At 42.6% G+C, this 72089-nt stretch overlaps 1 long non-coding RNA gene across 1 annotated transcript; it reads right to left on the bottom strand.

Moving 5' to 3' along the window:
* Nucleotides 1-15458: 15458 nt before the first annotated feature.
* On the bottom strand, nt 15459-69636 carry LOC309679103. Its single transcript, XR_014269806.1, has 3 exons — nt 69552-69636; nt 59105-59209; nt 15459-15571 (listed from the first exon to the last, which is right to left on the bottom strand). It is a non-coding gene; the product is annotated as an uncharacterized lncRNA (long non-coding RNA).
* Between the last annotated feature and the right edge of the window lie 2453 nt (nt 69637-72089).

Genomic DNA, 72089 nt, shown 5'->3' with positions numbered 1-72089 from the left:
GTCAGAAGTGTTATTCCTGAAGCTGGCAGGCTGGAAAACTGGCCTGGCTCCAACACCTACGAGGCACCGGCCGAGCTGCCGGCAACACAACCCTTGCACAACCCTCCCGAGGCACCGCTTCCCGCGTTGCCACCGACGCCGGCAGAAAGGCACTGCCGTCCCGGGCCGTTGCCTCTTGCCCAACCGTCCTGTGTTCCCCTGGGAAAGCTGATGGCTGAGTTTTTAAATAGGAAAGTATGTTTAAAAACAAAGACCACGTGTCAGTGGTAAAAGGGACAGCTAAACATGTTCATGGACAAAAAATAAAAAAAAAGATGATTAATTGTCAAGAAATCTACAATTTGACCATGGTGGAGTGGTAAAAACAGACCATGCACTGCACTTCATTCCCTCTTAATTTTCATGGAGTTCATTTCAGTTGTCAGTCTCAGGGTCAGCGTGTGACTTCGGCTCCAGGGGAGTCACCTGCAGTATCCCCAAGTGAACGACACTTTGAGCCAAGCTCTCTGCCCCGGCAGCTCTCAGAAGCAGCCTTGAGGGCAAATTTGTCCCTCGCTACCCTATTTGCTTGCTGGGCACAAGCTCTGCTTAAATTCAGCAGTGAGGGGGAATGTAGCTCACCCTGTACTCTAGAAAACAGTCAGGGAAGAAATGGTCTACCCAGTGAATGGGCCCCGGTGCACTGCATCAGTTCTCTGTCTCCCGGAGTAACCAGCATGAAGCAAACAAGAAGTCCCATTTTCTAGCGGGATGCTTTAATTCCATCTAAGAAACATGTGGGTACTATCCACATTAACGACTGCCTTTAACTTCCAATAAACAAAGTTGGAATATTAAAAATATTTGTTAACATAACATGTTATAAATATTGAATTTAAGACCTTCCACTAAATAATTGACTATAGGTTTATGATATAAGTCAGTATTAAACATGATTTGTTTAAAGCACAGTTACATTTTAAAAAGCAAATGCTGTCAAACCATTCATGGGGGGGAAAAAAGCACCTTTGCCATTGTATTAGCTATATGTTTTTACTTTCCCAGTTACTGCAGTCTTGCTGTTTGCATGTAAGTCTGTCAAAAAGAACTGTTTAATAAGTGGCATTGAACGAAAAGAATGGAAATCACCACCCTAGGAAAGCCAGAAAAGCTTTCAGCAAGAATCTGAAGCCAGACAAGGCTAGCCAATACTGGGCAGAAACAACTGTTTATATTCTAATTAAAGGAATCTTAAGATAGTAAACTTTCCATGTTGCTGAATGATGTCTCCTAAGCAAAATGGCAGAGTGGTTTTGGAAAACAGTGATGTATTGGTGTGTTACCTTGTCAGTCATGCAGGTGTCTCTTGAAAGATGTGTTCTGTTTTTAAGTTCACCGAACAGCGGCCTGACTCAGCCCTAGCACCACGCGGGAGAAGGAAGAGGGGTGGCTACAGGAAAATGCCACATCCATCCTACCATTGCAGGGGAGACGCACATCTCCTCTTCCTTCTTTTCACTTCTTCATGAAAAGAAAGGATGGAAGTTGCGATATTGGCAAAAATTCCATGGGTAAGTCCAAAGAATTTGTTATATTGGTTTATCTGCAGCATGGGGCCCTATCTTAATTATTAGCAAAACCAGATTACAGAATGTATCGTTTGATATCAGTTCCTGGCTAGTAAACTGCACCACATCAACTTGCGAGCTATGTTTCCGAATCCAGCGCTCGCTCCTGATAAAGTATCACGCAGCAGCAGGCTCTCGGACAACCTACAACAGTAAGCAGTTCATCTCCAGCCCTGTTTTACATAACCCTTGTTTGGCTTCATCCTCCTTGCACAACCCTGACATTGCAGCCTCTTATTGAGTAAGACGAGAGACTTGGAGGAGTTAAGTGGCCTTGTACAAATCCCACCCAGAGCCTCACGCAGTTCTGCAGGGAGGCAGCTTCACGTACAGACCAACACGGGGAACTTCGCCTGCAGACCTGCTCTACTGGAAACAGCGTGGTGGCAGTTGGAAGTTTTTCCGTGGCAGCTTTCGGTATCTGCAGCATTCACGTGTTACCTTCAGGCAACAGCCAACCTTCAGTTTGGACAGTTTTTACCCTGTAATTATCTCCTCTTAGCTTCATGCGTTGTTATTTCCTGGTCTCATCTGGGGCGGGAAGTGAAGGCGCTGGGTGTGCATGGGAAGATCTCCACACCCTTCGTGAGTCTGCTGAACTTTGCAGGGTATTAGAGCAGCACCAGTAATTGGCACCCTCCACGCAGACCTGGAGAACTGCTTAACCAGTTTGAGGGCCCTATGCACAAGGAGGGAGTAAACCACATGACTTAAATCACTCCTCTCTCTCAGCTCCTTGTGCTTAGAACAGGAATAACTATGACACCTCCCGTCCAGTTCAGCTCCTTCTACAGCTTCTTGTACTGTTTTGGTGTCGGTGACACAGTGTGCGTGTCTGAACACCAACTACAGTTGCTGGTGCGCAATATTCATGTGTTTTGTCACCATCCAAAAAGAGGAAGAAAAGTGTGAATTGGGTGCTGTGAGGGTTAAAACACCTGATTATATTGGCTTCTGTGAGGTTAAAGTGACCACTAAGGACAGGAGTCATCCAAGCAGCACATACTTGAAGCTCCTACATACTTGGAGACATCGTACAAAATGATAAAGGTTTTAGGTGTGCAAAGAAAATAAGAAAATGTTACCAGAACTCCTCCAGCCCTTGTGAAGCTGGTTCTAACCAATGGTTTCAGGGTTTCTTCTTAAAGCCCGGAGAGCTGAGGAAAAAGTAGGGTTGGGGATGTAGGAAGGGAGAGAGATCCACTTCTGAAGATGTGAAAGATCTCTTTAAAACTTTCCCTGGTGCCAGCGGGGTTCCAGGCAGTTTGGGTTTCCTGCTGCGGCTGCGGATTGGCCAGTGGTGTGGGTGGCTGGAAACCAACAGCAGCTTGGATGGTATACCTAGTCTGAAAAGTGAGGACGATGCGTACTGGGAGGGACTGGCAAACACCTTCAGCTGGGTCGCTAGCAAACATGCACGAGGGCTGCGTTTCAGGACCTGACTCTCATTAGCAGTAGTTCCCCGGTTCCAGGTCCTTTACAGGATGGAGGGTTTTAAGAACACATTTTACCATCCATTTAACGTAACAATATTAAGCTAGATTTGGCAAGGCCACTTCAGACATAAAACTTTAAAATGAGCTTTTTCAGAGCATAAAATCACAATTGGTCCTGCTAGTAAAAGGATAACATAAATGTCTATTCACCCTAATTGCTGTCAAACTTGTGATTTTTTGTTTTGTTTTCTTTTATATGTAGTAAAGCCAACTTGGTTTTATTGTATAGGGTGCAAACGCTTACCGTATAATATTATAAATCCTGCAGAGAATTAAGCATCTGCACATTTTTCCTGGCTGTTTCTTACTTTAACTCAAAACGTCTGTTAGCACTGGCACAAAAGAAAATTATGTGGGCGAGCCTGATCCCACCTCTTTTCCAATTCAACTCTTTCCGAAGCCTTTGCTCGTGTATTGGCAGCGGGGACCTAATTCTCTGAGTGCAACTGATGACATACTTAGGAGCATGTGAGAGTGTCAAGAAAGGATTCTGATACAGAACATTCATGGGTTTTATCCACCTCGTTATCCCAAAAGGAGAAAAAGAAAAGCTGGAAGAAGTCAGCCTCCTACAAGCACCAAGATGGAAAATAATAATTATTAGATCAACTACTCCTACCTCAGAGCCAATACAAAACTTGTTGGATCCACAATCCACAAACTCAGATCTCTGACCTTTGCTAAACTCCGCTTTGGTTAACCAGCGCTCAGATCTCCCTGCGGTTACAGAACAGCTCTGCCCCACTGCCGCTTCCTCAGCAGCTCCTGCTCCAGCTTCGCTCTGTCCCTGGAAGCGCCTACAAGGAGGTAGGAGGGCTTTTGTAGTTCGTTTGCCCAAATTAAGTGCACTTGCTAATGGCCCATTAAGGCACATGGGCAGGAATTGTTCCCATTTCCCCTGGTTTGTAGTTGTAAATAGAGATATCTATTAAAGGAAACAACTTCCCTGGCAGGCTTCAGATACCCCCAGATATAAACCCACCGACTGAGGAGGTGGTAGATAACCCGGCACATGCACCAGCAAACGCTTATGTCAAAGCAGCGGAGCGCAAAAAGAACAAAAGCTTCTCGGCTGTTATTGTATTTCTTTTCTTTGAAGGCTTCTCTGCCCTTAACAGAGCTGGTCAAGCGGTCAACTTCCAAGGGAGTTATCCGAGAATGATCATCCCAGAGATGGTCACAGTAAAATGCAACATGTGAAGTTTGCAGATTTTTTTTTTTTTTTTTTTTGAAAAACCAGCAAACAATTTTGCACTGTGCCCTTGTTTGGTCCAGGGCGGAGTGGGCTGGAGACGCAAGGTCGGGCAGCGTGCGGCTGCTACCGTTCCTTTGCCTTCCACCACCATTTCTCTTGCCTTTTAACAGATACAAACACTCCTCCTTACTCTGCTTTTATGGCAAACGGCAAGAAATGTATTTGCTCATTTGGAAATGGAACAAATTTGCTGCTAAAGAACAGCATGAACTTCAGGTTTCTCTGGGACTTGTGGCCATTGTGAGCACTTGGGCACAGCAACACAAGACACAACTTAAAAAAATTATACTTTCCCATCGTTATTGGTGATTCCAAGGAGACCTAGTCATGCCAGGCATCCCCTATTAGTAATACTGCACAAACGTGAGCCAAAAAGTAGGCTCTTGTTTCCAAAACAATTTCATCGTTGCCCTTATTTACTTTATTATCACTTCAATCTGCAAATGAGGTGTCACTGAAATGGCGGCTGAAAAAATAAAATTTTTCCACCTTTTAAATTTTTAAATTAGTTTCTTCCAATTTTGTAAAAGGAATTATTTTCCCCCAAATGATAGATTTCTCAAAACTTTGACTTTGTTTCTTCAGTCTTTACCAGTTTAAAAGCAGCAGCAAAAAAAAATATTTTGGAGAATTACATTTAAAATTAAATTAAGGCGATTTAGACTGCACTTCTTTCTATTCTCCTCATGGGAGTATTTTGAAAGTGGGGATTTTTCCATTACAAACTGTACTTACTTACAGGAGAAGTTGCAGTCTCCGAGCCGGCCCCAGCACAGATAAGGGCTATGCAGGGGATGCAGTTTATTATTCTCCCACTAGATGTCCCCAAGTAAAATAGTATTTACATTGATTAGGGTTGAAGGACCTCCCTGGAATGCAGTTTTTTCCCCCTGGTCAGAAGAACGCTGTGGATAAGATAACGTGTGACACCACCAATGCCCGGCTTGCTTCCAGTATCCCACCGAGAAGCCAGTGGCTCCCCGCTGCCACGCTGACCTCCCCGACCAGGCGGCGGCCAGACCTGCCAGCTTTTGTTCGAGCAGCTCTTTCAGGTTCTCCAAAGGCACAGTGGTCCACCAACACGCTAAACAGATAAAGCATATAGCACACAGACAGCTTGAAAATGGTGGGCAGCGTAACGTGCATTTCCCCATCCCTTCCCTCCCGGGAGGGAAATAAAAGGGGAGCTGTGGGACTGTCCCTTATTTGTCACTAAGCACGGAGTAAAAAAGACAGAAACATGAGGGTCTTCTGAGACTAAAGAAGTTTCCCAGGCACAGTTCAGCTGAAGCAGGTCTGATTTCACACGTACCACAACACAACGTAAGGAGAGCTGGAGAGGGACTTTTTCCAAGGGCATGGAGTGATAGGATGAGGGGGAATGGCTTCAAACTGGAAGAGGGGAGATTTAGATGAGATATTAGGAAGAAATTCTTGGCTGCGCGGGTGGTGAGCCCCTGGCGCAGGGTGCCCCGAGAAGCTGTGGCTGCCCCATCCCTGGAGGTGTTCAAGGCCGGGTTGGACGGGGCTTGGGGCAACCTGGGCTGGGGGGAGGTGGCCCTGCCCGGGGCAGGGGGTGGACTGGAGGATCTTTCAGGTCCCTTCCAACCCAAACCATTCTGTGATTCTATGATGATTCTGTGTGTGTACTCTTTGGCCACCTTTATGGGCTCATCCAGATTGAACTCTTGGTGGTAGTGTTTTTTTAAGCCACAGGCTTTGAAAAAGAGAAGGGGAATAGATCTAGTTTATAAAACACACATAAGACGCGCCATTATAGAAGTAGAGGCAGTATGAGGATGCTGTGTATATTTCCTATTGATCAACAAAACAAAAAACTGAGATAACTGCAGGTATTTATCACAATTAATAATAGCTCATCCTTTTATGGGAAATCCTACCATAATGGAACATTCCAGCAGGAGCAACAGCAGCTCACGGTAGGACTGGCTGGTTCTTCCAGATGAGAAGCACAAGAAACATAATGATAGGGTTGAAAATTATTCTGGGGAAGGATTTTGCTTTTATGTCAAGAGGAAAATAAGAGACACAGAGAATTGTGTTATTACTATCCACTACTGCTCATTGTCTAAACAAGGAGGGTTCTGACATAGTCACCATCCTGAATTGTCTCCTGAATTACAGCCCTCTGATTACCTCCTGCACATTTGGACAGTGTCCAAATGACAGGGAGCGTGAATTTCACCTGCTGAGACAGCCTTCTCTCGGAGGAGAGAGCCCAGGCTGCCGCAGCTGCATGGCAATGCTGGTGGGGGGGTTCTGTGCCCGGTTTGGAGGAGGTGAAGTGAGCTTCACTTCCAAGGGTCCAGCAAAGGGCTACGGAGATGATGAGGGGACTGGAGCGTCTTTCTGCTGAGGACAGGCTGAGGGACGTGGGGCTTCTGAGTCTGGAGAAGAGAAGACTGAGGGGGATCTTCTCAACGCTTATCAATCCCCAAAGGGCGGGTGCCGGGGGATGGGAACAGTCTGTTTCCAGTGGTGCCCAGTGCCAGGACAAGAGGGAACGGGCACAAACGTGACCATGGGCAGTTCCATCTCACCCCGAGGAGGGACTTCTCTCCTGTGCGGGCGGCAGAGCACTGGCACAGCTGCCCAGAGAGGGGGGGAGTCTCCCCCTCTGGAGCCATTCCAAACCCGCCTGGAGGTGCCCTGTGCCACTGCTGGAGGTGCCCCTGCTCTGGCGGGGGGTGGCACTGGGGGGGCTCCAGAGGGCCCTCCCAGCCCTGACCAGTCTGGGATCCTGGGATTCCCAATGACTGCGCTCAATTTAACCCATTGCTTCGTTTTTCAAAAGAGCCTGGGAGAGTTAAAAAAGGTACACATACTGTGCAAACATGGATGTGCCGCGTCCTACCCCCAGCTGTGTACTGTGTAATTATAGCTGCTGGTTCTGGTTTGCTTTCTTTTGTTCTAGTGCGGTGGTCTGTTCTCAGCCTGCCACGACCAGAAAAAGCTCCTCACTTGTTCCTTCTTGCAAAGCTTTTTGCTGTCCTTCAGGAGGGGGAAGGCTTTAATCAGACACTGTAAATGCCTGGAGGCAAACTGCAATGCAGACAAAGCAACCCCCCCATCAACCTAAACCCCAAAATACCCCCAAACCGCTCCAGGTGCAGAACATAACACATGATGAGAAACATGTTAAACTGTGTTCCTTTTTGAGCTGAAATTAAAGGAATTGGATTAATGATTATATAAGTAGACACACATGAAAACAGATTGACTACAGATAGGGAAACAGGTGAGTACAAACAGGACCGGCGATAAGGGGACAGGTGGGTTAATTAAATTGCTTTTAAAAATACTGAAGATTTGTGTGAGGTAAGAAGGAATGGCAATGCAGTGACTTTTATTGGTGGTTTTTAGTTTAACTCCACATGATCCCAAAACACCACGCGCACTGTCGCTGTCAGTCGTATGACCTTTGACAAGAAGACGCTCAAAGAGAAGGACAGAGAGTACCTGGAACTGACTTGTGCAGACCAGAAACCAGAGCCGGAATTCATCTCTCTGAGCATTAGCGCTCTGAAGTGTCATCAACCAATTTGAATTTTGTATCCAATGCCCTCTCAAGTCAATGTGGAGAAAGAAGCATTTCCAAAGACATTTGCCTAAAACCGATAACTGGGGAAGCTGAGAGGAATCAGCCCCTCTCGGCAGCTGTCTGCCTCTCCTCCTGTGGCTGCAGGAGGAGCCCAGGAGAGTAGCTCAGGTCAGACACCTCTGTGGTTAAAGTCAGCAGCACGTCCCGTCCTTCATTCCTCTAGAAAAAATGCAAATGTATCAGAAACAATTCTGAAGATTACTTCAGTCGCTCTCTTTATGCATTTCCCTTCCTTAGAGAAAATCTCTCTGTGGAACACTCAAATTCAGTATCTTGTTTTTCTGGTTGGTAGCAGGATACTGTTTGAGCAAGACTTTAAGAGGATTGGGATTTCTTTTTTTTTTTTTTTTCCTGGGAGAAAGTAAATCAACAGATTAATGTGGAAGCTCTGACTGGAAAAGCATATCCAGACTGGTCTGTAGAGAAAAAAATATGGTGATAACAAGGTAAATCCTGCAATTCCAGGTTTATATTACATTCATGGGACAATGGGGAAAAAATACTGCTCAGCTTTTAAAACTGTCCTCTCCATCTGCAGCCAGCAATCTCAGACTCTCCATTATTTGTGCAGTAAAAGTCAGTAAAAGATGGAAACAGACAAAATATGGGATGAGAATGCAACGGCTGGAAGATGATTGCTGTGGTGTTGCTTTTGTATAACATGATATAGTAACCTGCAGAAATGCTGGTGCATTTAGACAGTCTAACGTAGCTTGCCAGGATCTTCCTAAGTGGAAGAAAAAATGGACAATGTGTTTTACGTATTTCCCTGGGCTCAATTTTCCTTAGCTTTGAATGCAAGAAATCCTGGGTATCCTCTTCCATCTATCAACACCGACCTTTAGCCAAATAATATTCAGGCATAAACATTTAGAAGCCCATCAAGAATGAATTAGGTTTCGGTCCAGCCAAACCCTCTGTCTCTGTGTATCTGCCTTTGCCTGTTTCAGAATCTGATTGATCAACAGTGTCAGGGAACAGTCAATCAGCACTGGGGATTCCCAGTCTCCATAAATCACTGCGCGCGGGCAGCGACAGTTACAGACCGTCCACAGACCCGCGGAAGAGAATTGCCTGAGACATGTAAGGAACAAAATGCCAGGGAGACAGAGGTGGGGGGAGAGAACAGGAAAGCTAATGTTTCTTTACTAAAGCAAAGTTTTATAAAACTATCATAATTCTATTACAGAGTACTTGGTAAGAGCATATGGTTTTATCTGCGGTGGTAGAACAACTTCAATACTTGGAAATCTTGTTTCCTTTCCTAGATTCATCACAGGCTTATTCTGGTAGTCTTTCAAAAATGAGGATTATGATATACCTTTCCCATGGGAAACTGTAAGGCTCACTTACTCCGAGTTTGCAAAGCTGTGCTTGGAGATTATCATATGGAAGATAGCTTAAATGGCAGTACATTTCTATGGGGAAACAGGTATCTAATATATTTGCAAAGAATCAGTCTAAGCGCAAGATTCCAAAAGACAACCAGAAAAAAAAAAACCCCTCCAAACTAACCTGACGTTGCAAACCATATTAAAGATTAGAATTTTGTTTCCAACTATACAAGAAACCTTTGGTTGACTTAACCTACAAAAGATAATAACGTGCAATTAACATGTAACAAATGACAGGTCTTATTATTGCTGGAACCAAAAGCACCTCTAGGACAATTTTCCATTCTTGGCTCAGTCTGACCTAAGTGAATAGTTTGGGGTTTTTTTTGTTATTTTTTGATTCCCAGAATCAGGTTTTAAGAGCCCAGGGTGCAAGAAGGCACTATGGGATACACCAAGGAATTATTTTAACTAGACCTCTTCCTGAAAGGCAGTTATTATGAAACTTAAAGAGATGTGTCTCTGATAAACAACACCCACCTTCCCCAGCCTGCAGCCTGTTTGAAGTGGCATGTGGCCAGAAATGAGCTTTGTCAACAGGTTTAATTTGGGTTCTTTTAATTCAGGGCTTGGTTTGCTTCAGAGGCAGGCTGCAGTTCCCCCACTAGGAATCCAACAGACTTTCTCAATTTTTCAGTGCGGATAAGATGCCCACAAGGTTCAGAGCACCACAGGACAGTGTGTAGATGTGAAGAGAAAACCAAAGCTGGGCTGACATCCAACTGGATCCTTAAATGTCACATCAAAGTATGTTGTTATGCCTTATTTACAAATCACATCTTTACAAAACCTATCCATCCTCTGAAAGCTTAAGTCCAGATGTTGGTGCTTTCAGGGGAGATCAAGCAATCCCTGCCAAACACACAACACTTCCTAGCTCTTCATGTGAAAAAGTGTTAATGGATGTCATCAAGGTGCGTCTTTGATCCAAGGACCAGTTCAACAGCCACGCTGAGCGCTCCATCAGGCTCAATGCCTGAGCGATTCAGCTCTATCCTGTAGTAAGAATAGCCACAATGAGTGGTGGGGCCACTCAGAGAACACATAGGGTGGCATACCGTCAATGAGAAACTCTTCAGCTCTCCCTGAATAGACCAAGTAATACGTAATGGCTTCACATCACAACGTCGGTAGTTCCTTTCCAAGCCTTTAAAATCAACGTACAAACAGCAAACGAGCCTGACATCCCTGCAAGGGTTGTGCTGTCAGGTATCTGTTTCACAGATGAGCCAATTAAAACACAAAAATGGCAAAGAGAAGTATTTCACAGCACCCATCAGTTTTAAGTGCTGAAGTTTTCCTAACTTTTCCTCCCAATTTCCATTGGAATATGAGAACCAGTGGGTTCCAGTGGTGGCACCCAAAGTATAAAGCATTCCCAATTAGTGGAAAGAGTTGAAAAGCTTAACCTCTGTGGCTTGACCCAACCTTAAGAGAGAACCCAATTATAAAACTGATTCATGAGCTAAACTTTCTGGCGCTCGTTTTTTTTTTCACGCCCTAGCTCCAGCCCTCAAAACCCTTGCAGTCTGGACAGAAGAGCTCAGTGTCCATCCCACTTGTCTGTTCCCTTGATTGTATTTTCTTTCTTTTTCCTTTTTGTTTAAATATGGTTCAGGACATTAAAATATTTTCAATAACTAAAGCAAGCTGCTGTTAGGCTGCATGTGCTGCAAAGTGCTAAATTTCATCCACAACTACTGTAATAATTCTTACAGCAACCATTATGATACTTCCAGATGTCGGTACATGCATTATGCTTTCCAAGTACAACTCAAATCCCACATGTATCCTGAAACCACATGGAAGGGAAAAGTTAGATCTGGGGGTGGACAGTGTCTGCGTAATTTCCTCGGCTCTCTGCAGTTGCATTCTCTCTCGATTCCCTTCTCTCTCCTGCCACAGATTAGCTTAATGACTGCAAATAGGTATGAAGGATTTGCTGCAATAAAGGCAGCATGTCACAACAAGCCAGTCTTTGAGACAGCCACCAGGTTTTGCATGCTAGCACCTGGATTTGTTCCACAGATTTGTGATACTTCGTACTGCCATCCTACAAATCAAAAATTGACCCAACGTTGTAACTATTGCGATGCACTTAAAATAATTCCCGAGGCTTCCAACATGACTGTCATCGTTTTCCTTTTTCCCTCTGCTTTTTCAGCAGAAGCAAAACCCAAAGTGAGGATTCTAAACAAACAAACCAGCAACAGACTTTGCACTGATTTCTTTTTGCTCCTCTTTGGCTTTATTTGGATAGTGGATTTTCCCTTGCTGCTCCTTTGAATTTTGACCGCAAAGAATATATAGTACAGAAAAATGGAAGTCTGCAAAATGAAAGCGATGTTGCTGAATCCTTTCAAGGATAAACAAACCCAGCTGCTCTGGGATTTCCATATTAAAAATAGACTGTGCTGTCAGTTCTGGATCCAGACTAGGTAGAGGGCTAGGGAAGCATTATTTATTTATCCCTTATTGTTCACTTGCTTCTAGTGCCCTCGCAAAATTGGATAACTCTCCTGTTGACTACCTTCAGAGTTCATAGGCCAGAAGACAGCATCTCATGCAGTCCTCGGGAAGGAGTACGACCATTGCCAGAGAAAGAGGACTTCTTAATCGTGATTGACTTCACATATTACACTGTCATGCGTTACGAGATTCCTCCCAGTCTAATTTTAGTACTTTTGTTGGCTCGGGGATGACATTTCCATGCTGTCCTTCGAACTGCCAGGCATCTTGGTCAGCTTGAGGCAAACCTGATTTTTAGTGATATGTCCTAATAACAATTCTGTTTTTTCATCGTGTCACCTGGCACTGTAACTCCAATGTATTCTGTCTGATGCGATTCCAGTCACTCGAAAGGGACCTGGGCAACCGCCAAATGCTCCAGCCAGTTGAAATTGCTAAGGGGAAAGCACAGGGACTCTTCTGGAGACTGGCCCTCATCTGGGGTTGCATTTAAAGGTGAAAACATTATATGAGATAAAACACTGTATGTTACAGGAAGGCCCTCTGGGGTGACACTGGCTTTGGTGCGTGCCATCTGGCAGTGTCCCGACCTTTTAGAACAAGTCCTCTAGTCCTTGCACGAGTTGTCTTTATTATGCCATGTGCATCATGGAAAAATGACACGTCAGGGCTCCCAAAGAAGGAACAGCATTTGGCTCTCCTTCTTATCAAGAGCTCGGCTTTGGTCCTCTGCCTGACAGCAAACTCCACTTTTACTTGGCCACCTACTGAGCGGCAACATGTTTGAAGGTGAATCCCGTTCTGAGCCGTTCGCAGCATCAACATCAATTGTTGGGGTTAAGCACTCTCTTCCCTGAAAAATATTTTGTCTTGACATTCATTATATGCCACAGAGCAAAAAGCAGCAGGTCTGAACAGGACGGGGAGTGAAAAAGAGCCCCATTTGCTACCTTGCGGCATTATATACTGATCAGACAGGTAGATAAGGCCACTCCTCCAAGTTATACAATCAGATTGGAAGTGGAAGTGAAGACCACATGTTCAGTGTTTTGCTTTGTGGATGACTTATCACTAGAGATGCTCATTTTTCCTCTTTTTAGCTGGAGTGTAAATACAGAATAAATAGAAACAAATGGAGTAGGAGGTGGTGAGAAAAGAGAATGTCCTGAATTGAGAAGAACAGTAAAAAAAAGTCTCCAAACATTGGCACAGTAAGTGCTGCTGCCTAGAAGTGTGCTCACAATCACATGCAAATTCTGAAAAGGAAAGACATAGAAAAAAGGGAAAATTGTAGTAGCCATTTTATAGCAGAGTGGTTAATTGGGTGAAATTAGGGTCTGAAAATTCTGCAGCCTTGTTGCAGTTGTGACACGGGTTTCTCCCGACGGCCTTGGGCCAAAGGGCATCGGATGCTGAGCGAGAGCCGGCACATTTTATGAGGCCCACGTAAGATGCTGGAAAGATGGGCGAAAGCCCTGGGACAGAGGCCGTAGGCGTACACCACCCACACAGTGCCATTGGCACGCTCTGCTCCCACCCTTCCTCTACTTCCCAACCTCCAACCCAAGCTGATTTCTTGGTCTAAGCCCCTCTCATTGGCCTGGGGAATGAATACCCCCCAGTGCGGACCCCAGCCAGCTCCCTCCCCACCCCGAAATTCACTTATAATCATTGGAGTGTTGATCTCGTGTAACATTATCTCCCTGTGTACAAGAAGCTCTCCCGGCCAGAAAATGTTTTAACTAAACGGCACTGATGCAGCTGCAGCATCACTCGTACAGGACTCCTGGTCAGCTGTGGGAGGGCTGGGAAAATCGTGACCCACACCAGTGATATTTTTAAGTGCAGATCAGGACTTGACAGTGGTGCGGTGAGGCCCTGTGCTTATAAAATGCTTAGGTTATGAAAAGTGCTAATTGGCATTTTCTGCCCTCAGCAAGAACGTTCTTTGGCTCCTAAGTGAAAGAGCAGGGGGATGATTTTTCATCGTTGACTTTAGCTGATGGTAATTGGCTGGGAACAGAGGCAGAAACAGCTTTCTCTTCCCAAGTAGGAGGAAAAGTTTAAAACTCCCATTCACCTCAGCATTGCATTGAGACGAAGGCTTTCCAGCACCATAGTAGAAGTTGTACTGGAAACTTTGGGCAATGGCACCAGACTGTACTGCTGCAATATTGATTTAAAGCTCGTTATTTTTAAATCTCCTTACATGGCAATCCAACTAGCAGTCATTCCTTTGCAGATATGGCGTCACAGGCAGCTTTCAAAGCACTTTACCGAGGTGATCAGTAAAGATATTCACGCTTTGGAGATAAAGGCATCCTCTGAAGCAGGGGAAGAGAAGCATTTCGCTCAAGGCTACCCCAGAAAGCCTCTAGCCAGGGTGGAAATACAGCAAACGATATCCAGTCATAAAATGTACCATAACTCAAATGAAAAATTTTTTTACATGGAGTGAGAGATGAGTATCAGTAAGGTCTCAGAAATGACAAGTATATGTTCTAGGACTGAGATACTTTAGAATAAATTAGGTAAGAAAGTGTTAGGAAAAAAGATCTGATAATGACTGTAAGGGCTGTGAGCACGGGGCAGCTCAGCTGCCACAGCGACGTTCCTGCCAGAAGAGGATGACTGAGTGGTTTAATGTTTATCAGATGTATAGTGCTAGAAGATTATTAAGCATTTAAGAAACTAAAATATTATCTGTTCCATATTTGATTTGAAATATTACCGAGAGCAGGTGAAGAACAAGAACTGGCTACTACAATATTTCCCTCACAGAGTCTGTTCCCATCAGGTGACGATAACTTGATGGAACCACAACAGGCTCTGAACTGAATTATTTTCCCTCATGACTATTTTTCGACTGTACTCCCATACCACGTATGTTAATTACAGGTTGTGTTTATACAGTTTTCTTGGCTTGTTTGACCTTGCTGCTGAAGGGCAAATGTGGAGATTCTTCAGGAAACACATCTGTTCAAAAGAGGAAATATTTTACAGTTGGCACATGACACATGTTAACATATCAATAAGATGCTCAATAAACTGGAATCTGTAACGTCAGTTCCATATCTGAAGCCTAGAAAAACCCACCATCATTATTTGATATATTGTTGCTCATAATTTTGACATTTTGGAAAAAAATCAGAATTAGAACAACTGTAGTCCATTCCTGAGAAGAATTGTGTTTGCTCTTCATGAATGAACCTCACTCAACAAACCTTTGTTTCAAAGCCGGTTTTTATTCTCTGTCAGCTGACTTTTCACATCCTGATTCAACAAAGCACTAAAGCTTGAACAATTATTTATGGCGTAACTTGTGCTTTAAGCTGTTCTTTGCTGAACTTTGTTCCCAGAATTTATGCAGGGAAAATGTAGCCTTATGGCACCGGGAAGATTCTCATTAACGTGGTCAAATGCCATACAAGCTTGGGATTCACTTCTGTATCTCACGACGATCAGTATTTTTCCTTGCATTGCAGAGAAACTTGGGGCAGACAAAAGGGCAGGCAAACACACAAGCCATGCCAAGCCACAGAGTGGCAGAGCCTGGAATATGTTACGCATTTTTTACGGGACTGGGGCGGTGTACACAACAGGCAGCAGCAGCAAGGGTTGGACTCCAAAGGGGACATTTCTGTTTTAGAAGAACTACTTTCCTTTGACATGAACGATAATGAATGATGACGGTGATTTCTTCCTTCAGGCTTTGGATGAAGAAGAACCTAAAACAGAGTAGCACTTCAATTTTGTGTAACAAATGCCATCACTGTTTTTTATGGAATCAAATTGCAGCCTAAGGTTGGGGTTTTCCCACTTTCCCCCCCCCCACCAAATGGCCACTAGGAACCTTTTGTTGTTAGGAAATGATAGCAAGTATTAACAGGAAATCAGGGGATAAAAATGTCAGGGGTTTTGTCTGTGATGACCAGAACTAGCATCTATCCTTTTTTCACTATCCTCTCATCCCTAAGGCTCTGTTTTTCCTACCAATTTCTTCTTGCTCCTCACACGATTCACGAAGCTCACTTGCCGCAGAGCAGACACTCGCCGTGTCCGCGGCATGTGCAGCCCCAAGCGCGCTGGCGCTGCAGTCTCCCTTGGATCTGTTAGATTCCTCTGACAAAGCAAGGGAAGTGGCAGAACAAAAGGATCTGATATTCTTCTCAAAGACGTCTCCCTAACGTCTCATGCATGAGGAAAAATATTCTACAAGAGACACACTCAAATCCATCTCCTGTTGCGATTGTCAATTTTCTGGATGACTGGAAGTCTGTAACCTGTACCTGAACCTTTCTGGTTGCTCAGTCTGTGGGAATTATTCTGGCGGAAGGCAAGACAAAACAAGTCCCTGCTGACTGCAGCAGAAAAGCTGACAGCCAAACGTAATTCAGGAAAACCTACAAGCTTACTCAGGCACCGTAGCCTGCGGATATTGGGGTCGGATCCTGTGAAGTGCTGAGGACTTCCTACTGGTTCTCTCCACCCAGGTAGCAAAGCTGTGGAAGAGAACAGAACCCCCCCCTGCATCCCAGCTCAGTACTCTACTGACTGCCTCCTTCTTTCTGGCTAATCCTGTAACAGATTTGCATGTTCTAATTTTTAATTAAGAAAGGTCTCAGCATTTCAAGGTCACACAAGAAAGATATTGAGAGGAGCACACACAGTTATAACAAGAAGGAAGGTAAACGCCAGATTTCCTCTTCAGTCATTCTTGATTTGCATATTAAAAATTCTAAAATCCTTCTATGAAGGTCCAAGTTATGGATGGGACACGGTATTTTTCCTCTTTGTTTTGTTATAACTTGTGCTTGATAATTAATTGCAGAAAACCATAAGACTATTCCTCCTGGAAACGATGCATTTACACTTGTCAAAAATGTCATCTGTTAATTACTCGTGGTGAGGATCTGCATAATTTTGCTTTGATGCTGTGTTTCCTTCTGGCCTTGGATAAGCTGCCTACTCGTGCCCCAGGGTCACAGGCAAGTGCACAGGGAGAGGAAGGCGCACATATGCAGACAGTAGCGATGCCCCTGACAGAAAACTCAAAGAAACATTTGGAAACAGCAAAAGTGAGAAATCATTGTATAAAGATGCTTCTTCACTCATGGTGTCCAGAACCAAAATAAATCATGAAAGAAAACCTTGTTGAATATTCTGTCATTCCTCATTAGCTCATTTCATTTCGAGCCCACTATTTCTGCTCGCCCACTATTTCTGCTCGCCCACTTCTCTCTTACAGGTAGGAGACAGCTCTCTTGCCAGCTCTGCGTGGTTCTTATTGGGAGACTGATAATGCAGTTTATAAATTTTGAATCCTTTACGTGCTTAGTGAGTGTAGATGTGCATTCATACACACTGCGAGAGCTCCTGTGCGCTCTTGCCTGCCGTGGGGACAGAGAGCTCCTGCAGTTATCCTGTCTGGGGAACACCACATCTGACTTCTGTCCTAAGCCCCAGGTTTGCATTAGGATTCCTTCTCCATTCGGAACCTTTCTTAGGCATCAGGCACCTCTTTGCTTTCCATTTCCAACTTACCCAAATTTGCAGCATCACAGGAGTGTCCCTGCTGTTCCTACCCCCGTTGTTCTCGGGTTCCCCAGAAAAGGTGGTGCATCATCTCCTCCAGCTACTCTCTCTCCACTCCTCAGTACAGACCCCTCTGCAGCATTTCAAGAGGCCTCTCAGTCCTTCCCCCCCCCCGCCTTACCCTTCTGGAAACCATATTTTCATTAAGAAAAAAAAGCAATAACTAAAATAATTTCTGTTTGGCTGGAGCTGTGCCACACACAATACATTATATCACAAAATAGAAATATTAAGGGTCTCCTATCAGCTGTACATGGCATTCACGGAACAATCGATTGCCATTTCACACCACTGTCACCCTCTGAAAAATATTTAAAATCTCTAAATCTTCTGGAAGCCAAAATTAGAGCTGTTTAGCCATTGAGCAGAAGAGAATAAGCCTCTCTTCAGAGAAAAACAGTAAATCCTTTAAGAAGTTAGAATACATTTATTAGAGAGAAAAAAATAAAGTTATGGATGTTTCAGAGGTCAGGCGAAAATGCCTGAGAGACCCATTTGATTTGATCCATGGAGGTCAATGTTTATATTTTTTGCTATTTATGTGTGAAATGTTATGTGAATGAAGGGTATTATCTGATAATTTACTGCTGCATTTTGCCTGATTTTCTCTAAAAGGTGGGAAAATGTATATTCCAAAGGTCTGGGTCTACAGTCAAGAAAATGGCATTGAAATCAATTGAAAGTGCTTTTGCTTGGTGACCAGGCTTCCTCCTGGGAGCTGCTGATTGTTTTCATGGGTGAAAACAAAGGAAAAAAAGAAGTGAGCCAGCAAGAGAGGAAGCATGGCAGAGACATGTTTTTCTGACCGAGGACGTATCCGGGGATGATGCTTCCCGTGTTTGAGAACACCTTCTGTGATGACCAAGCCTTGCCACTAGTTGGACTAAGTGACGTATTAGATACCAGCTCCGTGTTTTATAAACTGTAACGTATCAACCACCCTCCTTGTCTACCCTCGTGAACAGGATGTTTGCGAGGCAGGAATGGCAACGATCCCAACAATGCTTTGAAAGATCATGGCGTTTGTGGAAGGAAGAACAGCAAAAGAAGTTAAATAGAAATGAAGTTTGGGTTTTATTTTTCAAAAGGCAAACCCGCCTCTGTATTAATGTTCATTGCGGAACAAGGTAAAATAACCTTAGAAAAGTAGCGCCCCGTCTCCAAATGCCAGTCAACGACCACTCTTCTACACTAACTTTGTCAGCTTTCAACTACAGTTTAATCATCTTGGCTGGATGGGAGGACCAAGACCGGGTGCTTTGGGAAGGCTCCCCTCGGGATGTGGCCTTCTGTGCCATAGAGCGCCCAAGGAAACAGTGTCTCTCTGAAGTACTTAAGAACATGTTTTCTGCCCCTCACATATCCTCAAGGAGAGTGGGGGGAGGTGGAGGGAGATGTAGGAAAACACTGACCCGATGGAACAGAAAGAAAACTATTAATTTTCTTTATATACCATGCCAGTTTTCTTCTGCGGATAGTTCTGCCCAAGCACGAAGGAGTTGCAGGGACGGTAGTTAGGGTGCAGTATACAACGGGGACGTGGAAAATCTCTGGTGAGAGATTTTTTTCCCTCTAGCAGAGCCGTTCTGGGAAAATGATGTAGATTTGTAGATGTGGCCTTATGTTTCAATCATAACAAACCTTACAAGGTCCAGAATGCTACAGAATTCGGACCAAACTGAAAGAAAGTAAGTGGCAAGAAAGGAGCTCTTTCCGAAGTGAACAACAGAGTTTTCTGTTATTATTTGGTCTGATCCTTTTTATATGAGGATGCTCTTTATAAGTTTGTAGAAAAGTAGGTTTTTTTGTAATTTATAAAGCAAAAGAAAACAAATCAAGTTGGAGACATAGATTTCTCCTTTAAAACATTTTAAAGCTCTACTTTTATGTTGCTAAACCAGAATAAAAATAATTATCACATAAAACAATTTGCAAACCTTTTAATTAACAAAACTACCAAAAAAAGTGAGGGAGAAAAAAAGCAAAATATCAAGAAAACTTGCAACAGGTTTTCTCTAAGCATGGGTGGAGTGGAAAAAGTGAGCCAAGATAATTACCCACACTTAGTCATAAGGAGCAGGAAACACAGTAAAAGAAAAAAAATCTAATTGGAGCTGTTTTTCATATATATATTAAGGTGTTAATTTCCATCACATCATACAATGCAAGAACATATGACTTGAAGTACAGGATCCTTTGCCTGCATGTGAAATGATTAAAGAAAAGCAAGTATATATGCAGATGTTGATAAATGTATGTACGTGCTTACCTAGACATACACCAACTTATGCAATATTTCGTGTTCGTGGAAAGTTTTGTTTCCTTGCTTTCAGCCACAGACTGCTAGCGCTTCTACGCGGGAGTACAGGAAAGACAAAAACCAGAACGGCAAAACCATCAGGCCGAAAGCCAGTTGCACAAGCTGACAGAGAAGAGGTCTCTATCTTATTGTAGACCAGGTCCAATGAGGTGTCAGATAACCACAAATCCTCAAGGTAATTAAGAATGACCACAACAAATCCTAATTCTTTCAGAAAGGAATGGAAAAAGCACCTTTTTGCCACAGGCTTCCTTTCTTCCAAAGAGCATGGGAACAAAAGCTAGGCACGCTGCTCCACTTGAGGGCTGGGGGGGTGTTCTCAGTACGCGCTGGAACAATTTCATTTCAAGGGAAATCTGACCAGTCGATCTAGCTGGTTTTTCTGCAGTTTGAAATGGTCTGTATGACAGACGAGTGTCAGAATTTGAGGCTTCCCAAGGCCAAATCTATCTGCTGGTATAAGGTGATGTAGCTTACCCGGCTCAGAGACCGGACCTAGGGATCATCAGGAACCCCGGTGTCACAGCCTGCCTTTGGTAACTCTGGGTGTTGCCCTTGGTCATCTTTATGTCATGCCATGTCAGGGTTTTTAGAATTACTCGTACTGATGGGTTTGTTGTTCTAAAGGGTGGTGGTGTTACAGGCACAAGTTCTGCTGGAGCAACCTCCTGCCAGAGCCGCACAAGATGTCAAATGGAAAGTCACCTCAGAATTAGCATGGAAAAAAACAGATGTAAGCAAACAAAAAACCTCATATATTTGTATTTGCAGTGAGAGTGCCGCTCTCCTCGCATTTCCGCTGTTATTGTTGTAGAATGGCATCCAACCACACCAACTCATTAACCTCTAAAGAGGGAGAATGTTAATTTGGGTGGCAGCATGGAAAGATGCTGGCAAAACTAGTATGGGTTAAGAAATAGATTTGACTAGGCAACATAATGTCAGAGACAATTCATAAACTGTTCCATGAGTTCATGTCTCTTACCTTCTCCTCTTCCTCTATGTTCTATCTAAAAATAGCAGGTGCCTATCCACATCCCTGGGAAGTGGCAGCACAGATACCTGTCAGTAATACCAGAAGCTGTCTCCAAAAAGTCTAAGAAACACCCGTTGACTCACAGGGCTCCCAACCAACCTAGGCTATTAAGTATCCTAATTTTCATCCTATCTACTCTACTGTATTAAAGGGAGGCGATTTCCATTGGAACTAACTCATTCTTTATCTTTGACTCCAACAAAAAAGGAAGATCAGACCCATTCATAATTTCCTGAAAAGTCTGTGAGATCCCCAAACCCATAAGCTCCTCAGATACCCTTTGGGCTTAAGTCAATCACTTATATATTAAAGCCACAAGAACTTCAATTGTGACATCTAATATAAAAATCAAAAGCATAAACACGCTAGGCCCGAGAAGGTAAAAATGTCACCCAAATTAGTCTTTAACCTGGCTTTCCATTATTCTCCAAGACTGAGCTGTGGTATCTAGTCTGATACATTCACTAGCAGATAAACAGATGAAGATGCCATATGAGGTCAGTAGTATCAATGAAAAGAGATAAATCCTCCCTGGAGTCACCTATCTGATCCAAGGAGAAGGGCTGTGAAAAAGAAGTTTGGAGGGGAAATGTTGAGATTTGGTCAGCCATGTGGCCAAGGTCATAGTTTGAGAAGCTTATGTGATGCATTTTGATGGGTTATAGTTTTACAAGGTCATCTTAGTCATCTCCTTTCCTCATAAGAGTAAAGTTATTTACGACTCATCTGCCTCCTACAACCAGAAGGAGTGATCATTGGGCAGCTGATGCGTTCTCCAAAAAATACAGTGAGAACAGGCCCCAGCACAGAAACACAGCCAGTGTATATTCCATCCAGTAGACTCTTGGCAAGAAGACTCTGAGGATTTAGCAGTTTCTACAGATCTTAATAATGTTTATGAGATTTATAGGTGAATGAGTTTTGACTAAATATTATATAATGCACAACTAATACAGCTGCGCTTCAGAACTAAGTTCCCTCAGACCAGAGCAGTACTTGGCTTTCTCACTGCTCAAGTAAGAACCTGGAAGCTCACCTGATATTTGAAAAAAGTCCCTTGTTACTATGGTCAATAGTTTTCATTCCTTAGATCAGCCATATAAAGTGATAAAAATTTTTAATGATTTTGGCAGCAACTGAGACTGTGGTTTAGTGGTAACAGAGACTTTAGAGGTAAAGCAGAACTCCCAAGGCTTGCTCGGTACAAGCTCTCCAACGATGGCAAGAACGAGGTGCTTCAAAAGAAAGGTGCAGAAAACCACCACACACTTTTCCCCACCATCAGCACAGACATATTCTGACCTGCTATTAGGTTTCATACTGATCTCTAAATCGTTGAAGGCCAGAAGCTTCACTTCCTTTCCAATGACATTGACAGGGTGTTTTCCATAGAAATATCCAGTCCATTTAGGGATATCTACATTCCCTGATTCAAGGTAACTAAGCATCTAGCTAACAGTACACATAGGCCTATGGTTTTGTTTGTTTGACACCACTTTTTATGCCACCGTAGCCAAACCATACACATAACGATTTGTGCGTTTTTGTTTGTTGCTCACAAGCCAAAAGTTGCAAACAGAAATGTCGGAGAACTCTAACGCGCCCCCTTCTCCTGCCACCCCCAGCACTGGGGCTGCTGGAGCTTTGCGGTGCCATCCCCCCTTGCTGCTCCCCTCTTCCTCCCAGGACTTCTGACAGTCTGGCTGGGGCAGGGCCTGAGTCCCTCATTCATCCTCCTTACGAATCAGCTACGCCACTGTGGAATTTTTATTGGCCATAAATACTTTATTGGCTAGATTAATATGATTTAAAGTGTTGCACCTAGTAAATACTGTGTGCTATTTGCTTTAGCAATACCTGTGGAAAAGGGCAACCGGGGGACCCAGGCAATGTCGGGACTAGTGGAAGTAGGGGATCTGAATGACTAGAGGGGGGCCTGGATGAAGAACGACCTGAGGTTGGTCTTGGAGGGAGGTCCATGTAGTGAAGGGACTCTCCACTGGTGCATGCTGCTACCATGTGTTGTAATGTTCCACTTCACTGACTGTCAAAGCTTTCGACAACCTCTCCTGCTGACTTGTGACCAGGGGATCCCTTTCAACACAGGGAAAGTCTGCTGAGGGAAAGAAAGAAAGAAACACTTTTAAAAAGAAATAAATGATAGTTGGTTTTCTGGTGGTCTTATTTTTATTGCCTGCGGATTTGCTGCTGGAGATCCGCCGTCCTTGTAGAGGTCAAAGCTGATGTGTATTGTTACAGGATGCAAGACACAGCTGATACCTCCTTCAATTATTGTCATAATAATTGGAGGGCAAAAGGCATATTCATTAAAAGATTTTTCTAGTTTTGTAAAGACATGTGGATTCCTGGCCCAAAAAGAAAGAAGAAAAGACCAATTTACTTCAGAAAGTGAACTGAGAAAAAGTAAACAGGACAATATGCTCAGGACCATCTGTTTTCCTTTCCCTGCCAAATGTTTGCTCACAACAACTAGGAAAAAGTGACCAACGGGGACTGAGGAGGTTCATTTCAGACAAAACTGGCATGTTCAACTGAAAACCTATCTGAAATAGCAGCCCTCCTGTCCTGTGTCTCCTGGGAGTGTTTGCTGTCACTAACACATTTCTGAGCCATGGGGGCCAAAGGGGCACTGGTGTGTTCTACACTACTTGATAGTGCACAAAGACATTTTGCTTCATACTTCCTCGATAATGTAACAGGAAAAGAAAAAAAATAAACCTGAAAATATAAATAAAAAACTGGCTGAAACATTACAGAAGATGGCATCAAAAGAGCTGGCTGTTAAAATACACAAACACAGATGGAAGAGGGTGCAGAAGTGATATCACTATGACCATTGGAATCATAGAATCACAGAATGGTTTGGGTTGGAAGGGACCTGGAAGATCATCCAGTCCACCCCCCTGCCCTGGGCAGGGACACCTCCCCCCAGCCCAGGTTGCTCCCAGCCCCATCCAACCCGGCCTTGGACACCTCCAGGGATGGGGCAGCCACAGCTTCTCGGGGCACCCTGCGCCAGGGGCTCACTGCCCGCACAGGGAAACATTTCTTCCTGATATCTCAACTCAGTCTCCCCTCTTCCAGTTTGAAGCCATTCCCCCACGTCCCATCACTCCATGCCCTTGCAAAAAGTCCCTCCCCAGCTCTCCTGGAGCCCTTTTAGGTACTGGAAGGCCACAATAAGGTCTCCCCGGAGCCTTCTCCTCTCCAGGCTGACCACCCCCACCTCTCCCCGCCTGTCCTCCCAGCAGAGGGGCTCCAGCCCTCCCAGCATCTCCGGGGCCCTCCTCTGGCCCCACTCCAATATGTCCATGTCTTTCCTCTGTCTGGGGCTCCAGAGCTGGAGGCAGCTCCTCTTTGTTAATGGAGAAAGGCTGTCAAGAAGAAAGCCAAACATGTTATGATGCACCTGAGTTGGACAACTGTTTTATTACAGAAGTTTTCTTGTGATTCCTTGAGCGGGTTTCCTGGCCACTTCGTTACTGTATGAAGTACTCACTGCACGCTAGCGTCCCAACAGGTCAGGAAATCCTGAGCATGGGGACTCAGCAAATTCTGTTTCTTCATTCACTGTCAACATCTCCCTCCACTGTTTGACTGACACGAGACAGGAAGGTTCGGAGACAGGAGGCAACCCTTTTCCTTCCTTACCAATCAAATTTAAAGATCACCGTGTGCCACAAAAAGGTACGTTTTCATCAAAAAAACTCTTAACAGAGGCTACAGAGGTGAAAACAGCCTTCCCAAACCCAGTGAACCTTTAGAGACAGCTCAGTCAGAAAACTGTCCCATCAGCAGTACCCCAACTGTAAAACTTATGAAGCCCAGAAAAGGAAGGCTGAAAAGGAGAAAGAAAATCTTTGCTAAACAGAAAAGAATGGTGGTTTCATTTGCACAACTCCTGTGGGCTGCAGTGCTGCAGTGCTGCGTGGTACATCGTCTGGCACTCAGGGGAGCAACATTAACTGTTGCATGGGAGTACTCGTATAATCTAAGAGGAGAGGGGATAATTGTGAACAGGTAAACCCGAGGATGGAGCACCCAGAGCTGCCCGGGAGCACATCTGCATTCGGCAGAGAGCCTGTACGCTACGAAGGTGAGGTATCAGTGTTATTTAGACGTCGTCATCGCAACCACATCACATGCAAGTGCTTTTGTAAGAGACTTCCGTAAAATTCTCAAATGCGACACATACTACAACATAGAGTTGCGATATCCATTAAAAATAAAAATATCACAGTAGAGAGGTATTTCTAGGACTAGACAAGCACAAGTTCCATCAATTCCTTCTGTCACAATAAAGAAGTAAATGCAAACGTTCCGCAATGCACAGGAGTAAAGGATTGTGTAACAATGATAAAATATTGCCATCTGTTGGCATCCTGTGCAAGGAGATCCATATACGCCCCATGTTTACTTTCCTCGTATACAGCGAGAGGAGAGATGGTACACCAGAATGCCAAAAAAAGAGTAATTTCAAAAGACAACTCTCTTTTTTTTTGCAACTTACTTTTTTTTTTTTTTTTTTTTTTGCTTTGGGTATTGAGGGTTTTCATCTCCCTCCACTCCTTCCCAACCGTGGTATGTAGCCCCACAGGTTTGGCCAAGTCCCGAGTCTGGATTTCCAGGGTTCAGGGTCTACACTTGGGAATTTGTCTATCCAGAAAACAGCCCCTCAGAGAGAAGCACTTTAATATTATTATTAAAGACAAAATCAGATTGTTATAACAAGCTGAAACACTGAGGGGAGATTTGGGAAGGCAGAAGATTATCACCTCAAGTGGAATGGAAGGCAGCACAAAGGACCTCCTTCTCCTGCTATTGTATAGGGCCCTTGAAGGCAGAGCAGAAGGTAATCGGTTTTATTGAAAGGGGGGAAATTTGGAGCATCAGCGCACTCACCCATGCAGTGAGGGAGGTTTCAGGAAAAACAATAAAACTGCCTGCTGTTTCTTCCAGTTTGAGATAGAGAGAACCCTTTTAGTCAGACATTCCACATGACCTCAGTGCCTGGCGTGCCAGGAAAGCGCATTTCATGCGACCGTGGGGATTTCCAGTGTTGCTAAGGGGCCCCTTGCCGGAGCTTGCAGAGGGATACCGTGAGCCACATGGTATCCTAAGGCCTTGACACCCACGTTATACTTCTCAAAATATCAACAGCACAAGCCCTGTATCAGATCCACAAACTTCGGGGCTTGGTTACCAACTCCTATGGCTATTCTGTAAAATACTGAACCTGCTGTTGAAGATACGCAGCTTGAAAGTTAAAGATGGGAGAACCAAGCTGCAAAATACCACGTGCCTTTGTGGTATCACAGAAACCTTGAGCTGAATGGGTGACTTTGGTTCCGAAGCCTGCTTCCATGTTTATCCCAACCACACGTCTGCCATCAGCCTCTTCCATTTCACACCTTTAGCTAAGGGCTCCAAAATGTTGTGAACTATCACTTGCATTCATTTCTCCAGTATCAGGATAAACACCGTCTGCCTGACTTTTACAGCATCACCTTGCAAGAGAAAATCAATTTGCAACTAAAAGGTTCTTGTTTGAACACAAAAGATAAACGGTGGGCAAGGAAAATGCCATTATCTTCCCGGCTAGACAAAGTGAAATTATCTTTTAATCATAAAGAAAGCCAGATTTTTCAACCCCAGAATCTGGCGCTATTAGGAACAGACACCTTAGTTAGAGCAAAGTCACAGAAGAGGTTGATGGCGTCTTGTTCCAGTTGGAAGCTATGAAAATAATGGGAAGGCAAAAAAGATAACTGACGAGAGTGGTGAAAATATCTAAGATTCATATGAATTTTTTTGGAAAACATGTAAGATTTTGAAATAAGTATTCCAAAATTGTAACTGAATATTTTTTCTTCTATTTTTTTCAAATACTTTGAGTTAGATAATCTGCTTCAGATAATCAGGTTTTTGCACTGAGAGTGGTAAAAGAAAAATGCTTTGCAATAATTTTTTCAGTGAAAAAAAAGTTTTATTCAAGAAAAGGTTGCGGTGTCTAAGTAAAATTTTAAACAAAATATTGATGATGCAGACATTGATTTTATTCTAGGAAACTGAAAACATGCAAAGATCCTTTTTCAGTTTTGAAAAAAAAATGTTTATTCTTATCAATTCTTGCAGCCATTTCCATAAATGTCATTCTAAGCAAAATTTGATGATTTCACTATTTCCCTCAGAAAAATAGAAAGCCTAATCTCCTCCATCTGTTTTTAGTTTTAGCTAAAAATACAACTAAAACAAGAAGAGTGATGCTTCAGAAAAATATTCCTGAAAAAGAAAAGAAAAGAAAAGAAAAGAAAAGAAGAGAAAAGAAAAGAAAAGAAAAGAAGAGAAAAGAAAAGAAAAGAAGAGAAAAGAAAAGAAAAGAAGAGAAAAGAAGAGAAAAGAAAAGAAAAGAAAAGAAAAGAAAAGAAAAGAAAAGAAAAGAAAAGAAAAGAAAAGAAAAGAAAAGAAAAGAAAAGAAAAGAAAAGAAAAGAAAAGAAAAGAAAAGAAAAGAAAAGAAAAGAAAAGAAAAGAAAAGAAAAGAAAAGAAAAGAAAAGAAAAGAAAAGAAAAAGAGTTCTGGATAAAATGCAAAGATGCCTGACAGTTTTCCCATCCCACAAAAGCTTGAGATTTCAAAAAAACCCCAACTTTGCTCTGCATTAGGAATAAATTTTTTAGAGAAAGAGAAAAGACCCACCCAAGAACATATAATAGCCCAGTGGTGAAAGTTCTCACTTGGGACCTCGGGTATTCCAATTCAAATATTCGCCCTGTCTCTTAGAGATGTCTTTTACTCTCAGAAGCCAGAAGCTATCCTGGATCTGGGAAGCTTTGGTCAAAATGGATACATTCTTGCAAAAAGTTGTGGTTTGATGAATCATGATGAAAAAGTTTCCTCCAGAAATTCTCAACTCACTGTAGAACTAGCTACTTTGACTAAAAAGCCTCACCTATTAGAAGGACCATGAGCTGCCAGCATGACTGTGCCATCTCAAATGATTAGGATCTTTGTTGTCCACCGACAGAGATTTACAGAGTGGGATGTTAAGAGCTCTGGTTCATTTGTGGAGGTTTTGTAGCCCTGGCAGAGACAGCACCAGCTGACTGCAGTCTTCTATTAGCGTGTATCCCAGTTCAGGCAATACGTTGTCTCCCAGCAAAGGTCTTCGCAGGTGGGATGGCTGATGTAGGCAGGAACTGGTACCACTTTATAGGAGTTAAGAGCTCACTTAAAGACAGGTTCTTCTCAATGTTTCAGCTAGGGGCAGATCCTGCCACTGGGCACTCAGGGTGGCCAAAGTGGTTCAAGGTAACAGAAGCCATAACCTGTCCCTAAATTCATCTCTACAGGTAGAATTAGAACGTCAAAAGTTTAGTATGCTGCTTTGAGTCAAACTTCTTCCAAGGGAAACGATCCAACTCCTATCACTGCTCCATTGTCAGCAGTTGAAACATTAATGGCGGGGAGCAAGAATTGGAGGTGAAATTACCATTTTTGACTGACACTTTGGCTTTTGGAAATCTGGAGTTTGGCTCTGTCACAAAAAGATCTCATCAGGCAAAGAATGCACCAGGGTGCGGCTGAACTTGCAGGTAACAGGCACTTTCTCCACCGCTTCCCTTTTATTTTTAGACACATTAGGTGAAATGTCACATTTACTACAAGACACAGGAGTCTGGGCTCTCCTGTTAGTATTGAGACTGTCAACAGGTTGGGTTTTGTTGTTTTTTTCCTTTTTTCTACTTGCTTTGAAGTAAAACTAATAATTAAGAAGGAGGTCTGGCTACATAAGCTGAGGAATCCATATCTGGACTATTAGTGTGTTACTACTGTGTCACTGTGTTACTACTAATAACAGTGTATCTAAATTGTCTAGAGAGATTTTTTTCGGAATTAAATCAGCGATCTAAAGAAGACCAAATTCTTCTCATATCCATTAGAGATGAAGTCATCTCTCTTCTTGTTGTTGAAAAACAACACACAAAGAAGTTAAGCGCTTTGTCCAGCCTCATCGCATGAGCTAGCAGCAGAGCTGTAAACGCGACGCGGGCGTTTTTGAGCCCAGATTCAGCAGGACTTCCCATGCTACAACGCCGAAGGCTATGATGCTTAACTCACTCTCCAATGTCTGGCTGCTGGCATGGGGTCTACCAGCTTGCATTAGACTCCTTAAATAATGTCCGAGGGCAGAAAAGCCCTTTAGGACAGGATGCAACCCAACCAGGCAGTTGTTGGGAAAGCTGTGGCTCTTGCAGCATTTGACAGGGAGCCCTGCTACCCTGTGCCCCAGGCACCCTCCTGCAACAAGCCGCAGGGACAGGGGAATGCTTGCATCCTGAACGGCAACACGGCACGCGTACGAAAGCAGTGCCAAGCTGCCGAGCACAGGCAGGACAGCGTCTGGGCAGCAGAAAAAATTCGGTGCCTGGGGAGCTCTAGTAGCTGTGGAGTTCACGCACCCTGAGCATTCATGGGCAGAGAAGCGCTGCTTTGTAGGATGCCAGTTTGGGATGCAGGTGGAATATAAACAACTGCGCCCCATGGTGCATCTGATTCATTCAATTTTCTTCTTACTCTGATAGTCGGTTTCCACTACCACTTCCTTCAACTTGACATATTTTTAACCTTTAAAGTGAGAAAAGTCTAATCTTATAGCTGTTGGGCACGTCCCTTGTGTAAGAAGGGACAGCTTCCAGGCAACTGGGCACACGCGGCATGGCCGCCTGGATAAGGCTGGGCAGACGGCGCCGGAGCGCTCTGTACACAAGAAGAGCAGGGGTACCGATGCTCGCAGAGCGGAGCAGCGCGCTGGGGATGGGAATGCCGAGCCACCTTAAACCACATCAGTGGAGCAGGTGTCAGCAGCTCAAGGTATGTACAAACTGTATTTTTTGTTTATTTTGACATTTGCTTTATGGCCCTCCCCGATTCCTTAACCCCTGCCTGGCGTCAACAAGCCCAGGGCTGATCTCCTGAGTTGCATGTTCATAAAGCTTCAGCAGAGACGACACCCATGATTCAAATTAAAAATATAAATGGGGTTATACCATTCTGCAGACCTCTCTCCCTGACCAGACTGGGTACCTGATGTTCTTAAAAAAGGGGGGAGGTGAGGGGGTGGGAACTCACTCGGTAAATTTTATGGTCAATTCAGTTTACCTAAATCATTCCTTTGTACAAAAACCTGGGAAAACATAGCAGAAAATCAACTTCAGAGGATGTGGTTATCATGAGATAATCAGGCCCTGGGGAAATCAGACGCACCTGGCTCTGCTGTGCCTCGTTGTGCCCTTGAAGGATGATTAACTCCAGAAGCCACACACCCCTTCCCACCCCCAGCCCCCAGTGCAGAACGAACCGCTGTCTTCTGATTGCCTGTCATACTGCCCTTTGCTGCGCCAGGGACAGTCATCCACAAAAAACTGTATTTGGGCAGTTGCACTGGAAGTCACAAGCTCGTTTACATCTGCTTGACCCGCAAAATACCTCTTCACGCGCAGCTTATTTAAACCAGAGCTTAGCGTAATAAGAAGCAGACACAGCTCTTCTGGTTCCCAATATGATTCAAACTTCCACCATCTTGGGTGGACCCACCAGCATGTCAGACATTGATGGTTTGCAACCCGTGCTGGAAATGCGAGTGTTGCCCTGAAGCAGGAGATGGGAGTGACAGCCTCTCCCCGGCCGAAATTTTGCATTGTGATCCTTCCTCGTTTCAATTTAGGATTCTGTAATCTGAATGCATTACCCGGCTATTATTGGCCAAAAATGAAAACCAGACCAATGCAATTACAGTTCCCAGCTAAGCCATGACTTGGGCTGAAACAAACTGGACCGACTTGACTTCCTGATGTGGGCAGTGGAGAAAGGAGTAAGAAGGGGTTTCCAGCAAACGAGATCAGCAGACCATAATGCTCTTGAAGCAATGACAGTTGCTTCTGTGAGAAAAAACAGAGTTAGATCTATACGGAGCAAAGGAAGAAGCGGGAGCAGGGAGAGGGGAGCTGAGCATTGTGGATATTTTCACACTTGACCCACGTCTGCTTCTCCCAAGGAAAAACCTTGGCTACCTGTAATACCGGTGCTGTTGGCACAACACGCATCTCTCTTGCCTCTGGATATCTGGAAAGTGGTCTAAAGGGAAAATATTTTCATTGGAAGTCATCAGTTGATTCCTAAGCAAGGTGGAAGTAGATCTGACACCTTTTGCTTTGAGCCTCTTGGCAACCGCGTCTCCTTCCTGTGTTTGTGCTCAGCCCAACGTGCCCCAACCAGTGACGGCGCTGATGGTTCCCCACAACCCCTGCAGCTCCCCTGACCCGCGCTCGGCACTTTTGTCTCCTTCCCTCTCAGCCAGGCAGTACAAAGAGATTAATTTGACTCTTTGACTTAGCACCTAGTGGAATTCCATTTCAAACGCCGCTGCATTTGGAAGAGAATGACACACAGCCCGCTGCACGCCAAGAGAAGGCAAGGCCGGCGCGGCGGCACAGCCGACACCTGACGTTGTTCGCTGAAGCGTGACTGGCTTTTTCTTGCAAGACTCATCATGAGAGATGTTTTTCACATGCCAGCCACCCCGAGTTTCCCCACCTCGCATACTTCAACTGACACAGTGTACTTTGGAAGGGCGCCAGATTCTATTAATTAAACTATTATCTTCCCTCACTCTTTTTTTTTTTTTTTTTTTAAAAACTTTGGTTTATTGAAGATCTCATCGCTCTGAGGAATCCATTGTTTATTTTAATTAGAAACAAGGATCTGTCTGGAAATATGTATGCAACGCTAGCTTCGATAACCATGCTGCGGCTGGGTTTTTTTAATATTCCCAGGTGAAAATGAAAATGTTGCTAGCTTGAAATTAAGGTTGCAAAAGTATCTTTCATTTCAGCACAAACCTTAAAAAAAAACAAAACAGAAAATCTCCAGTTAAGACAAAACTGAAGATTAGCGTCATTACACATACATTTATTAACTCAAATTCATTCATGGCTAGTTACCTCCAGGACACAAGTGTACAATAATTTCTTTGCTAATTTGATAGATATAGTGGGAAAAAAAAAAAAGAAGGTACTCTGGCCTGACTTTACGGTCAAGTGTTCGCACGCGCTTGTGTTTCTGATGTTTAGGATCTTGCTAAATGTGTTACCAGCCATGAGACAAAAGCTATTGCTACTCTCTGGTCTTATTTAGCATCGTTATTCTATAATTAGACAGGTTACTTAGTTCCTCTGCAGTCTTGGACAATCTGCAGCAGCCCCCTCTTCCTTTGATGCCTGGGTTAGGTGTGCTGCTTCTTATACACGGCTTCTCTCCTTCACACTTTGGGATTTCCTTCCCCACTTGTCGGGCACAAGAGAGGTGCACACATCCCAGAAGGTCCAATGCTAAAGGCACAGCTTTGGAGCTGTTAAAATGTTTGAGACAGACGCGCAGAATTCAGGACGTAAGCTTCATGGTAAGGGCAGCCCTTAGCGAGGAGACTCGGCGATTAACCTGCTCGTCAGACAGGGATGCCCTGTACCATACGGGCCCTTCCTAGACGGTTGCCTTTGCCCCATGAGCTGTCTAGATTTGGGAACTGGCTTTAGAGTAGAACAGACAATTTCTTCATACTGGTTATCAAACACTTCATACAGTTTTTAATTCATCCTCTTAGGGAAGTTCATTTGGGGGTGAAACTATCACTACCTCCAAGGGAACATCTTACTACTAACTTTTTTTTTTTCTCCCATAAAAACATTGAACGTTGATGTAGAGAATTCTCTGAAAACCACAAATATACACTTGAAGAGTGTCATCTAGTCTTGGCTCAGCCTTAGCATTTCAATTACCAGAGAGAAGAAAGGAGGGAGCACGAATGAAAGACTGCCACTTAGGAGCTTGCTACTTAGAAGAATGACTGATCTGTACTGAAAAGGGCGAGATCAGTTTCTCGGGGAAGAGACAAAGACGTTGTAATTACTTGCCATAACATCAGCTATGAAAGGCAAGTTGGTTTAGTTTTGCATTTATCCCGTAACATCCACAAGCACCATAAGCTACACCTATTAAAAATTAGCAGACCCTGTCTCTCCCTCTTCTTTTCAGGTGTGACGGAGTGTTCTGCCTGGGACACTGAGTGCGATGCTGAGAGTTTTGAATTCAGCCGAAGGTTGCAGCAGAGGGAATTTTGCAAGGCAGGAGTTATTCTAAGACCAACAAGCTTGCTTGCCACTTCAAGCTGTTTGCAGTCAGTTCCGTACCTAAAACTCCTTCTCTTGAAACATGACTGTGATATCCATGGGGGGATTTCTGAGAAGACATTGCCTGTATTCTTTTTGACTTCTGTGGTGAGCTATTGTGGACTGGTTGGTGGACAAGGAATTGGTTGGATGGTCGCATCCAGGGAGTAGTGGTCAATGGCTCAGTTCCCAGATGGAGATCAGTGACAAGTGGTGTCCATCAGAGGTCTGTACTGGGACCAGTACTGTTCAGTATCATCATCAATGACATGGACAGCGGGATCGAGTGCACTCTCAGCAAGTTTGCGGACAACACCAAGCTGAGTGGGGCGTACTATGTACGATACTATGATTCTATGGTCTACAAATAAGGTACACTTAGAAATATATTTGGACTCCCCATCAGAAATTTTCCTCTGTATGCGAAGCCAGCCTGCTCAAGAAAAAAAAAATAAATGTTGCCACGTGCCTTTGCTACAGCTCTGCAAGGGAATAACCTTGTTATCGGTGGAACAGAAAGGTAGAGAGGGACGAATGCCCTGACTGCAGAAAGAGGCATCTGCAAGGTTTAGGTAATACTGGCTTGGCTTATTCTCAGCCTAGAACAGGCTCTGAAACCTACCAAAGAGGTGTTAAAACTAGCCTTGAAGAACTGCTGCCAGCAGCAGCAATTTCATTTGGCACGATGAGAACAGAAAGAAATTATAACCTGTATTTCCATTGCAGCTCATACCGTCACATGATACGATCAGCAAAGACATGCCTCGATCTCAGGGTCTTTACTCAGAGAGGTAAGTTTTGCTTGGGAGGTGAAGCATGAAAGATAACACAAAACTGCCCACTCAAATTGTTGCAACCACAAATGCAATTGACATTTGAAATACTATATTTCTGAGCAAATACTCTATAAAAAACCCAGGAAAAATTACTAAAATGCAGTTACTACCACAGCACTGCAGCAAATGCAATTTTAAGCCTCAGTGACGCAAGTCCCGGCTTCCCGGCCTCACTGGGTTTGGGTCTCTATTAGATATGACTTTCAAGGACTCTTTCTAAATATGCTGGACTCTTCTGCTGACTCATCTCCAAACCAGACCAGGTGGGTCCCATTAACTTCAATTCGGGAAGTTAAAATATGGAGAACATCTCCACAGTCAGCCAAATATTTTGGCAAGGAAAAACCCTGGAAAGGAGCCAGTTCAGGAAGCAGGTCAGGATAATAAGGTTTGTATTTGTTGATGAAGTAAAGGAAAACCCCAAGGTGCGGAGTGATTTGGGTGACTCAACCTACTTATAATCTCCCGTAACTGCAATGGGTGCAAGCCATTGTCTTTCAATTCATATCTAGTCCCGAATGTCTGGTCAAAAACTTAGATATTCAGGGTACAGAATTTAAAGCAACCATTACAGTGCCATAACTTTAAAAAGAAGATGGGAGAAAGTTGTTCCTTTCCAACCACATTGCTGTGAATTTCATTCCAGCTGACTTTGGGGGTTTCCTATCATTTTTGAGAAAGATCCAATCACTTTACTTTCAGTTGAAAAACTGACTAATAAAAATGAGCTGAATGTTTTTTCTTAAGTCAGTTGGCCAGATGGTAAAGAAGTACAGAGAACTTCCTGGACAAAGAAGAAGAATTTGGAATGGTCTAGAAATCAGTTTTGATTTTTTTTTTTATTGAAGGGCTATATGATAAGGTATTTTTCTGTTTCTTTGGAGAAAAAATAGAAGATAGAATAGTTGGAAACGAAATAATTAAGTGTAGGAGCCCAGATCTCTGATTTACTAAGTATTTTGTAGTCTTATTCTTATACCACAAGAATTTTGCAAAGCATTCCTCAAGAGCAAGCTATATTAGATTAGACAGTGATGAAGAAGAATTGAGGACAAAGTTCCACTGCATCCTGGCTGGCCACCGGTCCGACATCCTTAAGTAACATCAGTTTCCATAGCTAATGACACAAACGGGAGGGAAACAACTAGAACAGCTTCTAAGTGCCTTTGACTTGACAGCCCAAAACGCAAAGCTTTTGGCTTAAGTCCAGAGCGACCCTGGAAACCTCATTTTTTAATCCAGAGTGAGACATTTCAACTGGCTTGTAACTATGCTCCATTAATAAACCTAGATCTGCTAATATAACATCCATTCTAGAGAAGAAATGGTAAAAATGGTAATGGTTATTTATGCTTTCCTAGAACATCACCGTGCCTTTTTAATAACAGCCTTACTCCTAAATGTGGGGCTCTTCAGCCATTAGCATTTTGAGGTAAGCTGTAGGCATATAGGTAATTTGGGAGCTTTAACTTTTGCAGTTTATGGAGCTTTTTAGGCTTCCCTGTCTTTTGAAAGTGACTATTTAGGGAATTATTAGCTAAAAAGTACTAGATATGCCACTGGTATTGCTTGTCCTGCTGCCTTTCAGCTCCTCTGTAATTGGAAAGCTGGTGAATCCAGATCTACAAAGGACAGGCAGCCCTGTCTGATTTACCAGAAATACTTGTAGCGGCTAAAGCTGTGACACCTCTTCCCATCCAACCATCACTCGGTTCCCAGGCACGAAGGAGTTCCACCTGAAGAGTGAGGCTGTGTGAGAAACCCTTCTAGTCACGCGTCAAGTACTGCCCAGTTCCAAATTCAGCTGATAGAGTATTTCCAGCTCTACCTCCAGTTTCAAGTGAAAGACTGTTTCCATCTTTTCTCATTGTCTTCTTCCCACATACATACATGACAAAATACCAACACCGGACAAACGCCTTTTTCAGGTTAAAACCGTTGGGGCAATTCCTCCATTGCTGTCACTTGACCTAGATGCTTCCAACACAGAGAGCCAGCTTCTAGCACTGGAAATCTTGAAACAATTTTCTTTTCCATTTCATCTCTTGAATATAAAGAGGCTGAGTAATCCTTCCTAACAATTGAGACCAGCTTATATCCACAGCAAATAGAAACACAATCCCAGTAGCCACATACTTGCCATTTGACAAGATATGACATATCTGACACAGTATCTGCTGTTTTGTTCAGTCTGGCAGACTATCATTTCCTTGCAGAGTTTCAGTAATAAATTTACATGCCCATTTAAAGCTATCCCTCAGGGGCTATTGAACCAGGAAAGCGGTGCCGTACTCATAAAGTTAAAGATACTTGAAACAGAACGGAGCTCCTGTGGAGCACATAGATCTGAATTGCATCACTGCAAAGACAAAACCAAACAAACAAAATCCCTCGCTCTACAGAAAACGATGTATATATTGCATAGGAATAGCTGTTCAATAAAGATTTACAGATTCTTTTTAAAGATTCTTTACTCTAAATATGATACTCATTCACAAACTTGGAGGACTAAAAGAGAAAAAAACAATTTTCAAGAGAGATTACAGTGAAGCCACAAATTTTGTCAGTTCCTTCAGTATTTTAATTCATTCAATGATTTACTTATTTTTATGGCAAAATCATCAGTGATTCACTGCCTACTTTGTTCCCAGAACAGCGATATCTAATGCTCTAGCATGACAAATTCCAAAGAGAAAACTATTTTAACTTGATTTCTTTTTATATAAGTCCTGTTATCATCTATCACAAACATAAGGACTGCTTTGGTAAAAGTTTAGATTAAAATAACAAACTGAGTTTTACTGTGGCAGAACTGGGTCCAATGAGCCTAGTTTTCCATTTATAGGATTTTCCACGTGCTTTTCTTTAACACAGGTTTGGGGTATGTATCTGAAATCATGACAACAGGCAATGTCTTTAAAAAGAGACAAGCAATAATTTCAAATAATAATAATAATGACAGAGATGTCCCCATTATTTTTTTTTTAACATGGGAGTGACCTCACAAAGCCAGAGGGCATTATATGAGACCTTAATCTTGTCCAGTATTTTAGTAATTTTAAAAATAGCTGCTTCTCCAGACTGAGACTTAACACGTTTGAAGAGCTCTCCAAATTTTTTTCTCCTCCAATAAAGCCTTCCAAAACTAGATAAATGCCGAGAAACAAACAAAACTGAACAATCTCTCCTGTCATCTCTGGATCAGTTTCTCGATTCAAAGCAAGTATTTTCTGCAACAGGTCACAGCAGTCAAATATTGATATATATACACTTGGTCAATCCGGGCAAGGGATTTACTAATTCCTAGTGAAGGAACTGCACATATAAATGTGGTGTTCTGTGATGTGTCATTTCCCTCCGCCTCTTAAAATATTTATCAATTGGCAGCACCCTGAAGTATCGATCTGGTGATAACAAGTCAGAGTCTCTACCTGTGCACTGCTGCTCACCCCGGGACGGCGGCCAGTTTCCACACCGCGATGGAGGGTCAGGCGAAAGTCTCCCATTCCACAGGTTTCTCTACGCTTCAGGAAACTTTGACTCCTTCTTCACCTACCGGGGCCAACACAGCCTCACGCTTGTTGTGATCTACACTCCCCCTTGCTATGCACACTTCTCTCCCAGGTATGGTATTTCCATTTCACAGAATTTACTTTTACTGTTGGTTTAGCTTTTAGCCTAACTCCTGGTTTTTCCAAGGCTGCTAGGAACCACCGACTAGTTCCTCTACTGGTTTTCCCAGATCAAAATGTCATCTACACAAACCTTTGTACCTTCTCTACCATCAAACAGTTGTTGTATTTTCCTTTGAACGCCTCAGGTGTTGAACATAACCCAAAGGGCAGCCTGAGGAAACACTGTCTCCCAAAGGGGGTGTTGAATGCACAAAAATGTGCGCTGTATTTTTCTAAGGGCACCTGCCAGAACCCTGCTGACACATCAAGCATAGAAAAATATTTGCCATCAGCCATCTCTTCCAGAATTTCTTTGCCTTTTTACATGGTTATTTAGTTCATTTGGGTCTATATGTAAACAAATTGCTACACAATAGAGGCCTACCCTGACAGCACACTGAGGGAGAAACAGCAAGCAATTAGAAAAACTGCCAGGCTCGGCTTTCGGTTCTCTGCCTTCAGCAAGAGGAAACTCCCTCCCAGGAGCATCACTAAGGAGAGGTTGAGTTGTTTCAGGTCTCTGCTCCTTCCCCCAACAGCTGCCTTCACGCTCTTCCTTAACTGCTCGGGCTTCTCGCCCTTCCAGGAATTCACTCCCAGAAAATCATCATTACTATTTTCCATGTTGTTACGGCAAATTGTTTACTTTGTTAGCCTATCCAATTCCTTGCTGGAAATAAGGGACCAATAACAACACTTAGTTTTGCCCATTTAACACTTCTATGGTCTGGCACTTCCCCCCCTTCCCCCCCAGTGCGAATACAATTTCACCATCCCTGGAGGTGTTTAAAAGAAGGGTAGATGTGGTACTTGGGGACATGGTGTAGAAGTGGTTTTTGTCAGGGTAGGTTAATGGTTGGACTTGATGATCTTAAAGGACCCTTCCAACCTCAGCGATTCTATGATTCTATGATTATTCCAGGCTCCAGCTTGGATTTGTAGCCAAACTGAAATGAAGAAATGTCCTGTTGACTTTCAGGTCAGTAGTCTTCACCTTCTGCTGCAACGCTTCCTTTGTGAGGAATCTCTTCATATCATACATTCCCCAATGCATAATGCAGAAGTATATGTTCAGAATTAAACAGGACTCAAACCACAAAAGCAAAGGCTATTATTTGTACAAAGAACTCAACCATCAAAAAGGCACATCAAAACAGAGAAAGGACTCTTACGTGGCTGGATGACTCAAGAGATGAGGCATTGAAAGGCAATGAGAAAAATGACACAAAACCCCAGAGGTTTATCTGAGCAGGACCAGTTAAAGAACAGATCCATGAGAGGTCACGGCCTGGAGGCAACAAATCTTAACGGGAAAACTCCTACCCTGAGGGAGCCCTTTTTAAGGCAGAAGCTGTAAAGGCCAAGGTGATAACAGCAAAACTCTCCAGTTCCACTTTGTCGAATAAAGGCCGGGACGCATTTATTTGCTCCTAGGCTGCATGCAGAACACACTAGCTTCCAACAGGATAGGACTGGAAGTTACTCAGCTTTTCATCTACAACTAACCTCAGCTGGAACTGCAACACTCCTCTCTATTCTGGACACAAACTCCAAAGAAGAATCAAGACTATAATGTGTTTGCAATTGTCTTATTTTGAAACATTTATATTGTCCTTGGATATTAAAAGACATGTATTTTCTTTTGCAGGCAAATGCATGACATATGGCCTAGTTTTTCCCTTCAGAAAAGGCATAATGCCATCACTGAGCCATGATTGCACAGTTGTTAAACAGCAGGGATTATCGGGCAGGACAATATTAAGTGGTATTTAACAGCAAGACCAAAGTTCCTTGTCAAATGCTTGACTTAGTGTTCCTTGATTGTTAGCATCCCAGCAATGAGACCTTTTGCACTGAACCATTTTTCATTTTGACAACAAACTACCGCAGCTATCCAATGTTGCCTTGCTGGAGCTGACAGCAAAGTATTTTTGTGGCAGAAATATTACTATGTAGTGGGGTTCAGGGCTGGAGGATAGACGGTTTTATCCCCTTCCTTTCAGAGTGCAATGGCATTCCAAGCAGTAGGTGTCCTGAGTCACTGCCTGGCTAATGTACTCAGTATGATCCTCTGTCTAGTCATAACAATGGTGGAAAAAAAAAAAAAAAAAGAGGGAGAAAAAGAAAATCAAACCCTTGATGTAATTGTTTAAATTACAGACTACCTTCTTTTAGATGCATCTTAATGAAGATGTATGGTGGGAGACAAGGGGATAGGGAAGGAAGGTTGAATTACCGATTTAGGGGTGAATTTCCAAAAGGTTTTCAGAGAATCTGAAGTGTCTTTAAACCTCCACCAAAGCTGTTTTTATTAAAACACTAAAACCAAGAGTGCTTATGAAAGTTATAGTATGATGTGAGCAAAAGGCAGGAAATAAAGGGAAGAAGGGGGGGGGGGAACTTAATGAAGGTTTAATCTTCAAGGGAATATGGTCTTCAGGACTGTAAATCTAATGGAATGGTCCTATATTCTAACGTCAAAAGCTGGCATCTTATGCCAGCAAATTTAACATTTTCAGTTGAGAAAGCTAGTTTTAAAACCCGCTATTTATACCGTTAAAAGATGAGATGTGGTAGTTGGAGAAAGCTAAGAACCATGTTATTTTCAAGAGACTTTCCTACTGACAGATTTATTAGGGAGTTTATCACTCCTTTTCCATCCCTTTCTGTATGTACATACTCCCTCTGTACTTCCAGGCTAAAAAATCTCCACGAAAAATCCTGACAATTTGATTGTGAGGTACCCTGGCAACAGACATAAAAGCATACTGGTTTTCATTTTAAGAGAAACAAACTGAGGAGTTTGCTATCTCTATTTCTGATATTTATTTTTAAATCCCTGCATTGCTTTAGTTTCCCTTTTCTTCATGTTTCCGTTTGAAAAGGAAAGCAATAGCCCACCTTGAATTCACACCTTGGGTTCGTTATTTTAAAGTAATTCCAGTAAGATTCCTGAAGAAACAGTTGCATTAATACCAGGATTTAATACACAAATCTATTTTTTTTTTCTTCACCTTTTTTAAACAGGAATTGTCTGGACCTGGCTATCTAGAATGTTTGTTGCTTTGAGATAGCAGTTGGTGCCCATTCAAACCTTTCAGAAATACAACAAAGATCTCATGAAAATTCTGTTAAACTGAAATGCCAATGAACGCTCCTCCCCCCATCTCCACAACTGCTGTATGTTCAGATAAATGTGGGAAATGTTGGATATCTCTGACAATATCATTGGACTGAGCATTTTTACAATTGTGGATTTCCATATATAGTATCCTACCATTTAAGCACTCAAAACTTTCCTGCTGTTGGTTGGAAACCCCATCTGTGCTCTGAGCAAGCCATGTTCCCTCTGATGCTGGATTTACCACAAAAGATTAAAATGCTGTGCTCCAAGCTTTACAGATAACTATGAAAAATGCAGAAGATAAAATGTAATCCAAATATCATTCATCCTTATACACACTTTAATTGATTCATCTTGTCATTCTGACAACATTAAAATTGTAGGCTCATCTTAACATAAATCAGTGAAATTTTATGAAGGTCTAATCAAATTTGATATAAAATTGAAAAAAATCCTATTGTTTTGAAGAAAGAAAAAGAGGATGAAACTTTCAACTGCCCCGAGAATATTGTGAAACTCAGAAATATGAAAAGCCTATTAATTATGAATTATAAGCTTAGACACTAGAGCTATTTTCTCTTTTCTCATCTATCCACTCACTTGAATCATATGGTGCAGAGTTCTTTAACTTCTCACTAGTAGACAAACACTGAAGGCATAACATAAATGTAAAATTAGCTCATGCGATGCACGCATCCACATTGCTGCTTTCAGTGAAATAAAGGAAAATCATCATCAATAAACAACAGACTCAGTCCTATAAGAAGGAAGTAGAGAACAGAGTTCCTATGTTTTCATGTCTGTAAAATGACACTAGACTTGACTGGGTATAATGTGACTTAGAATTAAAGTAATATAATCTGCATGCACTTTAAAGCAGCAATAAAACCTCCTAATTTGTACCTAAAATATAGATCTTGAAATGAAATTCTACATGAATTCCTACTCACTGACAGAATGGACACTGGACCATAATTTTAGCATTTCATGAAGTGCTCTGCATGTATACCTTTTCCTGCTTTCACACAAAAAAGTAATCTTGTCTCTTGCCAGAATACTTGGCTTCAAAGTGTAGTTCAGCTGCTATGGGAACTGTATAAAACAGTTTGTTCTCAAGTAATTAAAACATTTAAAATAAAATAGTTACGCCAGCAATAATCATCCCTTTCTAAAAATGGATTAAAATTAACACCTTCGGTCCAAACAGCACTGAATGCTGTGGTCTTTACTAATACTCAAACCAGTATCTGAATGCCGTAGTTAGTCTCTAATTTCTATAATGAGCAAACCTAAAAACCTGTATCTGGATAACCCTTAAATTAGGGATGTTTGAGGTCTGGAGCCTGATCAAGTTGTACACTTTGTGGTTTGAGCACCATCTCGATTCCCTGCACATCCCTCTTCTCTGTGGACGCACTTGTTTTTAAATGCCCGTGGCTTTGTATGTCGTGCACACTCCCAGGGAACAACGCGGGGACACCCACCTGCGGTGCTGCTGCCCTACTCCATGTGATGACCATTCTGAAAGCTCTTCAAAATTCCAGCTTTTCGGTCTGTTTTATCTCCCCCCACAGCTATTCCAACAAGAAACTCTGAATCTTGTAGCAAATCTCCCTGGGCTACAGAAGGAGGGATGCTCCTTACGGGAAGGTGCCTAATTAATCACCGAAGAGACACAGAGCTTCCCGCCTCGCTCCACCCTTGGCAAAGTTCATATCCAAAAGCTGAATGAACCATCCAGACTTTTAGATGTCTCTACCAGCAGTGGGTAAGTTAAAAAGTTGAAACAATTCAGATGTGTCCTAAAATGAAAATCTGTCTACTGGCATTGCCTTCAGTGGGTGACGCTTCAACGGCTCAGGCAAAAATAAGACACTGAATTTGTAATTCAGATGCTTTTGGCACACCCTCACCTCCAGACACCTCAGGGCTTTGTCCAGCCTAAGAATGCAGAAATACAATATTGGAGTTTTATAGGAATTATGAACATCCTTCATTTTGCAAGCCATATTTACAAAAGAGAGTAGAGTTAATCACAGCACTCAGAAATTAGCTCTTTTCTCCAAGACACAAATCACCGCCACTGTTAGACCCAGGCACGAAGCTGCTGCCTGAACGGTGCGCGGAAGGAAACTCAGCTGAACCTGCCAAGGCAGTCCCAGTAAGGGCAGAGAGGAGATGCGTGGCAGAGGACATGCGAGTGCCCGGCAGACGCTGAGCCATGAACATCTGCATCCTTTGCTGTCATTAAGATAATAACTGCAGACTGGAAAAAAAAAAAAAAAAAACAACAAACAAACAACAAACCAGGAATGAATAGTGAAGAGCCAGTTGTCACATCATGACATACGTGAGATTAAAAACTTGCTGTACTTTATTTATATATAAGCCTAAATCTTCTACACCTGCAGGCATACAGGTATAACTCTATAAAACTTCACTTGTGATTAAATTCAAGAAAATATGTAAATATTTTTAAAGTGACTGTTCTCTGCATTTCAGGGAGTACTGATGACAAACAAATAGCCTCAGTTTATGTGGCCATATTCAGCACAGAAATTCATCAGCTGGTTATTTTCAAGCACAGATTGTTTAACATATATAAAATGAAAGTACACCTCAGAAACATACACACAGAATATATATTACTTCATGAGTACCCTAACAACTGTTCCATCAATGCACCTTCTTCTTACGAAAACCTCAAGATATCACAGGGACATTTATAACTTTAGCAGTCTTTGATCAGGAAAAAAAATCAAGAAGGGTTATGTTCAGCAAGAGATCCATAAGCATTAACAAAACAGATGATCCATAAATCTGTGACAAGTGGTGTGTGATAGTCAGGTCTCTTCTGACATGAATTAAAACCCAGCATCCATTATCAAAGGGTCCTCTAAACTATTTCTAACTCCTGTCCCCACCTCAAGCTACATTTTTCCCTCCTTTGCTCTAAAGCCACAAGTCTGGAGGGTTCTCAATGTGAGCTGTGCCTATGTCAAAATCACTTCACACCCGCAGGAAAATTTTTTAATATGAATTGGGCTTTAAAAACCTTTACCTTGATTTAGTGAGAATATAAAGTGGGGCCATAGTCAATGTGTTGTTTGTATGCATCGCAATGAATACTGTAACCTGAAGGATATCTGCTACCAAGGCAACATTAAGTACTAACACATTTAAACAGCTTCCAAAGAAGCTCTTTATTCAAGGCAGAGTTATTAAAATGAGAAAAGCAATGTTATCTAGCAGAAGACATTCAAAATATATATAAATATACCAGCGTTTTAGATAAACACACTTCCAGGGAGTTTTCTGCTGCAAGTGATAAGTTACCCCACTCAGCATTGTCTGCTCTATTTTATTGCTTTTCAGGAGACACAAGACAACAGTGAGAGTGAAGCAATTTAGGCTCGGAGGCAGCCCCAACAGAAAGGCACCGGGGACACCACTATTTGCAGTTCAACATAAAATTGCAATACACTTTTATTTTAATTTACTAAAGAAGTCGGTGGAGCTGCTCCTGTAATTGCAAATCCACTAGTTTCCCTTGTGCCACCACTTTAAGAAGGATGAAAAAAGGAAAAAGGGGGAAAAAAAAAAGGAAAAGAAAGGTAATCAGATTTTACGGGCTGACAACTGATGGCGAAGCTACTGCTCTATTGGCTTTTAGTACAGGATCCATTACAGATACCTAAACTACATTTTATCCATAAACTACATTTCTACAGCATTGTAGCTAGCAGACTCTGCAGGAGACAATGGAGTTGGTTCACCTCCAGGGAAGTTGGGGAGAGGTCTCCTGGAAAAGCCGACTGTGGCATAACCACTGGGGTATATTATCTTCCGGCACTATCAGGCTTTAAGCTCAGGGAGACTTTGCCTCCCGATGCAATTGGGAAATCACATCAGAAAAGAGATTAAAGTGCAGGTTCTCAGCCTCTTTTCTCTCCTGCCATTTTGGCAGAAGCAATCTCTTTGGATGACTTGATGTCATATAATACACTCACCAACTGGCTTAAAAAAATAAGCAGCTTTTGTGTACAATGGGACGTGTGTGTACAGACCTGCAAAACCACATAGACGGAAAACCAGCCAGCTATTCTTCAAACCTAAGTGAGTCCTTTCCTCACAAAATCTTCTTAAAGTCCTTTTCAAGCATTACTTAACTTTACTAACCTTTGCAACATAACCCTTTGCAATATCTCTATTTAGCCGCTGGGAAGACTGAGGGATGGGGAAATGAAATGTGCCACCTAAAGGGGTAAGTACACAAGAGGTCTGGGTTGCCGTCTTGACCCACGCGCTCTAGCTGAGATCTGCAGGTAATCCTCCTCCCATGCATTTTCAAAGGATGAAAACTCAGTAAAGAGGAACTACAAAGTGCTTCCAGTTTTCGAGGAAATGGTTGTAACTGTGATTCTCTCAGTGCGCCCAGTGGGAGATACTGAAGTATTTTTACCCATCTCAGCAGTTGACGAATTTTCCCACAGATCTTCTAGGGAATTTAGATGTCTTTCCAAAGCAATAAAACCTGAGATTTTTAATACTGACATGTTTCTGTTTCTCTTAGAAAAAGCTCCTCAGCCCTTTAACTCCCCTTGAAGGTTACCTTTGAGCAACAGACATTCCTTCTACAGGCAAAAAGGCAGTCTCCCTTCAAAAGCACCATTTTTGGAGAGACCATGTGCCCATTGCGTTATCTCCCTTTGCTTGTGTCTGAGCTTTGATCTCACAGCTTTTCATCCCGCTGCTGGGAAAGACAGCTCTCGGGTGCATCCTGAGAACGGTGTCTGCCTGGCGCAGGTTGCTCTCTATCCAGCCACGGCAGGGCCATCTCTCAGCAAGCATCCTTGATGCGGCCAAGGCAGGGGCTCTCCGGCAGCCACTCTGCTAACAGAACCTGTTAACGACGAACTCCTGGCATGCGACAGGACAGAGATGTTTCACATTCCAGCCTTTGATGCCTTTTGGACCTTAGCTGAAAGACATGGTGTCTTCAGACATGGTGTAGAAGGGGCTTTAGAGGCAAGGGAATAGGCTGAAAAAGCAATGTGGTTGTTTAACAAATCAAAGGAGGGGAAGCCTTATCCCAGACCATTTGGAAAGAGCTGGAAATGACAGTCATTCTTTTTAAACTCGTTCCCTTCTGTTTTGTTTCCCCTTTGCAAAAGCATTGTTAGAAGTGAGATGACTGTGGTTGAAGGTATGAGCCAGCCATTCCCCAAACAGGCAGGTGTACTACCTTTGCTGTGCATCACGAAGGATGTTAAAGCCTTTATCTACATTCAAGTACCTACTTCATTAATAAACTTCTGCAACAGATTGTCTTGAGAAGTAATGGAAGATAAGTCATTAAAGATGAAAAACAACTCATAAACCTGTTGACTGGGTGACCGATAAGGGTTCTTGCAGCACTATTTTCTATTATTTGCCATTTGCAGACCCAACGCCTGTTTAAAAACCTTACAGGTAAGAGACATCTGGTACTTTAAGAAAGCATTTGGGTTACTTACCTGCATATCTATCCACCCACCTGAATGAGAAAACAAGACTTATTTATCATAACATAAGAAACGCCCTGAGAAATCTTCTGTTACTTGTTGAAACAAAAGAGAAAAATGAACAGCTAATTAGTCTCATAACAACTTATTTTCTACCCCCTCCCTACCTTATTTTAAATAAAACCTGATGATGCAAAGTATTCCTTGGCTTCTCGCTCTGTAACCAACCGTCTCTCTGTGGAAAGAGCTTCTTTTTTTTATGGCTACGTATTAAAAGTAAACCAGCCCATGCCAGGTTTGGATAAAAGGCTATTTATTTTCAACCAATTTGATAGCTGCAGTTTTCGGTAATTGAATTTTCTGTGGTCAGAGAAGCAGTAATCTTAGAAACCAAATAAATATTTTTTAATAAAATGGAACACTGAGAAACCCTATAATAATGTCAAATATGTAGCCACTTATGGATGGATAAATATTTTAAGAAATTTACATCTCACCCAATGCTTTAGGCCTTAAGCTTCCCTGGATATTTCAAACACCACTATTTTATTTTGGGGAGGGGACATGAGGGGAATGGAGTGTATTTAGATAAAGAGCTAAATACTAATCCTTCAGTTTGCAGCAGGCTTTATTTCTAATATTTATGCAGCGGTTGCTGGTTTAATCAAGAAAAGAAAAATCAAGATCCATTTTCTCAAACCCTTTCAATAGCATGTTCCAATTCCTATGATGCAGGTCGTACTGCAGTTACCCATGCTTGCACAAAAATGACCAACTCAGCCGGAACCAGCCTTAAAAACCCTTGCAGTTACAGATGCGTATTACATCCCCATCCCCACAACAGAAAATCATGATGAACCTCTGGGGGAAACCCAGTTTGTGTTGAAGCCTCTTGTCTGCACAACCAGAATATGGCATTTGAAAGGCCACTTGTTCACACTGGTTTGTGCAAACTGGGGGGGGGGGGGGAGCGTTTTGTGCAAACGCTCATATCTGAAGAGGTTACTGCCCACTAAACACAGATGAAGGTACCGATAAACAGTGCTGAAGCGCAGGAGACAGTCTGTGGAGGGAAGTTGCCTGTGCTCTCAGTGTGCTGGACCCTCAAGGAGTCCACATTTATGGGACACCTATACCCAGGGGCCTCTGCCACGCTGAATCCTAACCCAGTTCTCTGCTGCCACCAGCCAGCAACCACTTCGTAAACCCCTGATAACTTTGCCAAGCTCCTTTTCCAGACTTGGTGTGTTTTCCTTTGGTAGGGGGTCTCTTACTTTCAGGACATATTTATTTTCTAAAAAAGTGACAGGTCACTATGGAATAAATGAGCTGCAGTGGTATGCGAAACAGAGATAACTGCCGAGACAGAAATTGCATTTCCTGCAAGACGCAGTTGCGTTCCAGAGCTTGATGTGATTGTTCTCTTATGGTGACACCTGCTGGCAAACGCAGACTCCTGTAACAATTTCTGGAAAAGGATCAATTGCAAAATTAATTGGGATTAGCGAGTACAGGTCAGGGTTTTTTTTGTGAAATGATACACAGGAAAGTGGAAAGAACTGGAGTTATTCAGCCAGAGTAAGAAAAGACAGAAGGAACATACATCAGGTCTTCAAATACATGAAATGCTACTATGAAAGGGAATAAATCGCTCTCCATATCCATGGGATAAGACATAATGAAGGATTGATGCATATAGTATTGAAGCAACAAAGATTTGAGTAAGATCCCTGTTGAGTAAAAGGTTCCTAACTGTGAAGCTAATGCTGGGAAATCTCCTTCAGAACCACTGGGCATGTGGAGCCTCATAGGTTCCACTCACACTTTTTCTCCTTCCAGCACGTATGCTTGTTCAAACCTCATTGATCCATTAGTCAATTAGACCGGTCCTAGTTCAAATATAACCACCGCTTTTCAGTCTGCATCTTCTTTTTTTTTATTATTTTAAATGTCGATGAAAACTGAAACCCAGGTGGTTTTCAGCATGACACTCGATGGAAATCAGGTATGAAATTACCTGTTTATTAATGATGTGTCAGGAGAATGACACGCTAACGGCCAACTCCAGCACTGGCAGTGCTAATGTAGAAATAACAACCATGCATTATACACAATATATATTCTACAGGACTATAACTTTGCATTCCCAGAGACATAGCTGAAACCCATATGTTTTATCTCAATATTCCAATCCCAGAGAGCAATGATTCCAAAATGGAAGTTAAATATATGCTTGGTCACTATTTTGCTGTATCACCTCCTTGGGCTTCATGGGCGAGTGAAGAATTGGCATCAGATGTGCAAAGACGTAGAATGTCATTAGTCAATGCTCCAGGCATGGAAGACCACTGATGGCGGGAAGGGGTTTTGCAAGGACATACCACATTCCTCAGCGTTTCAGCAAGAATCACCAGTAGCATCTGACCTGGCACAGAGAAGTAGCATTCTTGGTGTCACGTATAAAGATTATTATTTCACGATTAAAAACTCTGAGCTGTTTCCACAGTACTGTCCACCACACTGAACAGAGTGGAAATAAACCATAATTCAGTAGATGTCAAAGTAAATCCTGTTCGACTGCAAGATCCTTGAAAAATCTTCAGTACATTTTCCAGTGAGTTTATCTCCCTTATAATAAGGCTCATATTTCCTTCTCTTTCTTACTCCTGGAAAATTCTTGGGATAATACATGGGCCTGTCAGCATGGAACCAGAAGGACTAAGTTTGACGAAAACTTTTACTAATGATGTACCATGTAAACAGCCACCGTGGATTGTTCTGTTTGTCCTCTGTTGCCAAAGAGGAGCTTCTTTTTCATGTTTGGAGAGCTCATCCTCCAAGTTTTAGTCTTCACAAGTAGTTTGTAACATACAATATCCAGAACAGTTACTAACAGTTTTTCCAGGAGACGGGGTCTTTGTTACGGAGACTTCACTTTACAATATTTGCCTTGTTCAATATGGAAAGATGCGTCTCTGAGCAGATTTGCTGGTGCAGCTCTGAGGCATCATGCAATATTTATATTCTGTTAATCTTATAGCTTTAAATGAAAGATGGAGGAGGCCAAATCCAACCTTCATATAAATGCCATTGATTTTGGGTTCTAACAGCATTGGATTCAGGCCAGTATTTTCCCTTGCCTCACTCTTCGCCTTTCAGAATATTTGTGGAAATGAGTAACAGGGTCATTTGGTATTCAGCCCTGGATATGAATTATAATCTTGGTATAAGCTATATAGAAATTTAAAAGGCAAATTTTTCACCTCAGAAACACACTTTTCTTCAACCAGCCAGAAAACCCGGTGCCAGATTCAGCCCGTGGCTTGCAGGAAAGCAAGGGAGCACACACACATTTGCACACACAGACACACATTGATGGTCAACGGAGGTTTAGCAGGCCCTACTTCAAAACCAGAACAAAACGACAAAGTATTCCACACCGAGTAAGGGGAACAGCTTGGAAATTGTTCAGAAACCTGAGGGGTTTCACGAGATTGGCATAATCAGGTACATAAATTTACATAATATCTGCATCAAAAATAGAAGCAGGCCACCTTTATGTTCTCCTGTACTTTTATTTAATAAGGGCTATAATGCAATTAAATGACTACATACCTTTAACATTTTTTCTCTGAGCCATTGCCTGGAGTGATTGATTTCTGCCCCCTTCAGAGCTGGGGTACAATCAGGCAACAGAGGAGTTAGGCAGGACCTCAGCAGGCAGCGTAGCTCCGAGGTTACCTTGTCCTGAAGGAGATGTGCTTACTGGGGAGACTGTGCAAGACCTTGAATGTCAAGGAACTCATTTCTGCTTCTTGGATTTGATGAACTAGTAATCAGACAAGACCTACAGAAACATCATAACCCTGCTAGATTGAGTTGCCTTAATATTCCCGAACATATTAAATCTCAGTCTGAACTGGTGCTTGACTCTGACCTCACCAGCTCCTCTTCAGATGATAAAAGCCTGAACTCGAGTGACTCAGCCTGGGTTTTAGGGTCCCGAGATCAATGCTCAGAAGGGCAATGTTGGTCATACTACATAACTGGGGCAAGAGACTGAGGTGTCCAAACCACCAGAAAGGGACCTCTATACCCCTCACACCTCCATCACCGTGTAGGTTTTCTTGTTTGAATTCGATTCCCCCCCTCCGCTATGTACAGAGTATCTTAACACATCCAGTCTTTTCTGTGAGGTTCTCTCTCCTCTCCTCATCTCATAGCTCTAATTTCCTTTTATCTTAACTTCAGCTATTTCATCATTGTCAATCTCAAATATCAAGAAATGCCATGTATTTCCTTTACAGGTTTTAATAACAAAAATCCAAATGTCCCTTCCTGACGCAGAAGGAAAGGAGAGGACATCAGATCTCTCTTTCAGCTCTGCTATGAGGTTCTCCTCTATTCTTTACCTCCATGTGTCCATCAGCACAGGCACTTCCACGAACGGTCTATGAAATGCGCTCTTTCCTCCAAAGCATTCCTTCACCCTCTCATCTTGCGTAACAAATAATTGCTTGAGTGTAGGGCAGCTCAGACACTAGTGTATTCTATCACCCTGTATTAAATTTGCAATTGATCCTACGAGCACGAGCCTCTTTCAGCTTGCACGTGAGCTCAATGCCCAGACACGCATGATATAGGATTAGTAAGAGTTTTTCATTATGTCCTCTGAACAGAAATGGTCACGGTTTGTGGAGGTCCCCTTGAGGAAAACTTTGCTCCCCACACCCCCCAAGTGTGCTCTGAATTCAATTCTCTAAAAACCAAACCATAATGCTCCTCAGAAGCCCACAAAGGAAGGATTTTATGCCAGTGTTTAGCTGGATGTATTGTTAACCAGGTACAGATTTTTCCCCTCATGAGGATACACTACACGATCAAACTATTAGGCGCAGGGATGCTGTATATCAGTTTAATTTGCCTTATGTTGTCCTGTGTGTAACTTCTTCCCCTGTAAGGCCATAATTACAGCAGAAGCATCTCCTGGCTGTATGCAGAGTTGTGCACAAAAGATGATGTTTGTTCATAACAACTATTCCCCTTTTCCTCCATGGAAAAGATGATGAGTTGAAAGCTTTTTTTTTTTTTCCTTTAAATTATTGAGTGTACCATTTTGAAGTAGCTTATGTATCTGACTACAGAAACTGCTGGGCCAGGGATTAAATAGTCCTCCAGTGAACTTTCACTCCTTCGTTTGCTGAGCTTTCTGGCCTCCTCTAAAACAACAATAGCAGCTATTCCTCAGAGAGAGGAGGTGGATAAAAAGGGAGAAGCCAGCACCTGACTAATTTTAGCAAGTACAAAAGGAGACTCCATGCCAGAGGAACATACGGCATTTTTAGTTCACCTTAAACTCTCCCCTTGGCATTTCAAGCCCTATTAATAAACAAAACAAACTTGTTTCAGAAAACAGATGAGTAAACATCTTTGATGGCTGCACTCTATTACTGATTCACCTTCCTTCCTCTCACCCGCCACCCCAGGCCTCCACTCTTTGACTCTGAATATTTTTATCATTAAGGCAACGGCGCTGGGACATGTTGTGGTAAATATCCAAAAACAAAACATGTGGCAAGGTCAAACAGCGTTTCCTCAGCAGCATGGGACCTCGCCATCCCCCCCTTCCTCGGAACAAAACCCCCTGTATCGTAACGCCGAGGGAAAGAGAGCAGGGAAGGGAGAGGGAGAGTCAGGCTGGCACCAGGAGTATAATTTAGTGTGCAGGTATTTGATTTGATAAAAAACCTACCTTAATTTAAAAAAAATACATATATGTATGTATATATGTATATATATAATAGGTTCCTGACAAGGTTGTAATTCATTGAGAGGGGCCAGGCCTACAGTTTGGGTTTGACATGTCACTCCAACCTAAACCGTGACTGGTTTTACGTGATCCCCTAAGAGGGTAGCATGTTGCAGCTGGCAAAAAAATAAACAAACCTGAGCTCTGCGCTAACAGATTTTTTTTTTTTCTTTTTGATTTATGCCACGAGCAAAGGAAAAACAGCGACATACTTGTGCATCTAGCTTTCATTTGACCCCTCCACGCTTGCAGCACAGCGTCCTGCTAAGGAGCTGGACGGAGCGAAACACACGGCAGACAGGTCTAGGACTGGCAGGATGGGGAAGCAGAGGAACGGTACCTCCGAGGTTGTTTTTTAATGAGAGCATCTCACACACACATGCACGACCCTTTCTTTTTTTTTCCTTTTAATTGCCCAGGGCAGGGGGTTGGAACTAGGTGATCTTCAAGGTCCCTTCCAACCTAAACCATTCTATGATTCTATGAATTCCCAAGGTAATCTGTGCCTCTGTGGATGTGTTGCTGAGGAGAACCCGGCATGATTCATGTGTGGCAGTGTCGTGGTTTAACCCCAGCCCACAATTAAGCACCACGCAGCCGTTTGCTCACTGCCCCCCATGGTGGGATGGGGGAGGGAATCAGAAGAGCAAAAGTGAGAGAACTCAAGGGTTGAGATAAAGACAGTTTAATAAGTAAAGCAGAAGCCGCGCATGCAAGCAAAGCAAAACACGGAATTAATTCCCTGCTTCCCATCGGCAGGCAGGTGTTCAGCCATCTCCAGGAAAGCAGGGCTCCACCACACGTGATGGTTATTTGGGAAGAAAAAACGCCATAACTCCAAACGTCCCCCCCTTCCTTCTTCCTTCCCCAGCTTTATCTACTGAGTGTGACACCATATGGTATGGGATATCCCTTTGGTCGGTTGGGGTCAGCTGTCCCGGCTGTGTCCCCTCCTAACTCTTTGTGTACCCGCCACCTACTCGCTGGCGGGGTGCTGTGAGGAGCAGAAAAGGCCTTGACGGCTTAGCAACAACAACCAAAGCCACCAATGTGCTGCCAACACCGTTCTCATCCCAAATCCAAAGCATAGCACTATACCAGCTGCTAGTAAGATTTTCCCAGGGAAATCTTTTTAATTCCCAGGGAAATCTGTGCCTCTGCTGATGCGCTGCTGAGGAGAACCTGGTATGATTCATGGGCAGCAGTCAAGCAGCACTTTTTGGTATGACTCATTAAACTCATGTTTTTATTTTAAAACTGCTCCCTTGTTCCGAAGAGTTAGAAAAACAAAGATATTCCTCTTTATAACAGTATTTTCTGCTCTTAGGTGCTCTTGGCTACCTGGGTGGGTTTGTTTCCAAATACTGTCTTCAGAAACAAACATATTTAGAACTTCCCCCATCTTCACTCTCCACTGCTAGGATTGCATTAAGAGGACTACTTCAGGTACAAGTAGAGCTTAGGGAGCCTGGAAACTACTAAGTGAACCCAATTGAGTTTTTAAATACCTATATTTTCCTGGCAGACATATTTTCTGCTAGCATGAATGAACACGCGGCAGACAGGACAGCGGTGACAGGGAGAAGACACTAAACCAAGTCCACCCCTTTGCTCCCAAGCAAAGCAAGCAGGCTGCCCCCAGCTCACACATAATCCCAGTCCCAGTACTGGGGCTGTCCCTTTTGTAACTGGTGCGTGGGAAATGACTTAATTCCCCACAGTGGACTCAGCCCTGTCTCTGCACAAATCCTTGAACTCCAGGCAAGGCTCTGTGGTTTCTCCTATTGTTTTCAGTTTGTTTTTCTTTCCAGCAGAAACGTAAAGCTTCATTGTTGGATTTGCAAGTATAGATGACAAATACAGAGCATCAGACTACCACATTGCTTTTCACCTTGAACATGTTAAATGTTTTAGCTGGATGCCTAAAGAAACAAGGCTTATGTACTAGCATTGTATGGATTTTTTCTCCATTCCCTTCTATCCCCAAAATTTCTAATCATTGACTAATTTCAAGCAAGCCTATCAAAGGAGTAAAGACCTTAAAGATAAGTCTCTAACAGATTTCATTATTAAACAGGGAATTGGATAGGGGAAGACAGCTCCCAAATGCTTAGAGGAGCCTCCCCTGCCTCCAAAGCATCAGAAAACACATTAGAGGGAGGAAAAGAGAGGGAGAGATGTTGAAAAGTAGTTTTCATTAAACCCTCTGCACACTAAACTACTTGTTTATTACTATGAGAATTTTTACATCCATCTCTCTGCTTCCAAGATCCAGTAGCCGCATCCGAGAAACACATGGGGATTTAGCTTCATATGCTCTGGTCCATAAAGTTAAACACACACTTAGAAGATCTGGGTCTGAAATCTGGTATCACGCTGCATCCTTTCAGAAACAGAACCCAAAGTGACATTTCAGCCCAGTTAGTTTCCACGACAACATCCAAATATAAATATCTGTGGCACAGCAAAGAAAAAGTGTGTCAGTGTTACTGTTTTCATGATGAAAGATAGAAATTAGTCAATATCCTTCAGAGCCTTAACTAGGAGGAGTTTCTTTTTACAGTTTGTTGCCATACCAACGTGGTGCAATCCTCCTACTATTTAAAACCAGCGTGCATGTGCACACATAGACAAACAGAGAAACAGATTTTTTTCCAGCACTTTTGTCCTTATGGCAGACATAAGCACTGGTTTGCAGAACAGCAGCAGCAGCTTGGGTTCATGTGCCTAAGCTTTATATAATATAAGTCTAATATAACAGTGTGTCGAATGTTTGCTTTGGCGATACTGATTCCTCAAATCCCCTTTTTATACTAATATTTAAAATGGGAAAAGGCTTTAAAAGAATGGGCGCAAATTACCGGTTCAAAGGTTTTATTAGGCTTCCAGCTGAGCATTGCTTATGCTAAGAATGGGGATTTGAAACAAAACAGTGTTTAGGCTGGTTTATTGGGGTTTATTTTCTCTATGAAGCTGCTACTGCAATACTGGAGGAGTGGGAGGAGCAGCAGAAGGGACAGGGGGCAACAAATTATCTTTTTCTCCTGTAAATCCCAGTAACTGTGATTACTTACAGATCATAAAGACTGACCTCTAAACCATCCCAATTATGAAAGCCAAGGAAAATACAGCTCAGCAGAAATGAGATGGACTTCCCAACAGTATCAGCCACCACTAAAAATACTCCTTCTTTTTTTCCTTCATAAAATATTTAGGAAATTCTGGGCAACCGTTGTGTTGAAAACTCACAGTTTATAAAATTTCACCCAACTCAGTTGTTAAGCTCAGGGAGATAGCAGTAAGACGTCTGTGCAGATGGATGGCTGAAGAGGCAGAATTAGCCTCTCTGGATTTTAAGGAATTTACACGAGGGCAGTTTACGGTGTTATTGTGACAATTTCCCTGAATTACACTACCTTATCACTTTAAAGGCTTTATCAGCTCAGGAACAGTCTTGTGCTTGTGCAGCAATGGTGGCTGTCATTGAGCTGCTGTGGAGCACAGGCAGAGCAGGATGAGCTCGTACCCGTCTCTGTAGGGTCAGAGAAAGGACCCTCAGGCCACTCCACATGGTGAGTGGGGTTGCTGGGAATGGCCAGTGCAGTTCATCACTTCAACAGTGAGGCTGCTCTTGCCTTGGCAGGAGTTTGGCACTGAACTCTTTAGTGTGCTGCTGAGAGTGCAAGTGTCATACAGATGTGCCGTGTGCGATATTGCATGGATCCTGGGAAAAACAGCTGGGGGTGGGCAGCACTCAGAACTCAGGAGAAGAGAAGAGTCTGGATGAGCAGACTTGTGGGTAGCATAAGCCCTGCGAACTGTGGGGTTTTGCCAATGATATGAAATACCTGTGATACAGAAAACACCATCGATGGACTAATACACTCATGGCATTACCTGGCTCTTGTTTTTCTTGCCATTTTTTTTCTAAACCCTCATAGGTTTGAGTGTGCGTAACAGCAGCCTATCTTGCTGCTACTCTACTTAGCTTTAAGCTTCTGTCCAGTTTTCCCTGAACTGCCAAGTTAGAGCAAAGAGAAAAACACAGAGACAAGCACTCCTGCAGAAATACATGCAGAAGAGCTACTGATTTGTGGGGTGGGAGAATAAAAACCCTCATTATCTTACCTAGCATGGAGCTTTGCTGTGCTTTGGACACAGGCACTGTTAAGTGTATCAAATAGCTTTTCATCTGGACGCTAAGGCTGAAAGCACCAAAAAGAATTGCACTGTTGTAATCATCCACCCTTATGTGCCAAGAAACTTTCATTCCCCAGCGCATGCCAAGGAAGCCCTCTTTGGTGGATAATAATAACCTGGAGATCACGGACTTTAAAACTTTCGTTAGGAAAGTGAGTTAATCAAGAGGAAAAAAAAAGAGGTTAACACAGTCATGTTTCACTACAGGATTATAGCGTCAAACCACAGGAAGTTGTCTCTGGTGGTTTGCTGATCTCTGTGGTCTGACTGAACTGAAATTATTAGGAACAGTAACTTCGTAGCTGGCAGTATTATCACGTGTCTTTCTGCACACCTGCAACCCTAAGGACTAGTCGCAGGACCTGATCCTGCAGTGTCTGAAACAGATCTGATCCCACTACCAATGAAGTTAATATTGAAATTTCCATTTACTCAGCAACAGAGAATCAGATCTTCACACAAGGGGATTAACAGCACCGGATTAATTGGAGTTACCTACTGAATTGCAGAGAGTGCTGCATGCTTGCAATGACAGGATCTCAGTTTTAGGTAGGAGGATGTAGGACCTAGGATGTAGGTTGGTATGGATGTGAAAGAGCTTTCCTGGTGCTAATGAGCAATAAAAGACATAATTTAGGATTTCAGGTTCCAGAAAACCAAAATCTACCACACTGTTCAAATATTAAAAAAGCAGACTACATTAATAATCCCTTGCCTTACAATGGCACTTTTTGATGCTAATTCGATGTACTTTACAAAGGAGTTCATTCCATTAATCCTTTTTGCAGATAGAAAAACCAAGCCACATGAAAGCATTACAAAGATCAGAGTCAGCAGAGACACAGCACGCTGAGATAGTCAACGAAGGAAGAAGACAATTTGAAGAGTAAATTATACATGCTTTTAAATTCAACTAGCAGTTTTAAATTATTTAAGGCACTGTTTTCTTAACAAGGATTAGAAATGATATTTCAAATACATCATTTTAGCATGATGATACCTTTTTAAATGAAGGGTTTCTGTTGCTGCTCCTGTTATTCTGCCTGTACTAAAAGATGACTTTCAAGTATTTTGTCTATCATTTTTAAAGAAAAAAAATAACAAGCCTGAAAGAACAAAGACAACACTTCAAAGCCTTCAGCAGAGAAGGAAGTGCTTTCTAGCAAAAATCATACACTTTTGTCAATGAAACCTTTGTCAGACAGTTCCTCTCCTGCCTTGGCTGCTGCATGGCTAAAGATATAAAAGCAACTGAAGACAGAAGAGAAAAAGAATCCCTGAGAGAATGAAAAAAGTCATGTCCCAGCAAAGTCCTCTCTTTGCCCTCAGTGTTTATCTGACATACTGTTATTGATAGCTTTTTTTCCAACTCCCCTGACTAAGGGAGCACATATACCTTTTATTGCATTGAAGTTGATTTAAACCACCCTGGCAATTTGTGAGGCTGTTTTTCACTTACATAAGGAAGTTCTTGAGAGGATTTTGAAGCAATACAGTACGGTAGTTAAAACCAAGGCCATTTTAAAAAGAACTGCATTTCCTCAGGCTGTCCATAATTTTTCATTTTCCTAAAAATACCAGGGAACTTTGCAACTTTGGTAGGAAGAAGTCAGCTAAATGCAATTAACTTTGGATCACTCCAAAGCACCAGTGCAAGTTCACTCCCTTTTTGACCTTCAGGTTCTGAAGTCTTACTGCAGCTAACGGAGATTTCTCTTCCCAGCAATCTGGAGTGCCACGTGGATTCTTCTGGGAAACAACTTTTAATTTTTTCAGGTACTAAAATGATTTTGGGACCTCCGATCTATTTTATAACATTTTGGGGGTAAAGTCCTCCTGTGCAGTTGTCTTGTACCACTTGCTATCCAACAAGAGCGTTCATAGTTCTCTTTAGTGTCCCTTTTCAGTTCCCCTTCCCAGTCCCCCTTCCCCAGTAACATGTGACAAACTAACCAATTACTCATATTGGCAATGGTCCCTCTCCCCTGGAGTATTGCAGCAACATGTTACTTTTAAGATTTGGTTGGCTTTAACATTATTCAGTTGAGTTTCTTCTGATAGCTATTACCCCTAACAAGTTTCCCCTCAGTAACAAGTTGCTTTTGACCTCAACACACCTGGAGACTTCACCCTTATATTTCACCTCTGACCTATCCAATATAGTTGACATTTTGCAATTATCGGCAATTTGTTAGCTTTATTTTTGTTAGCACCCAATTATGCAAATAATAGACTTCTAATAGACCTGCCCCTATTGGGCTACACAGTTGTAGAAAAGCGTTTCATGCATGACTGACTGCGATAGCCTGGGTCCGTTTTGTACGAGGAAATGAGAATTCAGAGAATACTTATCCCACACAATCTCTGTTGGGGTGACAGAAGGATCCTGAACACTTTTTTCATTAACTCTTACGAGAACCAACAGCCTAGATGTAGCCTGTTTCATGAAGATGGACTTCACATTTAACTTCCCTGCACTTATAAGCTTACTATCCTGGCTACACACCCTTAGCGTTTCTCCAGCAACAAGGGAGGGCCAAGATCTGAGATACTGTCAAATGCCAACAAAGAAAACACATTTTCCAAGACCAAAGAGAATGAACTTGATCCAGAGCAGGTTCACCATATGGAAGAGGAAATCCCAAATTTCTTAATGCAGACAGTGAGCTGTCACAGGGGATAGAGCAGGGCTGTACCCTGGACGTGTCTATATTGCCTTTTGTGCTTGAATATACCAGTTTGTCTTTTTCTTTACAGGATATTCACAGTTTACTATACCGAAAATAGAACAGCTGATCCTGTCACATCTTGCCCTCTATATATCAAAAGGGGGTTTAACCCACAGCATTTCACATGCACCAAAGACGTATACAAAAACCATGGAAAAAAAAGGGCACGTTGGGCCCCATTTCCCTACCTTTCTTCACCCACAGCAGCACTCAGCTTTGTTGGATGTGTCAAGTTCACCATCCTCCCGACAGCAAACAAGTCCTTTCCCAGTCTTGTGACCTCATCCACTTCCCTGTCAAAAGATTAAGGCACATTTTCAACTGCTTAGGGCTATTTTTAAACCGTACTAGAGACATGTGGGGAGGAAAGTAGCTAGTGTACTTTCTTCATAATGTAATAATCTCTGCGTCTAGAAAAACCACTCAGATTTGAATGTCACTTCACATAATTACCCTGGGTAAAGCTGGATTAGCTGCGTCAGTCTGAGATGTCATTGCCCGAATTGCCTCCCTCCGGAAAGGGGCTGCAGTGACTCTTGTGGCTGAGAATGCAGAGCCACAGGATGCGGGACGTGGGCTCTTATCTTTGCCATTGGGAGACGCTCTCTTTCAAGTGTCCTGAAAACAGGAACAAAAGCGCTGGAATGGGAAAACAGATGCAACTGCTGTATTGAAATCTGGTGAGGCCAAGAGGACTGTGCTGCGGGCTGAGACCCGGGGCTAAGCTCTGAACAGCGTGGGAGGTCCTGTGTAGTGCCTGGATCCACTTTTACATGGCGAGGTGTCAGCTGAAGGGCAAGCGGAGGCACAACTCCACTGCAGACATGGTTACACACCTTTCACCTAACGTGGCTATGCTCCTTCCCGCTATACATCGAACTGACCCAGTTTCCACTAACATGGACAATTCTTCACCATGTCCCACTGCCATAGTTTCTGCAACAAAATAGTCCCTGAAGCCACATGGGGTATATGCACAAAAGACAAAATTCAATACAGATAAAGGCACACAGCACCGATCATTATAAGAAGTCATTTTAGAGCATTTTAATTGTGCCTTTTTCATGTTTGGATAGCGGAGAGGAAAGATAAAGGCATGCCAAGTACCTAGGACTTGAATTCTGGAAGTCGTGGGAGTAAAAAGCACGGACGCATTCACATACAAACTGCTCCAGGCCTTGTCTGCCTCCTGTGCATACGCAGTTCTCACAGATGCTCACTGAGAGCAGGTATTTTTTCCCACAAGACTCCAGGCCCTGTGCAAACGGCTAATCCACGAGTGCACTGTGCTCTTGTGATAACAGTGTATGTAATGAGGGAATATACATGCCTGTCTCCCTCTCTGAATCTCGCTGTATGAATAACTTTTTGAAAAATAGGGTCCTAAATAGGGTAATCTTTAAATACGGTGTCTTACAACAGGACGGACACAGGCATAGGAGCAGCGTGAATGAGTTTTACAACACTCATCTAACTGCTGCTCCTCGACTGGACACTGCTAAATTTGGTACCCTGGCTTATTCTCTCCTTCCTCTCCAGGAACTCAATAAGAACTTATATTTTCATCAGGTTCCATCTGAAAGCTCAACACTAGTCACCAGGCAAGGAGGAGAAGGAAGATAATCAAAATAAAGCAAAAACCCAGACAAAACAAATCACAGAATACCAAACTAACACAATACACATCAACTTTTTTTTTTTTTTTTCCCCAACCTACAGAAGGAAGCATCAGGATATTCAAATGGAAAGCCAGAAAAGGCAAACCAAGATAGCCCCTCCCAGGATCACCCTTGATGATCTGCCCACTTTGCCAAATATTGAATTTGCTTCCAGCCATGCTTGGCAACTCTCCACCCATGAATATGTACATTAGAACGCATAATGGTTATTGCACGTCACGCTCATGGGCATTTGGCCCATGTAGCACTCTGTTTCCCAATCTATAAGTACATGAAATGTAAGACTAAGTAAAATCTGAGACATTGTGGAAACTGATGAGGGCTTGAATGAGCTCCTGGAATAAAACTTGAGCCCCTCCCCACCCAGAGCAGTATTTTTAGGAAGTCGATTGAGAAATGTTTTCCTTGCTCCATTTCCATGTTTACTGGGATACAACATTGTTACACTCGATTGCATCAGAAAACATGGAAACAGCTCTACAAATTGATCCGACCACAAGATCTCAGAGGAATTTGCTCCTTGTCTCCAAGGAGTTTACCCAGCATAAACAATGTCAAATAAATTCAAGGCAGCCCTGAGAGAGTTAGTTTTTCTCCAATAAGCTTCATAAATATCTGAATATAGATAAATCTGTTCGGTAACTTTGGATGGATTTTATGACCGCATAATTCTCATAAGACATTAGATATAGCCTTTCATAAAATTATAGAATATATTGGACATACACGTGAAACTTGCTATGTTTTAGGAGACGATCATATAACTGAAATAATGATGGGACCAAAAGAAGGATAATAAGCACGGTCCCCCTCCCAGGGGCTTTAAGTGCTTAAGCCACTTCAGGACATGTAACTGCATTCTAGTTTAGTATTTCCTAATGGTTATTAAGCACCTAAATTCTTCTGAGGTCCTGAACGCAGATATTCATGCCAGGATAGAATTCAAGGTAATTGATTAGCATGATAATGGGAAACATAGCAGCTTAAAAATTTTTAGTTTGAAATTGGGATCTCTTCAATAATAGAAAGTATAAAAATGTACAAGCCTTGATTTTCAGACATTTGAGTCGCCTTTGCATGTAATCAATTAGAAACCAACTCAGTTTCATGGGAAAATGGTTCCATCTTAGCCAAAAGATCATTTTTGTCATATAGGTAAACTAATTTTTCCCAGGCCAAGCATATCCTCTGACTCCTACCCCACTCTCTCTGTTTCTTATCTTGTCTTCCCTGTTAGTTTCTATTCCTCAGTACAAAAGCTGGCTGAAAATGGAATTCCCTTCCCAGAAAAAAGCCACCTGCATTATAAAATAATGATGGAAATTATTCTGACAGGGACAAAAAAGTGAACAATAAAATGGCAACAACAAACCTAATATAAATTTATTTGTGTGGAGAGATTTCCAAGCCCTGATAATTCTTTTGGTTTGAAATTTTAAAGATTTATTTGATTTCAGTTTTTGTCATCAATAGAGAGCAAAAAAAAAATACTGTGAGTCTTCAAGGTGGGCAGCCAGGAAGCTGTCGTTTTGATTTCCCCACTGGTGAATTGAATTTTTTTGGCAAAACTGTAGTATTCGCCAGGAGAAGTTTTGATTTTGCAAAGAGCCATTTTCTATCAGAAAATTATTCTGATGGAAAATTGCCCAGCAGACCTATTCAGTGCGTGTGGTAACATTAAATAAGCAGTTAGAGTCTTTCAGGTAGACTTGTTGCAAGACTGCTTTTGCCATTAGAGTGAATGAGCAGTCTTCCCCATCATGCCCCAGTAAACCTGAGAATCAAGAGACTTTGTAACAGAAATTCATTGCCTAATATAAGAGGAAATTTGGGTCTCATTGTGAAGTCTACTAGATTTAAAACTCCTCAAAAAAAAAAAAAAAAGTGGTTCATTCAAAACTTGGATGGACCACATAGTAAAAAATAGGGTAACAGCATCTGTTTGTTACTGCTTGGTAACCCAGGACCTGAAATCGCTCAATTCATAAGCTCCTCGTAACTGAGTAAATATTCTTATCAGCGTCCTCCCCCATTTGAGGCCAAGGAAACTGAGCCAGAGATCAAGTGTCAGGGCCAAAGCTGCAGTGGTTCAGTCACAACCTCGTGAACAGAATGCACAGATCCTGCCGCCCGCCCCTCCGCCCTCCCCGCTAGCCACAAGCCCACACTCCGCGGCTACGAACGGCTGCTCCAATGAGCCTGAGCTGGAAGGGGTTGGCTGATCCCACGGCAGCCAAGCCGTTCCCAGAGCTTCCCCATGAGAATGATGTCTGAGCAGGCACAGACTTTGGCAGTGATTTTCAATTGTTCCTAGAGGCTGGCACACAGGGATAATTAGAGAATATAACACATATATAAAAATAACTTTTTCCCCCCTCCACCCTATACGTGGCAGAATGTCTGTATAGACATTAACTTTTTCACCTGAATTAGAACAAAGTGTTTTGCGATTCTCTTTCTTCTCTTTCCCTCCCTTTAGCTCCCCTCCACCCCTTCTGCTGTCCTTATTTTAATCTACAAAACAGTAATGGGTCTGCAGGCATCCTGCCAGGGTACAGCTCGCATTCACCTGGCAAATGCTGGGATCCTTCTCCTGGCTCCAATTAAAAACCAAGATGTAAAGGAGGAGCCAGGAGGTCATTTTTGAGCCAAGGCATCCGCCCAGGGTGTCCAGACTTTATAAGAACTAAATTTATGGGAACTAAAGACTTCCATCACTCTCTTGCTCTTTCTCTTGCTCCGGAAGATGCTTATTGCCCTTGATATCGGAGTGAAAATATTTTAAGAGGCTGAAATCATAAATATTGATAGTATTACTCTTTCTGCTTAATAAATAAAATGGAAATAGCGTGGGAAAATACACGGACGCCAAGTGCATTTTAATGCATTAACAATTTTTACTTTTGGTCTAACAGCCAAGCGGGAAGTGTTAAGAGGGACTTCAGAACACAGAGTCTCTGGGGCTCTCAAGTAAAGCAGCAAGCCATCCATCAAATCATTCCTGCTAATTGTCTTTCCCGCAATAAACCGATCATAATTTAATTGTCCACTTTGCAAGTTTCATTGAGGAACCTGGTAGTTGTTATTCACAGACTAAGTGCTTCTTCAAATCCAACATAAATCCACCAGCAAGTACTCACAGCAGCTGGTGTGTGAGGAAGATTTTTTCTCAGTCATATGCACAGCTACAGTTTTAATCCTACCCTATCGCCAACCGTGCTATGAACACTGCCTGTCAGCCACTTCAAACTGGCTTCTTCCACCCAGTGGCCCAGCACTGGTCTCTACTCTGGCATTGTGCCTTATGATCTTAGTGCTGGCATTTGCCAGCCTCCCTCATACTCCTCTTTTCCCCCAAACTATAACTTCAGCATTCTTCTACGGTGAAAGATGGAAGAACAGAGCCTTGATCACGTCTCAGTGACCTGGTGTGTTCTATTAAATGAAACTTTACTCATGCAGGTTAGGTAAAGTCCTGACAAACTTCATTTACATTTCAATAAAAGTAAGATGGGCATTCATCCCACTGACTGACATGGGAACAGCTATAAAAGCAGTATGAATAAAAAAGCACTTCTTCAAACTGCAAACTCCTTGGGGCAGGGAAACATGCCAAATTCTGCCATTGTTGAACGACTTGGATCACTTGGCAGGGATGTGAATGGGGGCAACCTAGATCTTCTATCTACCACATGCTATTCTAGTCCAGTCTGAGGTACATGCCTTATTACCATCTCAATTAGAACCGTGGGTAATCATATCTAGCAGCAGAATACCAATGCATGAATTAATGATTAATGATGATAGGGTTCTTGGAAACATTTTTTTTTAGCCAAGCATCACACTTGCAAATGACTCACTGGAAGTCAGTAAACACTGGTCATTAGCCAGTAGTTACAATGCGAAGGAAGCGGCGACTGACTTCAGTGGATTGTTCTCTCCACTCCAGGGGAATTAGAGATACCCATTGGAATGCAATTACAAAACCAAGGCTGGGGATGGGATCAGCTCATGGTATATCAAAGCTACTGTTGAGCAATACAAGGCATTACTCTGGCACCTAGGACCAAGCAGTTGCTCAGTGCAGACCACTGAGCTTTTCGGTGATGCTGGAGACCAGAAGTGAAGAGTAAGTTGAGTATGGCACCGTGTCCAGCGCCTCAGGGCTGAGAAAACAATCATCGGTAATCATATCTGAGCAAATAATTAAGGATGAATTCACAGGATTTATGTCCTCCCTCTTGTCCCAGCTTTTTGCCTATTGATTATTTGGAGTTATCCTTTTATTCTGGAGAGAGTGACATGCATTCTAGACTAGACTGCGTGTTTTTGCTACAAACCCGCCCTTCCAACACAAAATCACTCTTCCATCAATCTGAAAATATCTCCTGCATATTTTCTATGTCCAAAGCTACATCATCAGACTTCACTCCCTCCTGAAGAATTACCTTTTATCAATGACAGTTTTATCTTAACCACTCATCTATATGCAGCTGTACCCTTCATTTCAATGGACTAATATAAACTGATGAAAGTTTTCAATAGCCTTATGAATTCACTGTCACTGTGCCAGTTGATCTCAAGCCAGAATCTAACTGCTGGGATTGGTTAGAAATATCAATAAAGAATCTGAGGAAAAAAAATCATACGTGCATTATCATTTCATTTTTCCTCGGCTGGATTGAATACTGCAGATTTTACTTACAAGGGAAAGATGTCCTCTTGTACATCATTATGGCTCTGAGTGCTTATGAAATGAATTTTAGAATTCAGTTCAAAATCCAGGGGCATTTTTATTAGACTACCCTCTCAGAGGGGTTTGCTGCTTGTACTATAACAGTGAAGAACTAATGTCACCCATCCCCTGAAATTCTCTGCATGGCTTGTTGCATATCTCGCGTGCAAACAGTCACATCCTCAGCATGGGGATGCGGGGAGGTAGGAAGATGTGGGGGAGAGTAAGTGACTCACTGTGTGGCCAGACTGCCAGCTTTGAGCAAAAAAGGTGTCAGACATCACCTAATAGTGGAAATTAGGAAACCTAGATAAGACAAGCGCAAAGGGACTTGGTAACTAGGAAGGCTGCAATATCCCAGAAGTCAAAAATTAAGACGATATAAGGACCCAAAATTAAACAAAACAAAACTTGACAATGTTAAGCAAACTAGCAAAACAAGACAGAGCTACCAGATGATGCCTTGGAAATTCTGCATTGCTCAGTTAATTCTGCTCATGGAACCTTTCCCAGTTCCTTTCCATACTGGCTTGGAGCAGTTGTTCCTTATCTGGTTGGCAGCTTATTTAATCAATTTTGTAAAAAGAATTACAGACTAAAACGTACAGAAAAAAATGTTGGCTATTTAGAGCCTCCCCAAGTCACAGATGTCGGTCTGCAGGGCTGCTATTGCCACTGAGAGCGGAAGATGGGACCACAGGGGAGATGACTGTTGATGTCGTGAAGAAAATATGTCAATATAAGATGCCAAAACCAAGCTTCTGACCACTTGTGGTCATTCAAGATCCCAGGGCACATTTTGCAAGAGTATGGGTGTTAGCCCTGGTATACTGTCCAAGTCCAATCTTGGCTATTTATATTCAGCCTCCCTAAAATACCGCTTGGAGTTTCAACTGGAAAAGTTAATTTTGCTTTTCTGTCTGGAACTGCACAACGATGCAGGTCCAACAGTGGCATGTGGAATGTCAGTGGAATGGTTTCCCCGTGGCTGGTAAGTCCTGGGAAGATAGTTTCCTTTATCACCCTACATCTGTACTTTAACACCTACAGACCAAAAAAGATACTTTAAAAAAAAAAATTAAAAACTGACTGATTTCAATTCCTGACTGTTTTCAGGAAGCCCAAATGCATTAACCATGCTTAACAGCCATGGCTCACTAACTTCAGTACTGGTTTTCCCCCCCCAGACTGCTCAAAGTTAGATATTGTCCATAGAGACCTGGGGTTCTAGATTCAAACTCTGCACTCCTCTGTTCCTCTTTTGCAGGTGTTAACCATCTGGTTTGTATGACCAGGAATTCAAGCACAAGCAATATACTGGACATCTGTTCATTAATTTGCTCTCTCCTCATCACCTGTCATTCATTTTGAAAAGAAACAACAATCTGGTTGGTGGTAGCAACCTTGAAGAGTGTTTTGACAGAGGATATGAACATTTTTCAAAATGAAAGGTTAACTCCAGTGCCCACCAATGTTTCTTGTTCCAAGGAGCCCTATTGACAAAATAAGCCAGTGATAATGTGGGGGCTAAAAGCACAGGTAGATCCTGGGAAGCAGTGATTGCCAGCTTCTAGGATTTTCCACTGGTTTTAGCACAGCAAAGTAAACCCTCAGCATTGTGCTTTCTGCCAACATTAAATCTAAGTTTTTCAATGGTGCAGAATTTAATACTGCACCACAGGAAGCAGAATCATGGGAAAAAATACATTTTCTTTATATTTCAGAAACAATAAATAGATAAAACAGTTAAAAATGGAAGCTATTCAAATAACCAAAGGCTACAGCTGAATATAGCCAAGCTAACTTTGAGACATGGTATAATTCTGCTCAGATCTGGAAAAGAGATACAAGGAGAAATGTGTATCAGCCAAAGTTAATATTTGCACAAAAATGTTGAGTCATACAAACTGGGATTTCCTCTTCTAGCCACTTATAGCATATCGACTGAGTTTCAATCAAATTTGATGCAATAACTTTCATCTGATAGTGAAAAATGTTCAGCTAGGTAAGACTTGATTTTGGGCCTTTTGATTTTTTTCTTCCTCTATATCTACCTTCTGAAATCTGTAAGAAATAATCTTGTCATCCGGGATTCCATCACATGCTACTGCTCAACTGTTTTTGTAATATCCCCACTTCCTTCCTGATCCTCAGTTATCCTCCAGTCCAGAAATGTAGTATAGAACCAACACACTGGTTACTGTTCAATATACCAAAAAAGAAACTTCAAAATCATCCCAACTAAATCTGGTTGTTATTCTCCACCGCCCCCCCACCACACCTCCACCCAAGAATATATGACAAAAAAGCTCTACTTTTCCTTTTCTTGACATTTTTTCACTGACTGTTTGATAAGGGAATTAAAAAAAGATAGGGAAGTTTTATAGGAATTCATCACCAGAAACTACTGTTTTTCACATCATTTTGCCACAAAACCCTGAGCAATTTGGATGAAACAGAAAATCCGAATAATTGTTTCTTACAAAAAGTTGGCTTATTTGGAGAGCCATGCTGAAAAATGTGACATTTCTTTAGGAATTGTACTAAACATTGAGATCACTGTAGTGTTTCAATGCAAAGCCAGTGTAAAAAGTTGCTAAAAAACCTCAACCAAATATAAAAGTAGGTGTAATAACAAACATAGAGTCATTCTAGAAACAAATAGGTGTAACGCATTTGGCATCAGACAGCAGTTTAATCTCCTTTATGGTAATATCTAGCAGTTTTTGTTAGAAACCTGATTATCTTTGACTTCCAATACATCAACTATTATCATGCAGAGATAAGATATTTTCCCAGGCAGGTGTGAAGATATGTGAAGAACATTCTAAGAATATTACTGACACGCAATTCTTATTTTGCCTTGGACAAAAGTATTCTGAGTGCCTTTGTGTACATGCATGCATGCAAAAATATGCATAGAATGTTTCAATGAGTAGGTATATATCAATACTTCATAACTGCCCACCAGGCATAATCTTGTGACACAGATTTTTGGGAAATAGGTTGAATAACAGAAGTTTCTAAATCAACCTCAATGAGGGTTTCACCAAGTTCCTGTAGAACAGCAGATCTTAACATCTTCCCATGCATTCAACCACCTTGAACAGCTTCTCTGAAATACAGAAAGTGAGCTAATGTCTGCAATAGCCCTAAAATCTGTCTAGTGTATTTCCCTGCTTTGCTTTCTCAGAATTTCCCATTCTATTTCCAAGTCCCCCATATATCTGTTTTGTGTAAGATGACTTCTCCTGCATTAATCTGAAAGAGCCATCAGTTTGTTGGGTTGCTCTTTGCACCTCGTACCAATACCTGGAGGCATAGTATGAAAAGGGGTGGGCCGTGGCTGTTCCTCATCTGATATGGTGGACTGACACAAAAAGCCAAGCTCTTAAAAGAGCCAGTATGCTAAAAACTGTATTTTTGCAGGCCACAAGGAATAAATTAGTCCATTTCCAATAAAGCAAGATAAGACACGGAAAATTAGGGAAACCTACTAGCTTACGAAGTTCTCTTTTTTTCATGTTCCACCATTAAAGTTCTCAGTTTAAAGTTCCCAAATAAAAACAGAAAACATCTCAGAAGAATCAACACCCCAAATTTCTTCCTATTTCTTACAATGGCCTTCGAGTTCTGAGCTATTTAAGTTAAGGAAGGCACTTCAGAGCAATTTAAGTTTCCTCCATGCTTAATTTTGCCAAGTTAGTCAACAGCTTCTAGCTGTCATACAGGTGAAAGATTAAACGGGTCCATCTAACAAGGTTGTGGAAGCCACCTAGAGATGTTAAAAATGTTTAAGAACAGGTCAGGCAAACATCCAAGTCCAGGTGTAGCTCATCCTGACTCGGTGCAGGAAGTCCAACTGCACGATCTATTTAGTTTCCTTCTGGCTCCAAAATTCTATGATTTTATTATCATTGAATGTGTTTTATTCAGACTTTAGCAGTTACTGAGCTTCCCCTGTTCCTCATGCAGTTAACAGGATGCTTCAAAATAAAAGGGCTTTTTATTCAGCCACATGCATAGAAGAGAATTGTAAATAAACAATTAATATTCAAAGAAAATCACTGCTGTGAGTGAAGAACATGTTTCAAATGACAACACACCAGGTCCCCTTTACTGGGAATGTTAGTTGTAAGACAGTTGGATGAAACAAAAATAAGCTGAATCACTTTTTATTTTCTTCCCGATAGACTGGAAGACATGCTTCACTAGGCTTACCCGATTTTCCTCTGTGGGGAAGCCAGGCCTTCATGGGAAAGTGCTGGGCACGGTTCACTCTTGCCTGCCACCACCTCCGAGTCACTCGCCAGAACCCACGCCAAGCAGTAGTACTGCGCTCTCCAGAAACAACATGCAGCAGTAAGTCGGGAGGAAGGACCACACGACAACACCCTGTGCGGGTCTGGAAAAAGTGATGGGTAACAAGGTGACTGATGAGCGTCAGCAATGAGCAAGAAAAGAAACAGGTAATGGCAGTGGGGAAATTTATTCTCTGTATCTCTCTGCTCTGTGAGAAGATGTAAGAACTAGGGTTTCCAGATGATCCCTCGGTCACTTTCTCAGACCTTGTGTGGCGAGGGTGAGAGTAATACAGCCATGCCTGTCTTTTCTGACAGGACATTTGACAAGAAATTTCCCTCAGTGAACATAAAGAACGGAAATCTGGCCCTGGCAGTTCAGAGGCAACTTCTGAAATTTAGGGTCTAAAGATAAGCATCAACATAAAATAAAAGACTAAAAGCCTGCTGTGAGACACTGAGGAAGAAGCTTCACTTGTCTCAGAGTCTGACTGCACACTACCTGACTCATTAATATTTTAGATTCTCTAGAGTAGGCACTATGCTCCAGAAGCATGGAGTATTTTAGTACTCAGATTGCTGCTCTTGGCACTGTATAAACACTGGGTCAGATTTTAAAAAAGCATATTATGCATTTAATCATGTCGATATGGAAAGAGTAAGATTTATTAAAAGCACCCACATAAGTTCCAGGCCTTACTCCCATTAGCTTCCAGTGGTGACTCACAACCTGGTTTTATGAACTGTCTGGGAAAATCCCTTTGGGGTCTTATCTGCATCTTTTAAATACATTTTATAAATTTGACCAGCTGTTCCTGTATAGTTCTTAGAACAATGAGGTGACTCCTTTGGGGATTTTTAGGAATGATAGTAATGTACCTAATAACCAAGGAATACCCTTGCCTATGGCACGCTCAGAACACATTGACCTTCCAATCCTTACTGAAATCTATACCTATTTCTGATGTTCTTTTTGTTTAGATTGTTGTAAAATCCACTATTTCATTAGCTGTCTAGACTGCCCTGCAGGTAAATACAGGGTTCTTAAAAATGGAAATGAATACACAGAAGAAAATAAATAAAAAAATAGCCAGAGGAAAATACCCAAGGTGCTGCTTCTGCGGACATGGCCCTCTAAAGCATCTGGTCAGATATTTAAAGGCATGACATGGTTTTGTTCCCTGGGAGAAAGAGCAGGTTGCTTTGAACGACTGCTTAAGGATGAAGTTACTAAAACAGCTCCATAAAAACAGCCCCCAAGGTAGGGAGCTCGCAGCTACGCACAGAGGCAGCAGCCGCTGTAATACCCACACAAAGCCACTGCGCTGGTTTGCCTCCCGGCGGCCCGCCTCTCCGCCGGCTTCTCCCTCGGGAGAGCCTTCCTCCCTGTCCTGCTCCATCACGGCCCAGCCCCAGGGGCCGCCATCACCGCGCGACCCTCCTGGGGGAAGTGAAACCCCGGAAGCTGATTGGGTGACGCGTTACGTTACGCCGCGCCCTGGAGCACGGGCCAATGGGAGAGAGGCACCCTGTTGCTGCGGCAACGGCGGGGCCTGCTGCGGCCTGGGGGCGCGAGTGCCGCCCGGGGGCCTTGGCTGAACTGTACCTCTTTCCCTTCAACAGCATTTAAACTTCTCTGATTTTAACAAATTCAGCAGTTCACACACCAAAAAATGTAGGGGGACCTTCTGGCTGAATGCTGTGTGGAAACACAGTCATAAATAAGTATATGTGTGTGTGTGTGTGTACGCATACATACATATATATGCATGCATACATATATATATGCATATGACTATAACATAATTTTATTCCAGTGGGCAACTTTTGCTTTAATAAATAAAATATTACGAAGGGAGGGTGGTCAGCTTGTTTGGAAGAACAACACTGAACGGGTGCGACTCAGCTTTCCCTGGCTTTTTAACAGCTATGAACAGCTTGATATTTTTGGCTCTGCTCTATTATTATAATTTTTTTTTTTTTCCTTTTAAAAAATATGAGGCAGTAGGCTTCCTCCCAAGACACACTCAGGTGGGGCCGCTTCTAACTGCTGACTTTCCCCTGGGGCACCTCATTTTGTTAAAAATAATAATAATAAAAAAAAAAATAGGACAACTCTCCCATGACACACTCAATCTCCTGCCCCGGCCCCCCATGTCACCGCAGGCTGTGTAGCCCCATGACATGCGCTGGCATCGTCCCTCAAAATGGTTTAAAAAGGTTGCAGATGGAAGAGCACTGACATTTATCACTTGTGAATGAGGGCCCTACCATCATCCCTGAAGGAAGAGTTACATTCTGTAATCCTTATTCCAGGGTACTTTTCTGCTTACTTACTTTATAGTAGGAGTCTCAGTGAAAATGAATTAAGTGTGCTGGGTTTTATTGCTGCAGGATCTGAGTGGCTCCCTGAGGGGGGGGCTGTTAAGCCCCAGAAATCTTGACGGGATTGTTTGAA

Source organism: Vanellus vanellus (assembly GCF_965231255.1).
Source record: "Vanellus vanellus genome assembly, chromosome: 17".
Classification (NCBI taxonomy): domain Eukaryota; kingdom Metazoa; phylum Chordata; class Aves; order Charadriiformes; family Charadriidae; genus Vanellus; species Vanellus vanellus.
Note: the sequence above shows the minus strand (reverse complement) of the source record. Positions and strands in the feature narration are given on the sequence as shown.